Here is a 72,089-nt window from a genome sequence, read left to right as displayed (position 1 = left end):
ACATGTCCCTCTAACCTCTGGCCTGGCGACTCCGGGATGACACCCAGTTTAAATTACCAGTTCTGTGAACGGGAAGGGGCGAACGCGGGGCCTGGGTTCGGGGCGCCTCCCTGGCCCTCCTTAATGAGTGAAAAAGCGTGAACGACACGCGAACAATTTTATCAATAGGACCATGTAAAGGCCGACTGTGAGGAAAGTTATTTATTAATATAGCCAATTGTGGCTGGTTCCCAGCCCCACGAGAAGAAAGAGACTGCGCCAGAGGCATTCACACCAGCTCACTGAGTTTTATTCTGTCCTGTGGCTCAGAGTTGAAGTTCCCCAAGTGAAATAAATTGTCCACAAAGGAGGAAAGGAACACATTTTCTTTTATTTTTCCTCCCCTAAAAAGCAAGGGTGAAACCAATCTAATGTGCCCAGTGGAGCAAGATGGGCCGTGAAAGGCTGGGTGTTAAAAGTAAAAGCGGGCTGTGCAGCAAATGGGATGGAAAATTAAATGAAATTAAATAGCTTGAACGGCCGTATTGTCCCTTATTAAAAAGACACATTAATTACATGGTCTCAGTCTGATTCAAAGACAATGTTGAGACTCAATCAAAACATTCCAATCGGCTTTTTTTTTTTTTTATCGACTTAAAATGGGCGTCTGGAGGTCCGGTTAAAGCGAAATCCCTGCTGCATCGAGGTGAGGGGACAGGCGGGTTTGGAAACGTCCTGCTGCCTGCGCACCGGGCACCGCGCGGCTCCCGCCGGGTAACAGGTTGCTCGCACTGGGCCTGGGTGTCCACGGGCAGCCGCCGGCCGGAAGGGCGGGACGAGTCCCACAACTACTGTGCTTTGCGACTCGGCTGCGCCAGAACAGGGCGGCCCGAGGCCGGCTAGTCGTCGCCTCCCAGCACAGAGCTAGAACTGCAGCGGGCGCCCAGCGCGTGTGACACGACTGGGTTCCTCCTAGAAGAAGGCGCTCCCAGAGAACTCCAGGGCCGAGAAGGTGGCTCCTTCCAGAATGGGCTTCTCTGGGGCTGCTCGCCTCCACTGCTCTTAGGCCTTGGGCTTTGGTCCTCAGGAAGACTGACCTAGCTGCTGTCTGTGGTCCTCAGCCTGGAGGACTCTGGTCACCAAACGCCCCTTCCCCCCCCCAGTTGTCGCGGAGTCACGAACCTGGGGCTAAAAAGAGCGGTGCGGAGGGGGGTGGTCAGAGACTGGAGGCGAGGCCGAGGGGGAGGCAGAGGCCTGCAGATCCCGGGTTCAGTAGCCAAATTTTGGTCGGAGGTGGCCAGGGACGCACACACCCCACCCCCCGCCCAGGGTGTCCGCCGGCCGGGCCAGCGGGTCAGCGCGGACCAGCTGCGCGGCCCCCGAGGCGCGGGTGGGACATTAAGGCCGGGTTTGAATAGGGCGGCGGCAGCGGGCTCTGGGAACGCCACCAGATGACACTCTGGCGACGGGGCCATTTTCCCCTTAATTGCGTGGCCGGTGTGTGCGCTGCCGCCGGGAGGCTCCAAATTTTGCAGCCAGGACGCAGCCCGGACGCCGCTGGTGGGGTTGGTAGCGCCTGTTTTGTTGTTTTTTAAGTTCTCCATTGGAAACGCGGCTCAATAAAAGTATTCAGAATCGCTCTCAAGTTGCCTTTTAACCGGAGTTCCCCAACTTATTTCTTGGTTCTTTCGGTTGACATGGTGCAAAGAAAAGTCAGGAGAGCGTGTTGCTGAATTGCAATGTCTGGGGCAGCTCCACATTCAGCGCTGCCCTGCCCGCCGCCGCCGAATGAGCCCGCACTCAATTCGATTTTCCCTGCTGTTGGACACATTTAGGAGCGCCTCTATTTGTGAAGTTCATTTCTAGGCAAATGTATTCAAGAGCTGATGGGAATGAATAGGACCGTGTGTCAGCCGCCCCTAATTGGGATTAAAGCACTTAGGAGCATATGCAAAGAGTGACAGAAATTCTCAGGTTGCTTTGTGCTCAGACTTCCACCCGCTCCAACACTCCTCCTCCAAGGGAGATTTATAAAGATTGCAGGGAGAAACTGAGGAAAGAAAAGCGAAACGGAAAACAGCACAGCTAATGGCTCACGATGGGGCTGTGTAGTTCAGCAAGTGGTGGTGACAGCTTCTGAGAAAAGATGCCGAGGAATAATTGAACGCGGGCGGGGAAGCAGGTCTGAACTCTTTAATCAGAAAGGCGGAGAGTTAAAAGGCGAAATAAAGATGTTCTCGAGATGCCCAGACTTTTTTTTCTTCCTTTTTTTTTTCTTTTCCTTGAAAAGTGTGGCTTTCTTTTTTTCTGAACTCCCCACCCCCACCCCCAAACATACCCTCTCTTGGAGCAATAATAAGAAAAATTGGGGCCTTAAATGGGGAGGCTCACAATAGAAATAAAAAACTCTTTTTTTATATGTTAAAAAACTTCAGAATCAAATCATTGATAGTATTGCCTGAAGTGAATGTATGTGTAAAATATATTCATATACATTCAGACCATATATGTAGATTCATAGTCTGCTGATAAATCTCTACTTAGAAGAGGCTGGTGGGTTCCTGGGCTGAAGGTGATAAAGCCTTTTAAAAACCAAAAATCAACATGGACCTGAGACCAGGATGGTTGTTTAAGCAGGGAGCAGTGGCAGTCTCTTTTACCCAGAGGAATACAGAAACCAGGACAAATGAATATTGAACAAAAGAGTGGAGGGGAGAACAGATACTTCTGAAATTATCTGGACTTCCTTTTGTGTTTATTAGTTTATTTAAATCCACATGGAAATGGGTTCCCTGCAGGGTTAGGAGACTCTGGGTGATCCAGCTTGAGATCAGAGAGAGACTTTTCACTATATCCCTTTTAGTATCATTTTGGATTCAGTACATAATAATATATTTCCAAATAAAAGAAATTTTATTCTTGAGATTCAAAAAGTTTTTAAACTGTACAGGGTAAGGGGAAACAAGGGAGAAAATAAAAGGATGGTGATACAGAGATCTGAAGATGGGATAACAGCCAGTAATTTTTTTTAATTTAAATTATTTATTTATTTATTTATTTTGAGACAGAGCCTCAAGCTGTCACCCTGGGTAGAGTGCCATGGCATCACAGCTCACAGCAACCTCCAACTCCTGGGCTCAAGCGATTCTCCTGCCTCTGCCTCCCAAGTAGCCAGGACTACAGGCACCTGCCACAATGCCCAACTAATTTTTGGTTGCAGTCATCATTGTTGTTTGGCAGGCCTGAGCTGGATTTGAACCTGCAAGCTCAGGTGTATGTGGCTGGTGCCTTAGCTGCTTGAGCCACAGGCGCCAAGCCTAGCCAGTAATTTTTATAATGAGTTCCTACTCAAAGTTAGACTCCCAAACTCACGCTAGTGACACCTAATGACCACACAGAATCCAGAATCCTCCACCCCACCCCACCCCAACACTGGCTTAGTCATGGTGGGAAGCTATGTTTTTCTACTACAAAGGGGAATCTGGACAGGCAGGATGACAATGTGACAGAGGGACAAGCCCCCACAGTGGTGAGTCCTGGGTGGAAACTTATCTCTGTCAATTCCTCAACAGACCTAAAAACCACCTTTCTTCCCCAGGTTGGCCCATCTCCTGAATAAACACATAACATGACCATGTTATTCATGGTCATGTTAATTATATACATGAGCAAATGATGGTCCATTTTATAACAGTTTCCTGAAAACATGTTAGAATTTTATGCATCCTTCCTTTTACTCATAGGCCCTCAAAGAACCTCTCAAATACTACAGAATCATGACCTAAAACTTAAGTAAGTTTACATAAAATGAATTTTATGTATGTACATGTGTTTCCTTTTTAAAACAGCTTTATTGAGATATAATTCACATGACATAACAATTCACCCTTCTAAAGCATACAATTCAGGCTTGGCAGCTGGTAGCTCAGCCACTATGGTGCTGGCCACACACACTGGGGCTGGTGGGATTTGAATCCAGCCCCCGACAGCTAAACAACAACAAAAAAAATAGCCAGGCATTGTGGCAGGTGCCTGTCATCCCAGCTGCTTGGGAGTCTCAGGCAAGAGAATCACTTAAGCCCAAGAGTCTGAGGTTGCTGTGAGCTGTGCCACCACAGCACTATGCCAAATGTGACATGGTGAAACTCTGTCTCTAAATAAATAAATACTACAATGCAATTATTAAAAATAAATTCACAGGGTTGTGCAACTATCAACATAATCTAATTTTAAAACATTTTTCCTCTTCTCCCCTCAAAGAAAATCCATATTCCATACTATACTTCCCAGTTTAGCTTCAACCTCCTGAGTTCTAGGAAACCATTAATGTATTTGCAGTCTGCAAAGATTTGTTTATTCTGTGCGTTTCATATAAATGGAATTATACGATAGATGGTCTTTAGTGCCTGGATTTTTTTACTGAGCATAATGTTTTCAGGGTTCATCTGTGTTGTAGTATGTATAAGATTTCATTCCTTTTTATGGATGACTAATATGACTTTGTGGAAATACATCCCATTTTATTTATTTATCCATTCATCAATTGATAGGCCTTTGAGTTCTTTCTACTTCTTTGCTGTAAGATTAATGCTCTTTTGAACATTTGTATACATTTTTTGTGTGTATATTTTTTTCTTTCTTTTGGTGATATCCTTAGGAGTGGAATTGCTGGGCTATATTATAATTTTATGTTTAATCCTTTTATAAACTGTCAAACTGGCTCAGCATCCACCACATACACCAAGGCTGGAAGGTTTGAACCCAGCCCAGGCCAGCTAAACAACAATGACAAATGCAAAAAAAATTAATAATAATCAGGTGTTGTGGTGGGCCCTTGTAGTCCCAGGTACTTGGGAGGCTGAGGCAAGAGAATCGCTTAAGCCCAAGAGTTTGAGGTTGCTGTCAGCCATGACGCCATAGCACTCTACCAAGGGTGACATAGTAGACACTGTCTCAAAAAAAAAAAAAAAGAAAACTATCTAACTGTCTTTGAAAGCAGTTGCACCATTCTTCATTCCCATGGGCAGTATATGAGGGTTTCAGTTTCTCCACATCCTGGCCAACACTTCTTATTATCTGTCTTTTTATTTTTTATTTATTTTATTTATTCATTTTGTTGTTGCTATTGAGACAGAGTCTCACTATGTTGCCCTTGGTAGAGTGTGGTTGCATCACAACTCGCAGCATCCTCAAACTCTTGGGCTTAAGCGATTCTCTTGCCTCAGCCTCCCAAGCAGCGGGGACTACAGGTGCCTGCCAGGATGCTTGGCTATTTTTTGTTGCACTTGTCATTGTTTAGTTGGCCTGGGCCGTGTTCAAACCTGCCACCCTCAGTGTATGTGGCTGTTGCCATAACCACTGTGCTACAGGGGCCAAGCCTTTTATCTGTCTTTTTAATTACAGCCATTCTAGTAGGGATAAAGTGGTATCTCATTGTAGTTTTGATTTGCATTTCCCTAATGACGAATACTCAAGCATCCTTTCATGTGCTTCTTCACATTCCTATATTTTCTTTGGAGAAGTATCTATTCATATTTTTTGCCATTATTTTAACTGGTTTATTTGTCTTTTAATTATTGAGCACACATATGTGTACATCTTTTCATAACTTTTAAATGCCCAACATACAACAAGCAATTAGGTTAAACCATCATGACAACACTAGATGTAGACTTTATCTATCTTTCACCAATGAGAAAAGTTTGAAGAGGCTAAGAAGCTTGTTAGCGTCACAAAGTAAATAATAGAGACAAAATTCTTCCTACATCCTACTGAGTTTAAAGCCCAGGCCATTTATACTTGACCACACTGCATTCAAGAGGTTTAAGTGGCTTCACCTATCTACTCTTCTCTAAGGGGATCATTACGTTATCACTGGATGTCCTAATGGTTGAGAGCTGGGGCTCAAGAGTCAGACTGCCTAGATTAAAATCCTGCTTCTGTCACTTATTAGCAACGTGAACTTAAGCAAGGGTAACCTTTCTATTCTCCAGTTTTTCAACAGATTCATATGAGTAATCAGACCTACTTCACAAATACTAAGCATAGTACTCAGGACATAGGATACAATCATAAGTGTTATTTATTACTATTTTTCTAATGCTTACCATTTATGGAGCCCCATGACAAGTTTCTGTACTGTTGTGTATGATAGATGGAGCAGAACTTCTGACACTAGAGGTCACTTGGCCAGTCACATAAGATAAAGTCATGCCTAGCTCAGGGCAATGAACAATTGATAAGAAGAAGCCTTTCATTATAGATATATCATACCTAACAAAGAAAGACAGACTTTCAGAATTCAAATACCATTGTTTTGCAACCCTTAGTTAAATAATGGATCAAGGCAATGATCATCAATGATGGTCACAAAAAGCAAGATAACTACATAGCATGTGTCTCTGAATGGAATATGAGACACTGCCTATGAAACAGTCTTGCCAAAATAAGCAAGCAGACAGAATCAAACCTGAATCTGATTGTTCTGATAATAGGAAATAGGAAAGATAAACAAATCCATGGGATTCAGTCAGCAAAAACAAAACAAAACAAAAAAACAGACTGTGGGACCCTCTACTGGACAAATGGCCCATTTTTATTTTTAAGAATTAAGTTGCAAGAGGGAAAAGAAAAGGGTAGGGAAATCAATAGATTCAAAGAGACTTAAAGGATATGATGGTTTAAAAATATGTCCACAAATTCTTTAACAATCCTCACCTAAAAAGGTGAAACTTTGAGTGTGGGCAAGACCTTATGACTTGCTTACAACCAGGAGAATACTGCAGAAGTGACAGTGTGTGATTTTCAGGCTAGACCATTGCAGATATCTCTAGAACACTGAATAGATGCTTAATGATACCAGAAATCAATGTTATTTTAAGTAAAATAATTGTGTTGTGGTTATGTTTTATAAATCCTTATTTTTCAGACACATTCTGGAATGTTTACAGATGAAATATGATATCCGTGACTTGCTTCAAGTAATTCTTTTTTTTGTTGTTTTTTTTTGAGACAGAGTTTTACTTGGTCACCCTGGGTAGAGTGCCATGGTATATAGCTCACAGCAACCTCAAACTCTTGGGCTCAACAGATCCTCTTGCCTCAGCCTCCTGAGTACCTGGGACTACAGGTGCCCACGACAACACCCAGCTGGATTTTCTATTTTTAGTAGAGATGAGTGTCACTCTTGCTCAGGCTGTGCTCAGACTCCTGAGCTCAAATGATCCACCTACCTTTTCCTCCCAGAGTGCTAGAATTACAGGCCTGAGCCACGGTCCCAGGCCTTGCTTCAAGTAATTCTAAGACGGGAGGGCAGTGCATACAGGTATAGGTCAGGATTTTTCAAACTCGGTGCTATTTACATTTTGTGCTTGATAATTCTTTATTGTCAGAGCTGTTCTGTATGATTCTTAGTCATATCCCTGTTTCTAGCCACTAGACGCCAGTAACATCTCTCCCCCATTGTGATGCCAGATATCGCGAAATGTTCACATAGGACAGAATCACCCTCATTTGGGAACCATTGGGTATAGATGAAACAAAACTGGCCAAAAGTTGATAATTGTCAAATTAGGGTCATGAGTATATGGGGATTCATTACAATAGTCTATTTTTCTTTTTGTTTTGGGTTTTTTTTTTTTTTGAGACAGAGTCTCATTTTGTTTCCCTTGGTAGAGTGCTGTGATGTCACAGCTCACAGCAACCTCAGTCTCTTGGGCTCAAGCAACCCTCTTGCCTCAGCCTCCCAAGTATCTGGGACTACAGATGCCCACCACAATACCTGGCTTTTTTTTTAGAGACAGGGTCTCGCTTTTGCTCAGGCTGGTCTTGAACTCCTAAGCTCAGAGGATCTACATGCCCCTCCCATCTACTTTTGTATGTATTGGAACATTTTCAGAATAAAATGCTGTTAAAATAATGTTTTTTAAAAATCCAGTAGGGGAGAAGAAAGATGGAGCTGGCAGTGGTTACATGTACATTGTCAATATTCCCTTGAACCGTGAAAGAAAAGAAACAAAAAGCTGCATCAGTTCTGTGATCTTATAAAAAGCTAAGGCAGAGATGATCCAGAGAGAATGTGTTGAGTTGCAGCATCTACAATTCAAACCCCTGTCTGGAGCCTTCTCAGTTACAGTGGTACCTGACAGGTGTAAGGAACCCACAGGCAGAGTCTGATGTCTTCACAATAAAAAATGCTAAATCTTTGGCATTGAATAAAACTTTCTTTTCTTCTCAGTTGGAATAGGAACCACTAAATGTAATCTGCACTTAAGCCAATTATAAATTATCTAAATTCATCTTATTAGTGCAAGTATCTTCCTGCTAAAAGATCAGTGAAATTATTCTACAATCATCCTTGACCATTGAACCTTGAAGTTATGTTGGAAGGGAGGGAAGGAAAGAGATTTTGATATTGAGTTAGGGGATATTGTGACCCTAATATGATGTCCCAAGACTTGCCTGGATCAGTGAGGGTTCTTAGATACCATTATGGGTTGAATTGTTACCCCCCAAATTTGCATGTTAAAGTCCTCACCACCATTACCTCAGAATGCAACCTTATTTGGAAATAGGGCCTTTATAAAGGCAATCACATCAAAATGAAGTTATTAGAGTGAGCCTTAGTCCATTAAACTGTTGTCCTCTTAAAAAGAGGAAATTTGGACATAGATCTTCCTACTGAGAGAATGTCAGGTGAACGTGAAGACAGTCATCTGTAAGTCCAAGGACATAAGCCTGGGACAGATTCTTCCTTCTCATCCCTCAGAAGGAACAAACCCTGCCACAACCTTGATATTGAACTTCTGGCCTCTAGAACTGTAAGGCAAATTTCTATCATTAAAGCCACCCAGCTTGTGGTATACACTTTATGGCAGCCCCGGAAAACTAACAGAGGTGCAAACATCAAAAGCCCCTGTGAATGGCTGAAGCAGAAAAAAATATTAAGTGCTTCTAATTCTATGTAAATGCAAGAAATACTGGCTTACAGGCTATTCCCCCAGGAAAACTGCCCAAATAAAACCATATGGTGGGTCCACTGGAGTCACCACTGCCACTGATGAGGACACAGACCCTACAAACTGCACTGCCAGCTCTGAGCATGGATTGCTGTCCTGCTGGCTCAGGGAGTTTGATGCCTGTGCTGCTGCCTCACAAAGAGGGATTCCACATATGCATTTGCTTTTTCACATTACTCACTTCTAAATCGAAGTCCTGGGTGGTGGTGTGTGACTTAGAGCCCAAGCCACAGTGCAGTGTCCTGGATGCAAAAAGAAGTCTGCGAAAACGAGCTTCTGATTTAGAAATAGGGAAAGAATGGGGCCACAAGGTAGAATATTCCCAGTCTTAGTGGAAAGGTTTTTATAAGCTTGATACAATTTCACTGTGTTGCCATAGTCACCGTAGCAGGGTCTTCCACCAGTACGTTCTCTCAGCATCCATTCTCCCATCTCCTAACAGGAACCTCATTGCATTAACTTAATTCTGGTTACATGGCTGTCTTGGCAGAGCCTGTGTCCCGGCCTCCTCTTAGCTAGGTGTGGCTATGTAAGTTTTTCATCCATATGCTGCAGGAGGAAGTGGGATGTGAGGCTAAGGAGACAATTCAGCTCCCTTTTGCCTTTCCTCAACCTGAAATGCATACATAATGGCTGGGCTGCTCAAGCCATCTTGGGCCATGAAATGACTCTGTGAACAAAAGCTATATTCTGGGCAAACAGAAACACAGAAAGAAGCAAGATCACAAAGGAGTTAATGGAATGACCACACCAACCCTCGATTACCTATGTCTGAACTTCTTTTAGGTGAAAATAAACCTTGATATCTATACAACCACCATTATTTACAGTTTATAGCAATTCCTAAGTGGTACTGCTATCAAATGGAAGATGGTTTGGTTTCTTTGTGTGTTTTACCAAGAAGATGATTTTATAGATTTCTTTGTAATTTGTATGCATTTTGTTATATTTGAGAGGTTTATATAAATAAACCTTTTAATTGATATATGACTGACTTTATCTTACCAAAAATATTTGGATATTAAAAAATATTTTTAAGTTGTTATTAAAATAAGAACCATCCTCCTGCATACTCCTATTTGATTTTTTAAAAAATAAAGGGGTGGTACCTGTGGCTCAGTGGGTACGATGCTAGCCCCATATACCAAGGGTGGCGGGTTCGAACCCAATCCTGGCCAAAACTGCAACAAAAAAATAACCAGGCATTGTGGCGGGCACCTGTAGTCCCAGCTACTCAGGAGGCTGAGGCAAGAGAATCACCTAAGCCCAAGAGCTAGAGGTTGCTGTGAGCTGTGACACCACAGCACTCTACCAAGGGTGACAAAGTGAGACTCTGTCTCTAAAAAAAAGAAAAGACATCCTTTGAATCAAATACATCACTGCTATGCATTTATAAATTTATAGTCTTGGTCTATTTTGTAATAACAATACCACAGACTGGGTAATTTATAAAGAAAAGAAACTGATTTCCTACAATTCGAGAGGCTATAAAGTCTAAGAGCATGGCGTTGGCATCTGGCAAAGGTCTTCTAGCTGTGTCATCCCGTGGCAGAAGGTAGAAGGGCAAGAGAGTGCTCGTGGGGGGAGTGGGGAGAAAAGGAGGGCAGAACTGACTTTGCTGCATATAATAAGCCCACCCTCATGACAACTAACCCACTCCCATGATAACAATAACAACATTAATTTATTCACGAAACAGAGCCTTCATGACCTAATCATTTCCTATTAGGCCCTACCTCCCAAAAAGGTTGCATTGGGGTTTATGTTTCCAACACATAATTTTGGGGAACACAATCAAACCAATAGCGTGGTCTGTGGTCTAAATTCTGGACATCGTTAATTAACTCCAAGGTTTAATTATATTTTAATAGCTGTTTAATAAAAGATATTAAACTATTCATATAACATCTATCTTCTTCTGAATTAATAAACTTATTCATTCCTAATATTAAATAGCTATGTAAAGCATTTTAGGCTTCTCAGGGAAAAGTAACAAATGCAAAACTGGGTTTTGCAGGGAGGAAATGTAGGCTCCTGTCACTGAACATGAAGGAAATGCCCTTACTTCTTTCCGAGATCAAACCAAAAGCTGCAATTATGTGGCTCTTAATTTTAGCACTGGTGACACAGAGGACTTTTCCAAAATTTAACCTGCTTCATTTTGAGTCATGTGAAGAATTTAGTTGATTTGAGAGAAAGGAATAATAAAAATGAGAAGGAGAGAGAAATAGATGTTAAAGAAGCAGAAAAAGAAAAAGTATGAGATGGGAGGGAAGGAGACAACTGTTAGAGAGGCTTCTTTGTACTTCAATAACAGATAAAAATGGAATGGTTTGATGATTAGTGTGATTGAAAACAGAAGAAGAGAGCTTCTGGCCAGGACAGTACCTGGATTAAATATTCCACAAGGAGAAATATAATTCAGCAAAAGACTTTTTCTTCTGTGATGACTCGACAGACTGTCAGTGCCTATTGAGCCCCAAAGGAGGAATTTGAAAAGAGTAGCAATCAGAAGTTACTTACTCTGGCTCAGCGCCCATAGCTCAGTGGTTAGGGTGCCGGCCACATACACTGAGGCAGGTGGGTTTGAACCCGGCCCAGGCCTGCTAAACAATGTCAACTGCAACAAAAAATAGCCAGGCGTTGTGGTGGGTGCCTGTAGTCCCAGCTACTTGGAAGGCTGAGGCAGAGTTTGAGGTTTCTGTGAGCTATGACACCACAGCCCTCTACGGAGGGCAACATAGTGAGACTCTGTATCAAAAGAAAAAAAAAGTTACTCTTTCATCATTATACCAGAAAGGGAAAGACTTGTTCCCAAGTAATTAATAAAGTTGACAAGTTGAAGACAATTTTCTGGTTCTTGTTTTAATAACAATTTACCTTTTGTATTACAATCCAATGATGCTAGGCAAACTAAAACTCATGAACAGTGAGTTCCTAAATCAGGACAGGGCTTGATTGCTCCTATAGATGAAAAATATCTAGGAAGAGATATCATCTTTGTCTTTTCTCTGATTCTAACTGTTGCCTTCATGGCATACTTGCATTCATTTTTAGATTGCATATTAATTTTTAAATGTATAATAAATCATGCATAGCAAAAGTTTTATTTTGCAAACTTAACACTCTCCCTTTTATATTTCACTCAGTCACAACTTAGAGAGGTTATATAATATTCCCCAGAAGAATGGCTCTTTTGACTGATTGCAGTAGCTGAAGAGTGATTCAAACATGACAACAGCTCACACGAGATGGTTGATTAGACGATGCTGAGCAGCTTGAACTTGGTGTAGTCAAAGCACAGGTGGCTGCCCAGCAGCCACGTGGTGGGATGCACAAAGTGTGCCGACAAGTTGCGTGGACGGCAGAACTTGCTTGCAGCATGAAATAATTTAAGCCAAGAGAAGCAAGCTTCCATCTTGTGAGCAGCCCTGCTGAGAGAACTGAAGCCTCTCAAAACCACACAAGTGAGCTTGGAAGCATATCCTTTCCAATCAAGGCTTCAAATGAGACTGTGTTCCCAACAGACACCTTGGTTGCAACCTCATGAAAGACCTTGATCCAGAGGTATCCAGTAAGCCACACCCAGATTCCTGACCTACAGAAACTGAAACAAGATACATTGTTTCATACATCTGATAACAAGAAACATTATTAAGCTGCTAAGTTTTACTGCAATTTAAGCAAAAATAGATACTATAAGGCACAAAGGCCCTTAGAAATCCTTCAGGAATTCCACTTTACAAATGTAGAAACTGAGGACCAGAAGGGGAAACGTCACTTACGTAAAGTCTGGAGACACCTTTGTCATTTCATCCTCTTGTTCCCTTTCTCACGTTTACTCTTTAACTGGGCCCTTTACTTTGTAGATGGCTGGCAACCCATTTGTTATGTTTCTGTTAAAACTCCTGAAATCTCATTCATTTATTTAACAAACATTTTTTGAGTGTCCACTATGTCCCAGGCACTGTTCTAGGCTCAAGAAACATAATAGCATATAAAAACAGATAACAATCTTTTGAAAAATTGGTTCTTTTGACTTTCACATGATTTTTCCAGTGATTTTTTTCTTCTTTCTTCCATGCTTAGTCTCCTGTATTAAACTGTTACATAATCCTCACCAGTAAATCAAACTTCCTGGCATCTATGCTCTTCTACAATAATAGCCTTCCCTCAGAAGGATTCTAGCTTTTTTCATATGACTTGCTCTGGTCAATGAGACACAAACAAATGTACAGATGCACACGCTTCAGCACTTGCACACTTGGGGCAGGCCCTTCTAATATGCTATAGCTTGCCATGTGAAGAGTCCTGATCTACTCTCCTTAAAAGGTCACATGGAGAGTGAGGCCTGGGCCCCATCTGTCCAGCAAAGATTACAGCCACTTGAGTGAACCCAGGTAAGACCAGCAAAAGATCTACCTAGGCAAGACCAACCTAAACTGCAGAATCATAAGGAGATAAATTATTGTTTTATGTCGTCAAGTTTCAAGGTGGTTATTCAGCAACAGTTAATAAATGCACTTCCTATAATGAGTACAATTAGATACAACAGGGATAAATGAGGGGACTTCCTTGATTCAAATATCTGCTGCCTAGGAATGCAAGAGGGCAATCTATTTAGAGAAGCGATGGCTGACAAAGTAAGGGTTGTCACTAAGAACAAGTATAAAAGGTACTATGAAGATATTCACCCAAGAGCCATTATCCCCTCTTGTGTCTTTTTTCTTCTTTCTTTCTGAGTATTGCTAGGCTAGGCAGGACCTGAACTCTTGGGCTCAAGTGACCCGCCCACCTCAGCCTCCTGAGAGGCTGGAACTATAGGCATGTACCACCATGCTCAGCTCCTGCTTCTTGCTAACAGAATGCTGAGCCCTGATTTTGTTTATAAAGTAGTCAAGTGCTTTACAGAATACTAAGTGATAAATCTGATTAACTTAAATCAATCACGTTAGTTTCTTTCCCCTCTCTCTCTCTTTTTTTTTTTTTTGGACACAGAGTCTCACTCTGTCACCCTGGGTAGAGGGCATGGCATCACAGGTCACAACAACCTCAATCTCCTGGGCTCAAGTGATCCCCTTGCCTCAGCCTCTGAGTAGCTGGGAATACAAGAACCAGTCACAATGCCTGGCTAGTTTTTTCTATTTTTAGTAGAGACAGATCTCTTGCTCAGGCTTGTCTTGAACTCCTGAGCCCAAGCAATCCACCTGCCTTGGCCTCCCAGAGTGCTAGGATTGCAGACAGGAGCCATTTTGCACCTACTTTAGATAAATATGCAATATCTTGGGTGATAAGTGCTATGAAGAAGAGCAAAGCAAGGTAAATGATGAGAAACTATGCAAGAAGGTGTTATCTTTATATGGGATGGCTTAGAAAGGTCTCTCTGATATACGATGTTTGAGACTCATGGGAGGTGAGGGAGAAAGCCATGTAAGATGTCTATGGTGGAAGTGTGCTTAGTAGATTTAGGGTTTAGCGAGGAGGCCAGTGTGATGCGACAGAGCATGTGAAGGGACAAGTGGTAGGAGATTATATTAGAAAGAAATAATGGGACCTCCTTATGGAGGTCCTTTTGAATCCATGTTGTGTACTGTGGACTTCACTCTCATTATATGTGGAATAATTATAGGTTTTGAACAGGAATGAGACATAATTTAACTTTAGAAAGACCATACTGTACTCAATATCATTATGAAACCAATTTACAATCACTCACACTTTCATATGAAGAATAGATCACAACTACGGCCCAATTGAAGGAGGGAGAAGGGGGAGATGGGGGAGGGAGAGGTCAGATCGAGGGAGGGTGAATGGTGGGATCACACCTATGGTGCATAATGCAAGGGTACATGTCAGATCTATTAGCATAGAGTATAAATGTCTTAACACAATAATTAAGTAAACGAGATGAGGTATATATTAACCAGTGTTATGTAAGCATTCCTAATTCTATATGAAATTAGCACGTTGTACCCCATAAATGAATTAATGTATAAATAATCTATGTGTTTATGATTTAATAAAAAAAAAAGAAGGAAAGATCATACTGGCTGCAAAATTGCAGAATAAGCTAATGGGGGACAAAGGTAGAAGCGAGACTAATTCAGACATTATAATAATACCCAGGAGAGACATGATGATTGATTGGTCCAGTATAGGGGTGGTGAGGGTGAGGAGGAGAGAAAAACTTCTGGAGATGTTTCTAAGGCAGAGCCACCACAATTTCCTGGTGGATTGACTTGGGATGTGAAAGAAAGAAGACTCAAGGATGACTCCTAGGTTAGGGGCATGAGCAAATTGTTAGCTATGGCTTTGTCATTTACTAAGATCAAAATGACTGAAGGAGCTGCAAATTTGGGGAGGAAAGCAAGAGTTCATTTGAGATGAATATTAGACATTCAAGTGGAGAAGAAGTAGGAAGTCACAATAGAATAGCTTAGAATTCAGAGGCACAGTCTGACTAGAGATGTAAATTGGGTGATCTTCAGAATATGATATGTATTTAAAACCATAATAATGAATGAGATCAATACAGGATGAGCATATATGGAGATGAAAAATCCAAGCACTGACCCCGGGGCATGTCAACTTGGGGAAGTCAGAGAGGTATGGAGAAACCAGCAAGGAAGACAGAGGGGCAACCAGGTAGAAGGACAACTAAAGGACTAGTGTCCTGAAAGTCAAGGGAAGCTTCTAGAAAGAGGGAATGATGATCTCTGTCAAATGCTGCTAAAGGGCCATATAAGATGAGGATTTAAAAATTGGCCATTAGAGGTGGCACCTGTGGCTCAGTGGGTAGGGCGCTGGCCCCATATACTGAGGGTAGCGGGTTCGAACTGGCCCCGGGCAAACTTCAGCAAAAAAATAGCTGGGTGTTGTAGTGGGCGCCTGTAGTCCCACCTACTCCAGAGGTTGAGGCAAGAGAATCATCTAAGCCCAGAAGTTGGAGGTTTCCATGAGCTGGAAGGACATGACACTCTACCAAGGGCAATAAAGTGAGATTCTGTCTCTAAAAAAAAAAAAAGTTGGCCATTAGATTCAGCAACATGACAATCAGTGGTTTCATTGGCAGGAGAAGCTTCCACTGGAGTGATGGGCATGAAAATCTGATAGGAGTGAGTTCAGAAGAGAATGAGAGAAAAGGAAGTGGGGACAATGACTATAGGTTAATTTTTAAATGAGTCTTCCTATACAAGGACCCAAAGAAATAGGATAGTAACTGAAGGGATATGGGATTCAGGAGTTTTTAAAGGTCGGTAGATATTACAGCAGGCTTGTAAAATGACAACAATAACTCACCAAAGAAGATATTGACAGTACAAGAATGAGAAAGGGACAACTGCTGAGTTAATTGAAAGTGAAATCATAATGGTAAAATTCTGGAATACTGAGAGACAGGCTCAGCAATTCAATCCCTAAAACCACCTTCCTCACCTGTCATCAAATCACAAAAATTAGAAGGCCCTAACAATCATCTAGTCTAACTCTTTTCATTTTTAAGAGGAAACTGAGGCATACTTAGCCAGATGAGCTGGTTCATGCCTGTAATCCCAGCCACTATGGAGATTGAGGCCAGGAGTTCCAGGCTCCAGGACCTAAGTGACTGTGAGACCCTATCTCAAAAAAAAACAACAACAAAAAAAAACAGCACACTTGCCTAAGCCATGTAACAGGTAAGAGACATAGGCCGCCCTTTCTATCTCACCATACTTCTTTCTAGGATAGTTAAAAAGTGTCTCCTTTTCAGGGTGGGGCCTGTGCTCACTGTGTAGGGCGCCACTGAGTTTGGAACTAGGCCTCGGCCAGCTAAAACAGCAATGACAACTGCAACAACAACAACAAAGTGTCTCCTTTTCACCCTGGTCTTCTCAAACCTCCTCTTAAAAGTTAAAGGGATTGACTCTGTCCTTAATGCTCTGCAGCAGGCAGGAAAGCTGGCCTGTATGTACCATCCCCAGCATGGCCCCCAGCTCTCCTATACAAGCAGCCCTGGGGCCCCAGTCAAGGTAAATGAACCAGGATCTAAGAGAGCTTATAGCTGTATATTTCTAAAAAAAATCTGTGGGGTCTGAAACCAAAATAATATAGTCTAATTTGAATTGATAACCTCCTTTGGCCAACCATTATTTTTTTCTCCCAAGACTGGCTGAACTCACACCATTTAACACAGCCCCACCCCAAATCAGTACATCCAAGTTGCTAAGCAACTCTACTTGTACTGCTACTCACGGAGCCAAGAATCTCAGAACCCACATGATATCCACAGGCTCCAGGTCTGAACCTTCAGATACTTACCAATCCAAACAGGCTTAAGTAAAATGTAAGTTAAATGAAATAACTAGGATACTTTTGGGATTGCTCAATTACAATAAGCCCCAAAGGGCGTCTTAATCTGGTATTTACTGATGGGGTGTACATCTGAGAGATATAGGCTCTTCTGTTCCCCTCTTCATTTCTCTGGCCTAGTCAGGTTTGAGCTTTCTTGGTCTCAATACTTTGTGGTCCAACAAAAGAGAGGTACTTTCTCTGTCATTATAACAAATAAAGTATACCAAAGGAAAGAAAAAGGGGAAAAGCCCCAACAAAGTCGCTCTGAAGCTATCAAAGAGCAGACATAAATTCAGGGCAGGTTATTTCTCATAATACTCCCTAATGAAAATGACTTATGGGTAAACCCCAAATTCCCGTGTGTTTAAAGGCAAAACAATGTCAAGGCTTTACTTGAGAACAACACAAATATTTAAAGGGTTATAAAAAGCAACAGAATATTTAATAATGAGAAGACTGAAGTTACAGGCTACATTTTCTTGCATTTTACTCCATTTCAAGTAATCATAGTTATTCAGCCAAAGCTAAATCATCTAGATATCCAATGAAACAATTTTTTAAATTACTGACATTTTTTAAATACTGAATAACATTGCTCTCAAAATTCTAATTTTTATTATTTTACTAATAGGTAATAAAGATCACAACAGTGGGGAATTAACTAGACTCTACAGAACATTTATAAGGAAAATAAAGTAAATTTAGTATGTGTTGACCCCTGAAACCATTTTTACTTATTTTCATATGTCTATATATTGTAGTTTTCAAGCTTTCCTGTTATTAGAATGAAAGGCCAGGGAGACAACATATGGAAAAGAAAACTCAATCTTGGTTTGACCTCATAAATAAACTTACATCCTCTTCCAAGTTGGAAAGAACTTGTGAACTAAAAATGATTATGATTCATTCAAAGCTCTAAATCCCCGGCTCTTCATTGTTGGCATAAAGGCAATAAACAAGAAAATTAAAATTGAGAGTATACTTCTTTTTCATATTATCAAATCCATTTAAGACTAAAAATGTTTAGATCTGGCAAGTGGATTTCATTTTAAACAAGATATTTGTAGGAAAAATGGGGCTAGTCTGAAAAAGAGAAAATGAAGCTAGTCTGATCCTTTCAGCATCAAAAACTTATTTTTTTTTCTAATCACATTCTGAATTAGGGGAGTATTTTCTACTTTGCTTAGTTGACTTGTTTCATTAAAGAAGGAGACTGTGGAAGATGTAGCTTGAACATACGAATTAAAAAGAGCCAGCACTTCAACTTTATTGAAAGATCTGGTCTATCTTGGTCTGGAATATTTCTGCCCAACTTTTTTTTTTTTTTTTTTGGTAGTTTTTGGCCGGCGCTGGGTTTGAACCTGCCACCTCCAGCAGGTGCCCTACCCCTTTGAGCCACAGGTGCCACCCAACTTTTTAAGCCTTTGTCAGAACTCCACATCAAAGACTAAAGAACTGTTGGGGGTTTATTTGAATCATTCAACCACAGTTTTCTGTAACTTAAATATGAGAAGTGAGTATTTTGCTTTCTTCTTTCTCTTGGACGCTGAGGACTAAAATAGGAGAGGGGGAACTGCTAGGAGAGGATACGAAAGGGGGACCAGCTTTCAGTAAGTGTTTTAAGTAATTTTTCTAATTAACGTTTTACTTCCTGTGCTTACAATTAATTTACCTATTCGGTCTTTTAAAAACTAGTTAGAAACTTGTAACAACATTACAACCCTACTTCCTTTTCAGAAAATGAATTTGAACAATTGATTCTACATTCTTGAGACACTTAAATGTTACCCCGGACGCTGGGTTCTCGAAAAGATTTCTCTTTCTGGAGCAATGCAATTGGTCGGTTTTCACAACGTTTAAATGGGTCATCTCCGAGTTTACTTCATTCCATCAAAGTGACACTCAAGTTCAGAAAACTGCACACTATGAGGAACAAAACTGTTCCTTTGAAGAACACAGACGGAATGAAGGGTGAGGCTCCACCAGTGTCCCCATGTGGTTCTTCAAACCCCTTGTGAAAGTGTCTCGGCTGTTAGCGGAGACAGACTCTGTGGAAGCCCAGACTGAGAGAATAGTGCCTGGGCTCCGAGCTAGCAGTGCCCCAGCACCCCGCAGCCGAAGAGGGACGTCCCAGAACCTGGGCTGCACCGCGCGACGCCCGGGGAAGCCCACGAAAAGGCTCGGTGGGACAACCCAGCTCAGGTGCAGAAAAGCGCGAGGCCTGGCCCGGGTCCCTGTCTATGCTCAGCGCTCCGGGAAGAAAAGCCTTGGCCTCGTGGGGCTTGGAGCCGGTGCCTGAGTTTCTCTCCTCTCCTCTCCTCTCCTCTTGGAGCTGGACGTGCCAGCTGGTCAGGCTACTTTCCTGCGGGGACAGAAAGGAAAGACTCCTTCAACTCTCTTCAATCTTGGGACCCCAAGGAGCCCCAAACCAGCGCCAGAAGTTGTTTCTTCCCTGTGGACGTCTCCGCGGACGCCTCACGTCGCGCTTAAGCTTCACAAGGGTAGGCTTCCCTCGCCGTGGCCCTGGGACAGACGTAGCGCTCACGGAAGCTGCGTGAGGCTACGGAACCGCGCACTGACGTGCACTTGGGCGCGCGAGTTTTGCGGCGGGCTTCGGGTGCTGCCCCCAGACGGCGGGCGGAGTCAGGCGGCCGCCTGGGTGAACCCCACCTTGACCCCGGCCTGTAACTCTCCCCGCTCTCAAGCTCCGCAGCCCGCTCTGGGGGGCGCTGCTTAACTTTCAGACGGTGCCGACGGCAGTGCGCAGCGAGCGGAGCCTCAGGGTCGGGTCACAAGGCTCTCACAGCTGGAGGAAGGCGGGGACAGGGAGGAAAGCGCAAAATCCCAGCCAAGGAGCGGCTCGCCATGACTGTGCAGGCTGGCGTCTGACTAGCCAGCAAGACACCTTTTAAAATGATTCCTTAAATGCCTTTTACCTATGATACATATATAAATGATATGAAAGAGAAACAGGCGCTCGCGTTCGTAAGAGGTTGATAACGGGCCTCGTGGCCTGAGCTTGCCTGCCTTCATTAATTCTCATGCCATTCGTGCTTGCTGGGGCAGCTCTGCTGGTGCTTAACAAGCATCATTCTAGCCCCTCTCAGGCCTTTCTAATACGATCTCCCCCACGTTTTCAAGAGCACCGTAGGGTAACTGTTACATAGACAGTTTTCAAAATGACTGGAAAGCATGGTGAGCATCACAGACAAAGGCATGGTCATGCACAGGAAAGGGCTGTCTGATGTACTTGCATTGTCGATGACCGAGTCAGTCCCAGGTTTTGACGTTCTGAAGAAAATAGACTAATGTCGAAGGCTTAGGATATGTCAATCACTGCCTTGAAGAAGAACAGAAAGACTCCAGGACAATTTTTATCATGATTACTGTTTACTTCTGTTTTTAAAGGTTTGAATATATAAAATCAATGCTTCTTAGTCAAAGGAGTTACTGTAAGTTGAACTAAACCTGTAATCAAAAAAGTATTCATATCCTAAGGAAAAGTACAGAAATCGGTGACTGTGATTGTAAAAAGCAGCCATTGCTTTCCTATGTCTACAGTGGGCAATACTACATTTGATCCTTACAGGAAAGCATGTACAACAGAAAGATTGTTTTTCTTTTAAACTTTTGTAGGTGAAAATACTGAAATTGTCGGTTGAATTATCCGGTGGAGACTGACATTACACTTAAAGCACAAGTGACAGAAAGGTTCAGATGCAATATTCCTCTTGGGAGATTAATTCTTCCTCCTCTAATCCTCACCCCCTCCACCCCCGAATTTGCCACACAAACGTGGCAAGGCAGGCGGTGTTTGGGGATGCCACACAGAAGTAATAGGACTTCAAAGCTCTTTGTTAAAGTGATAAAAGGTCGTTTCTACATTCTCTGGGCGTCCGAGGAGGGCGAACCCTCCAAGGAGAGGGGACACTGCCCTATTGGCCGCTGTTGCTGCTTAGCGCTCCCCGCCCTGGCACCCCGGTCCCCAGCCCCTTGGCGGCAATCGCTCCCCGGATCCCCACCGGCTCTGCAGCTGTTTAGGGCTTAAGGTACAAGAGGAATTTAAAGCTTTCACTAGATCCCTCCCCGCTTGAGTGTAATCTCTGGGCACCGTTAGCTTGTCTAGCTGCATCTAACTACCCACAGCTGCGATTTGACGCTGCCCAGGCCGGTGGAGAGGAAAGCACTTTGCACAGGACCCTCGGGCACCTGGCGCGGACACGCAGGGGAAGAAGCTCGCTGCAGAAGGGAGCCGAGGGCTTCCTAGAGAAGCCTCTGGAATTCTTCCCGAGGGAAAGAATTTTGGTATCTTTTGGACGCTTTGCTGCATGTCTGGTCCCTAGCCTGAGACGGGGGCGGGCGCTTGCTCCTCGGAGTCCCACGGGCCTGAGCCGCAGCTGGGAGGACGCGATGGACAGGTGTGTGCGCCTGAACCCAGGGCACCGGGAGGAGGCTGGGAGCCAGAGCAGAATCCCTAGACCGCGTCCACAGGGAGAAATCTGGCGTCTGAGCATCTCCTGGGTCTTTGCCGGCGCTGCAAATCAGCTTGCACCGCAGGACCCGGAGGAGCAGAACCGGGCCAACCCAGACTTTGCAGACGCGCACGCCACCCAGCGCCAGTGTGGCTCTTGTCTCAGCCCGCACTGGGTTAGGCAGAGCGCTTAGCAGATGGGTTTTACATCCCGGGTCTCTTGTCTCCAAAGGACTTCCAATGTCGCGGTTACCTTCTTTTCTCAGCTTCTAGAGAACACACAGGATCGCAACAGTAAAATATTGGTTCTTTCACTTAGCAAGTATTGGTCAGCACTCACTCTGTGCCAGGCACTGATACACCGTGAATAACATGGACAAGGCCTTGAGCCTCCAGAAGCTTATATTTCCAGTAGGCAGAATGAATAAAAGAATAAAGTTATGAAGAGGAATTGCTGAAGAGCTGATATCTATGGCCGCTTTCCTATTGGCTACCCCAAAAAGGACGAGAGAAGGTGCAGCTGATGCCTGTAGTCATGGCTACTCTGGAAGCCGAAGCGGGAGGATAGCTTGAGCTTAGGAGTTCAAGACCAGGCTGGGACAGAGCGAGACCTTCGTCTCAAAAAAAAAAAAAAAACAAGACTATGACAGAGAGAAAGATGGTAACCGCAGTGATCAGCGATGTGTTCTACAGACAAATTAGCTACTTTCTTTTGGTATTCAGTATATTTTATCTTTGTCTAGGGAGGAATGTCTGCCTTTTAGTTGTAAGAAGACAAAGATTTAGTAAGTAATTTTAAAAAAATAAAGAAGAGGGATCCAGCCATGTCATATCCCATTTTCCCTTTTCCACAAAGAAGCATTATGAATTTAAATCACATGAATTTTTCTCTACTTGTAATTTGGATGGAGGACTGTCAGTCAAAGGGATTAGAATCATAAACTAAGTATATGCTGGCAACCTCCCCTCATTGCTTCTTGGCTCTGTATACTACAGTCATACCTTATTTTACTGCACTTCACTTTATTGTGCTACACAGATACTGCACTTTTCATAAGTTGAAAGTTTGTACCAACTCTGCACTGAGCATGTGTATCCAACAGCATGTGCTTACTTCCGGTCTTTGTGTCACATTTTGGTAATTCTCACAATATTTCAGATTTTTTCCATCATTATTATATCTGTTATGGTGATCTGTGATCAGTGATCTTTTACTGTTGTAATTGTTTTGTTTTGGGGAGCCATGACTGCACTCATGTGAGATGGCAAATTTATCTGATAAATGTTGTGTGTTCTGATTGCACTAGTAACCTCTTCTCAGGCTTCCTTCTTCCCTGAGATACATTATTGAAATTAGGCCAATTAACAACACTATAATGTCCTCTAAGTGGGCAATTGTAAGGAAAAGAAAATCACATCTCTCATTTTAAATCAAAAGCTAGAAATGATTAAGATTAGTGAGGAAGGCATGGCCAAAAGTGAGGCCTCTTATGCCACACAGTCAGCCAAGTTGTAAATGAAAAGGAAAAGTTCTTGAAAAAAATTAAAAGTGCTAATTCAGTGGACACATGAAAAGAAAGCAAAACAGCCTTATACTGAGATGGAGAAAGTTTTAGTGGTCCCAATAAAGGTCAAACTAGCCACAAGAATTATTATTATTATTATTATTATTGGCAGTTTTTGGCCAGGGCTGGATTTGAACCTGCCACCTCTGACATATGGGGCCGGTGCCCTACTCTTTGGAGCCACAGGCGCTGCCCGTAGCCACAAGAATTTTTGAAACCAAAGCCTAATTCAGAGCAAGAACCTAACTCTCTTCGGTTCTTTGAAAGCTGAGATAGGTGAAAAATCTGTAGAACTGCCTTGAAGCTAGCAGAGACTGGCTCATGAGGTTTAAGGAAAGAAGCTATCTGTAGGACATAAAAGGGCAAGGTGGAGTAGCAAGTGCCTGTAATTGGGGCACCAGAACCAGGAGTAAGAGCCAATCACTCTTTGCCCTTTATTACCAAGATTCAGAATCCCAGGGAGATCATTCTCAGAGTCTACCTCATGTGGGGAGAGTTTTGCAGAATTCTTATACCCTCCCCAACTCCCCAAAGTTACTATCTTTAGCTGTACATCATCCAGCCCACTGATCTCTAGCTGTTGGATTTGGTGTTTTCTAATCTGTTACTTTTATTTTAGCCCGGGATTGTGATGGCCTTCACAGTGTCAGAACCAGGGGAAGACTGGCTGATGTGACTGTGGGTTAACTAGTTTCATTAAGTAACTTTCACAGCTAAAGTGAGGTAAGAAGGTTGAGGCTGTTTGTCCCTATATGCTGATGGCACTTGCTGCAGCAAGTTACCCAGAACATCTAGCTAAAGTCATTGGTGAAGGTAGTTACACTAAACAACAAGGGGTTCAATGTAGATGAAACACCTTCACATGGGAAGAAAATGTCATTTAGGACTTTCATAGATGGAGAGAAGTTAATGCCTGGTTTTAAAGCTTCAAAAGACAAGCTGACTCCCTTGTTAGGAGATAATGCAGCTGGTCATTTTAGGTTAAAGGCAATGCTCATTTACTATTCAAAAATATCCTAGGGTCCTTAAGAATTATGCTAAATCTATTTTGCTTATGTGTTCTAAAAAGAGAACAATAAAGCTTGGAACAATACAACAGCATATCAATTTACCACATGATTTACTAGAAGATTTGTGTTGTTTTCATGTTTGCTAACACAACATCCATTCTGTAGCCCATAGATTAAAGAGTAATTTTGACTTTCAAGTTTTATTATTTAAGAAGTACATCCCAGATCTCAGTAGTCCCTGGAAGCAGCTGGAAGCCAGAAGAGAACCTAGTGCAGGAAAATAAAAATCCTATTCAAGTATAAAAAAAAAAAAATCACTTCTTCCAGAATTCAATAAAAATATGATTGGGTTACAGAGGAGGGGCTGAGTGTAGAGCAGGTGGGTGGAGAGACCCTCTCCTATAAAGCCCCTGGCAGGCAGGTCTAATTCCAGGTCACAGCTGTCCCTGAAAGCAGCTGGAGGCCAGGAAAGAACCTAGCGCAAGAGAGACAGTGGCCATGGCTGAGCACTTTGAAGAAGCAAGTTCATGCACTACCCACCTAACTTATCTCAAAAAACCCATGCACTTGAAGTGTGGATATCTGTGCTGCCTCCAAAGCATCAACTCACAGCAGAAGGAGCCCCACAGGAAGAGTTTGCTGTGCTCCTTCTGCTCTGCGGTCTCTCAGGAGAGTGACATCACACTCTCTTTCCAGCTGGGGAAGCTGGTGTCCAAGGTCAAGGAACTGGAGCCCCAGCTGAGAGCTGTTCTACAGATGAACCCCAGAATGAGGAAGTTCCAAGTGGATATGACCTTGGATGTGGACACAGCCAACGACAGTCTCATCATTTCTGATGACCTGAGGAAGGTTCACTGTGGGTGTTTCAACCAGAATAGGAGCTGGCGAGCCGAGAGATTCAGCACCTTGTGTGTCCCAGGGTCCCCTCGTTTCACTTCCGGCCAGTGGCTACTGGGAAGTGGACGTGGGCAGGAGCGAAAAATGGGACCTGGGCGTCTGCAAGGAATCAGTTACAAGGCAAGGACAGATCACACTGTCTACAGAATGGGGCTTCTGGACGGTGGGTGGGAGAAGATCGCTGATTTTCACCGCCTGCACTTCGCCCTTGTCTGCTCTGTTGGTGAATCCCCGGCTCTACAGGGTGGGGATTCTCCTGGATATGGACGCGGGTACCATCTCCTTCTACCACGTTGGCGAAGGGTCCCATACCTTCTCATTCACTAATATTCCTGCTGCGGAACCACTGCGGCCATTTTTTTGCTACTCCAAATGTAGCTGACGATGGTCGAAGCTACCTGGGAGTCTGTCTTCAGTGGAGCCAGGCATTGAACCAGCCCTCGTCCCAGGCAGGGCAAATGAAGCCGTGACCACAAAATGTCTGTAGAAAGTACTGATTGTCCAGAACCAGAGCTAGAAATATTTCTGTTTAGTGTAACAACATAGCAAGAGAAAGTGGTGGGTCATGTTACACTCATGAATACAATTTCACTATATAAATTAGGAAACATTTATATTTCAGATATAGAATAATATTGTCATGTTGTTTGGGGGGAGACTCTTGTTTATATTTCTGTTCTAGTAGGTATTTTGAACTTTTACACAGTTTGGAGTGTATTCATTTTTATTTTCTGTAAGATCAACTTGGTGCGTTGTGGAGCTTAAAGAATAAACAATAATTTGAATATGAAAAAAAGAAATACGTTCCATAAGATGATTTGAATTGATATGCTTTTGCTTTATGAGGTATATCAGTTAATGGCATGTTAGAGTTCTGATGGCAGTGAGAAGATAAAGAAAAAAAGAAAGAGGCTCAGGGCCTGTGGCTCAAGCGGCTAAGGCACCAGCCACATACACCAGAGCTGGCAGGTTCGAATCCAGCCCGGGCCTGCAGAAACAACAATGACAACTACAACCAAAAAATAGCCAGGCCTTGTGGCAGGTACCTGTAGTCCCAGCTACTTGGGAGGCTGAGGCAAGAGAATTGCTTAAGCCCAGGAGTTGGAGGTTGTTGTGAGCTGTGATGCCACGACACTCTACCCAGGGTGACAGCTTGAGGCTTATTATTTATAAATAATAAATAAATAAATAGAGGAAGGAAGGAAAAGAAATACGTTCTATAAGGCTATAACTGGCATAGATGGTGATTCCTCTGATGAATCCAGGCAAAGCGGAAACCTTTTCTGCAAAGGAGTCACCATTCTAGATATTATTAAGAACATTGTTAATTCATGAGAGGAGGTCAAAATATCAACATTAACAGGAATTTGGAACAAGGTGATTTCAACCCTCATAAATGACTTGGAGAGGTTCAAGACTTCAGGGCAGGGAGTAACTGCAGTAGAGGAAATAAGAACAGAACTAGTAGTGGAGCCTACTGTGACTGAATTATCAGTCTCATGACCAAACTTTAAATGAAAGAGGAGATGCTTCCTATGGATGAGCAAAGAAAGAGATTGCTTGAGATGGAGTCTACTCCTGGTGAAGATGCTATGACTTTTGTTGAAATGATAAAAAAGGATTTAGCATATTGCATAAACTTAGTTAATGAAGCAATGGAAGGGCTTGAGAGCATAGAGTCCAATTTTCAAAGAAGTTCTACTGTGGGTAAAAGGCTGCCAAACAGCATAGCATGCTACAGAGAAATATTTCATGAAAGAGAGAATCAATCGATTTGGCAGACTTCTCTGTTGTCTTATTTTAAGAAATTGCCACAGCCACCCCTACCTTTGGCAATCACTACCCTGATCAGTCAGCAGCCATCAACATCAAGACAAGACCCTCCACCAGCAAAAAAATTACAACTCACCGAAGTCTCAGATGATTGTTAGCATTTTTAGCAATCAAGCAGTTTCAAACTAAGATATGTACATTGTGTTTTAGACATAATGCTCTTGTACACAATTGAGTGTTTTTTGGTTTTTGTGACAGATTTCGCTCTGTCACCCTCGGTAGAGTGCCGTGGCGTCACTGCTCACAGCAATCTCAAACTCTTGGGCTTAAGTGATTCTCTGGCCTGAGCCTCCCAAGTAGCTGGGACTACAGGCACCCACCACAGAACCTGGCTATTTTTTGGTTATAGTTGTCATTGTTGTTTGGCAGGCCCAGGCTGGATTCAAACCTGTTAACTCCCATGTATGTGGCTGGAGCCCTAGCTGCTGAGGTCAGGCACTGTGCCTAATTTTCATAACTTCTTTCTGTGACAGTGAGGAACTTTGCTCCCATTACCTACTATCCATTTACTTACTTGTTCAAATCCAGTATACAAGGTCTGACAATTAAGTACATGAACTTGCCACCATGCACTTATGTTGGCAGCACTGTACAACCATATTGGTAAGGTTTCATAACCTTGGCATATCACAGTTGTGTTTGTGCTGGCATGTGGTATCTTGCTGAGGAGTGTTTGTTTGTTGTTGTTGTGTGTTTTTGTGTGCTGTCAGGAGAACTGGAGCTTGAATTAGAGCAACAAACAAACGTTCATAAATTTCTTGTTAAACTTAGCAAGAGTGGAAGTGACATCAGGGACATGTTAGTCCAAGTATGGGGATAATGCCATGAAGAAGACAGCAGTGTACAAGTGGATCAAACATTTTTCTTAAGGGAGAGGAAGCATCACTGATGAATAGAGGTCAAGGCAGCCAGTAATGAGCAGAACTGATTATAACATGGCAAAAATTCATAAAATTGTCCATCAAAATTGTTGGCTGTGAGAAGCATAACAGACCAAGTGAATATCAATAGAAAAACAGAAAAATCTTAATTGAAAATCTTGGCCAACAACTCATGGCTCTTGCACTAGCTCAGAAGGCACTGTCTGTGAGGGAATTTTTAGCCAGAAAACAAATAATTGTATCGGAACACCCTCCCTACTCACCTGATCTGACCTCCAATGACTTTTTTTTTCACTGAAGATAAAGGAAATATTGAAAGGAAGACATTTTGGTGACATTCAGGACATTAAGGTTAATATGAGGTCAGCTTTGTTAACAAGTCCAGAAAAAAAGCTCCGAAAATTGCTTTGAAGGGTGGACTAGGTGCTGGCATCAGTGCAGAGCTTCCCTAGAGGAGTACTTGGGAATACTTTGGGAAACCAAGCTGAAATATTCACCAATGAGGTATATGTAAGCACCTTTTCTAGGATGAGTTTGCAAACTTAATTGTCAGACCTTGTCCATGTTTATTCAGGTTTAGAATTGTTAATCCACACAAATTACAGTGTTTATATACAATTCTTTTTGTCTTTAGCTTTATAGTTTCCAGTGAAACACATTTTATAATCAAAATGTTTATACAGAAAAGGAGCCCACAAAAAAATTTTCCAACCCTCCACACCCAAGCAGCAACCCTATTCTCTCTATCCCACTAATTTCAATACCATTTTAATGTCTTGTTGCACATTCTTCCACATATTTATCCTTGTTTATATATAAATAAGCACTCAGGCATATGAGTGTTTGTATATGTATTTGTTCTACAGAAGACATTTGGTCTGTGGGTAGAGTCTATGAAGTAGAATATTTTAGAAGCATCCCAAGTAATTCTAAAACACAGTCAAGATTAAAAACCACTGACCATTTTAGGCCAATTGCGGTTATTCTCACTAGGGATGTCTGTAGGTGGGTGGGGCCAGCTAATTGTGTGTGTGTGTGTGTGTGTGTGTGTGTGTGAACTCTACCTATATAAACAGAAGAGATAAAGAGAAAATGAGGTACAGTGAAGCTGAAAGTTCATGATTCAGAGAAAAGCTGAAGAACATACAACCTAAAGTTACAATGAGCAAAGACTATGAAATATACAGAAAATAGAGTGGGGAGGTAGGAAGAAGAAAACTGAAGAAACAGAGAAGTATGTCTCAAATCTGGACAGTTTTCTTTTCTTTTTTTTTTTTTTTTGAAACAGAGTCTCACTTTGTCACCCTTGGTAAAGTGCTGTGGAATCACAGCTCACAGCAACCTCAAACTTGTGTGCTGAAGTGATCCTCTCGCCTCAGCCTCCCAAGTAGCTGGTGCTACAGGTGCCCACCACAATGCCTGCCTGTTTTTAGAGATGGGTTCTAACTGTTGCTCAGGCTGAGCTTGAACAATCCACCCACCTTGGCCTCCCAGAGTGCTAGAATTACAGGTGTGAGCCACCCACACCCAGCTTGGACAGTTTTCTATTTACTACTGTAGTGCTAATCCATGTTTATTTTTATAGTGAACTATAAATTTATGAAAGTAACTTTTCAACCAAAAAAAGCCTAATTACAATATAGAGATTTGAAATAAGAATGAAGGAAAAGAATGAAAGAAATTGGCTAATGTTCCAGGGGGAAAGAGTGTCAGACAAGGAGTCAGGAGAGTACACAATTCATGGCCAAGCAGTGAGATCATTCTGAGCTTCAGTTTTAAAAGTGTATCAAAGTCAATCATTTTGGAAGATCACTGAGACAAGTGGGTTTCTCCAGGGTCTGGGGATCTGGCTTTAATTTTTACAGACTCAGAAATAGGAGCTTCTAGATTACCAAATCTAATCTACATCATAGGTATAAGCAAACCACATCAATCAAGGCCACACCTGAATTTAAAATAAAGAGATTATCCTACATTATCCAGGTCCACCCAAAGGTAGTAATCATAAAGGTACTTTACATATGAAAGAGGGAGGAAGAAGAGTCAGCATTAGAATGTTGCAATATGAGGAAGACTTATCCAGCCATTGCTAGCTTTAAAGATCGAAGGAGGCCATGAGCCAAGAAATGTGGAAAACTCTAGAATCTGGAAAGGACAAACAGATTGTCTGGGCTGGGGACTGGCCAGGTGTCTGCCGGCTTAACTAGGTTATGGACGTTGACTCTAAGGAACAATTTCTCTTAGGTGCCTGAGAGCTATCTACTTTAGCTGACGGGAAAGAGAGAGATGAAAGCAATCTTAGAATAGATAGATCTTAATCTTTAGTAGAGCTTGGTAATCTTCAGCAGCAAGAAGCCATGCTGGTGTTCTGCAGGCAGAGGAGACAGAGTCAGAGTAAGCGGGGTCCGTGATAGAATGCGCATGCTCCCCACTGCCTTCTCCTCCAGCCTAATATAAGGCTGATTTCATGCCGCTCACTCAACACCACAGGTGTAGAGACTGCCAATTCACCACTGCTCTCATCTCACGAGTTCTTATGCTTGTTAAGAGAGCTAAATCCCTCTCCATGCCCTTTCCACCAATGTGTTCCATTATTGAGCTATACAGGTATTTCTTATAACTCTCACTCCTCCTAGCCATAGGCTATATGGGCTGCTACAACAGATGCTCCTCTAGAGCCTCTGGAAAGTCTGCCACCCCTCCTGACACCCAGATTTTATTACATTGAGACCCATTTAGGACATTTAGGACTTCTGACATCCAGAATTATAAGATAATAAATTTGTGTTGTTTTAATCCACTAAATTTGTGGTAATTTATAGCAACAATGGGAAACATATGACCTGCTAAAATTTAATCTTTCTCACTTTCACTTATAGATTTCATAAATTTCCCTTCCTTAAAGACCATCTTTTAAAAGCAAACTAAAATAATAACTTGGTATAAACTTTTAGTTACTATCATAGTCCAGATGAGCTTCCCTGGCTGATCACCTTGATTAGTATTCACCAATTATTTAGACACTTCTTGTTCTGGGAAATCTTGTAAATGGGCCATTTCATGGTCACAGGAATCTTTAGACAATAGGAATACACAGTTGTTATTAATACGTTATTGATTCTCTCAAAAGCTGTTCCAGACTAAAAGGTGAATTCTGGAATACCTCAAGCTGTCTGGGGTCTCTAAACCTAGGATTATATGGGACCGAACAAATGTCTAATGGCGTGAGTAAGCTGGCACATTGTAAATCACTATATCTGATTATTATTCTCTGCAGAGGGACTGCATTGCAGTGGCAAGAGTTTGTATTAAAAGGTGGAGTTTATATTTCTTTGTTTTGTGTTATAACTTTTTTCCTTATCTCTGAAAATAGAGTTCTTTATATTCCATATCATACAGTCCAAATTTGTTTTAAAGAATAAAAGCTAACTGTTATAAGCCATCAAGAGGGCTCACACCTGTAAACCTAACACTGTGGGATAGGATCCAGAGTGAACCTAACTCTCTGGGAGGATCAGTTGAGGTCAGGAGGAATTGAAAACCAGCCTGAGCAATAGCAAGACCCTGTCTCTACTAAAAATAGAAAAAAATTAGCCTGGCATTGTGTCACACACCTGTAGTTTCAGCTACTTAGGAGGCTTAAGTAGGAGGATCCTTTAAGCTTAAGGAGCTAAAATGAGGCTATTGCATTCCAGCCTGGATGACAGAGTGAAACCCTCCCTCAATTAAAAAAAAAAAAGTTATTAAGATCTTACCATATACTAGACAGTACTCTAATTTCATTTATGGTTCATTTAAACCTCACCACAACCAAATGACTTAGGTACTGTGACTACCCCTTTCTTACAGATGAAGAAACTGAAGTTCAGAGTAGCTAAGTAGTTTGACCAAGATTAGACACCTATCCTCAAAGAACTAACAGTTGATCTACCTTTTGATCCTATAATCCCATTACTAGATATCTACCTCAAAGAAAAAAAGACATTTTGTCATAAGGACATTTGCACTCGAATGTTTATAGCAGCACAATTCAGTCACAAAGATATGGAAACAACCCAAGTGCCCTTCAACACATGAACAGATTAATACATTTTTAATATATGTACACCATGGAATACTATTCAGCCATAAAAAGATGGAGATTTTGTATCTTTTGTAACAACCTGGACAGACTTGGAGAACATTCTCCTGAGCAAAATATTACAAGGATGGAAAATCGGCATCACATGGAATGTAGTGAATGTAGTAGATGAAACTACTAGATTAACAGTCACATGCTCATATGAGAGGAAAACTCAATTAAACTCAAGTAGGAGGTGGGGGGAAGGAGTTGGGTATGTTCCCACCCAGTGGGTACATTGCACGGGTATACCGGTATATGGCACACTTCTTGGATGAAGGACACAACTACAACTTGGATTTTATTTATTTATTTATTCATTTTGAAGACAGAGTTTCACTTTGTCACCCTTGGTAGAGTGCTGTGGCATTGTAGCTCACAGTAACCTCCAACTTTTGGACTCAAGTGATGCTCTTGCCTCAGACTCCCAAGTTGCTGGGACTATAGCCGCCCATCACAATGCCCAGTTGTTTTTAGAGTCAGGGTCTCACTCTAGCTCAGGATAGTCTCAAACTCCTGAGCTCAAGCAATCCACCTGCCTCGGCCTCCCAGAGTGCTAGGATTATAGGCGTGAGCCACTATGCCCAGCCTTATTACAATTTGGATTTTAAACTTACAAAAGCAAAATATATAACCTAATTGTATATACTCTCATATTACTCTGAAATTTAAAAAATAAATTAGCAGCTAGTAAGTTAGTCCAGCTTAAGAGACTGAGGTTTGTGCGTGTGTGTTTGTTTTTGTTTTTTGAGACCAAGTCTTGCTCTGTCTCCAGGGCTAGAGTGCAGTGGCATCATCATAGCTCTCTGCAACCTCAAACTCCTGGGCTCCATCAATCCTCCTGCCTCAGACTCTCAAGTAACTGGGACTGTAAGTATGCATCACCATGCCAGGCTATTTCTTGTAGATATAAGGGTTTTGATCTTGCTCAGGCTGTCTGGAACGCCTGGCCTCAAGGAGGAACTCCCATGTTGGACCACCAAAGTGCTAGGATTACAGAAATGAGCCACTGTGCTGGGCCTCAGTTCTTTTTTTTTTTTAAGAGACAGAGTTTCACTTTATCGCCCCCAGTAGAGTGCTGTGACATCACAGATCACAGCAACCTCCAACTCCTGAGCTTAGGCGATTCTCTTGCCTCAGCCTCCCAAGTAGCTGGGACCATAGGTGCCTGCCACAACGCGCAGCTATTTTTTGTTGCAATTTGGCTGGGGCCGGCTTTGAACCCACCACCCTCGGTATGTGGGGCTGGTGCCCTAACCACTGAGCCATAGGCACCACCCCCTGGGCCTGAGTTCTTAACTAATATACTTTAAGCTATGGTTTGAATGTGTTGGAAACTTGATTCCCCAATGCTACAGCACTGGGAGGTAGGCCCTAATGAGAGATGATTGGACTATGAGGACTGTGCCATCATGAATGGATTAATGCTGTTATCTGGGGAATAGCTTTCTCACAAAAGGATGAGGCCGGCCCCCTCTTGCTCTCTTTGCCCTTCTGATATGGAATGATGTAGAAAGAGGACCCTTGCCAGATGCCAACCCCTAACCTCGGACCCACCCTCCAGAATCAGAACCAATAAATTTCTGTTCTTTCTGTGAAAGTTGTTAGAATCAAATAGAGTCACTTATGTTAAAATACAAAAAGCTAATAAATTGTGCAAAAAGAAAAAAGGTCACAAAGGGAGGGTCCTCACACATAAATGCCTAATTAAAAAAAAATCTATCAGCAAAAAAGACTACAAAAAATATTACATTGCACAAAGGCCATCTCAACCTTTCATTTACAAAAATACTTCTGCAAGGATATCTGCCCAGCAACTGCCTCCAGTCTCAGACTGGTGTCACCCCCGTTATTTATCCTTTTACTCAAGGATGATGATCTCAAAACAATTATGTAATCCTCATTTTTCCTTTAAAATCTGTGTCTTCCATTACCTTCCATAGTTTACTATGGTATGTGTATTCCTGTTCCCATTGCAATATTCCTGAAAAAATATCATTTTCTTTTTGAGAGCCTCTCTCTATCTAGGGTGACAATTATAATTTGCTCTGTCTGTGGCATTCTCTTATAGAAGCTCAAAACTGAGACAAAAAAGGGACACACAGAGAGAAACAAAACTAAAACACTTTCCCACAATTTAGAGGATTATTCATTTGCAACAAATACAGACATTCACGAACTGACATAAAGGGAGCCACAGGGGATGACTAGATACAGAAGGGGATGTTTTTCACAATAAGGACTATTAGTACCAAAGCCAAATAACTAAAAGAACGATTTAATTAGAAATGAGAGGATGGGGGCGGCGCCTGTGGCTCAGTCGGTAAGGCACTGGCCCCATATACCGAGGGTGGCGGGTTCAAACCCGGCCCCAGCTGAATTGCAACCAAAAAAAATAGCCGGGCGTTGTGGCGGGTGCCTGTAGTCCCAGCTACTCAGGAGACTGAGGCAAGAGAATCACTTAAGCCCAGGAGTTGGAGGTTGCTGTGAGCTGTGTGATGCCACGGCACTTCTACCCAGGGCCATAAAGTGAGACTCTGTCTCTACAAAAAAAAAAAAAAAAAAAGAAATGAGAGGATGAGACTGGGTGCAGTGGCGCACCCCTGTAATACTAGCATTCTGCGAGGCCGAGGTGGGTGGATTGCCTGAGCTTGGGAGTTTGAGACCAGCCTGAGTAAGAGCAAGATCCCATCTCTAAAAAATATCTGGGTGCTGTGTCAGGTGCCTTTAGTCCCAGCTGCCAGGGAGGCTGAGGCAAGAGAATTGCTTTGAGCCCTAGAGTTTGAGGTTGCTGTGAGAGCTATGATACCATAGCACTCTATTGAGGGCAACAAAATGAGACTCTATCTCAAAAATAAAAAATGAGAGGATGGCCTCTAATAATTGTGTTTGAGAGAAGAAATTTTTGCTACATCTGCAATAATGTGTTTCTAGTAGTTTAGTCATGATAGTTTTATTGAAGCTGTCTAGTTGGGTGAAAAACTTACTGCGCCGTGAATCAGAACTGGATTCTAGCTGCTCTTGCCACCAAAGAGCTAAGTGAACTTGATGAAGCCACTAAATGTCTAGGCCCTGGTTTCCAGGAAATTGTATTGCTGCTGGAGAAAGCATTGTAATTAGAAAAAGGATAAATGCTTTCTTGAACGAATTAATATTAGCATCAAGAATTTATTGAACACATTCCTATTTGAAAAGCATAAGGTAAAGTGAAAATTGAAGAAGATAATATTGACTTCTTTTATTAGTTTTAAATTATGTATGTATTGAGAACTGAAAAACAATACTCCTAAAATTATACAGAAAAGCTCACAAAATCATCAGTAATAAGAAGCAAACCTACATGGCTCATCGTCTTTTTGTATCTAGGTAAGCTGAGATATCTAGAAATTTAACAGCTTTTATAAATTGCTCTATTCCTCTAGAGAGATCCTTAATTGAGGTTAGCTTTTGGTTCAAGTCAATTTAATTCAGGCAACATTATAGAATACCCTCAGAGTTTATTTCTCCTGAACCAAGGAAACCTAAGCTTCATGCTCCTGATTTGCACGGCCACTGTGAGTATGGGAACTGATGAGCGTTTGGTGTTCTGGGTGGGAAACAGAAACCAGGTCCCAAACAAATTCTGTGTAGCATTACTGGTAAATTCCCTAAAAGAGTTCACAGAAGGAAGGGACCTGGATTTTCATAGCTCTAATAATTTGCTGTGGTTCTTTTTTGCATCCTAAATACAGTACATTACATCAAAGCAAATACCCCAATTATATGAGCTACATTCAAATACAAGAATTTGCTACATCTACTATGTGTTATGCCCTGAATTAATGGCAATACAAAAGATCTCACTGTTTTGTGAGCAGAAGAGTATAGAATTAGGTATAAAACAGAATTGAGTGCTAGTGCAGTGATAGGAAAAAAGTATAATAGGAGCACATACAATAATACAGTAATACTAATTTATTGCAGTACCCTTGTCTTCTGGATGATGCCCAGCTGACAAAAACAAAACAAAACAAAAACCCTGGGAGAGTTGGAGATCTGGAATCTCTGATAAGTAGCCCATGGCCTGGAGTTTCTTAAGCTTGTGCCTTTCAAACACTTTTGACTGTTCATAGATAGTGTATCAGACAGTAGCATTCATCACATATGCTATTATACATGCTCCTCTACATTTCTCAGTCTCTCTGAAAGTTAAATTAGAGGCATGTGTCAATTCCGGTGAATGGCCCTTGAGAAGAGGTGGTTGTGTTGTTTCGATTTCAAGGTTCTAACGTTGTGTAAGAGCTACTGTGGGTCCTCCCTGCTCTCTCTAGAAAGATTTTAAATCAAGAAACAAAGAACATCAAGATGGAATAATTGAAAGATAGAAGCATACTAACTAGGTCTTTGAAGATCTGGAGGACAACCAGCAAAGAGTACAAGTGGACTTCATAGAACTTTATTGGAGATGTTTCACATATAAAATACTTTTTTGTTAAGCCACAGAGATTGAGAGTGGAAGGTGGAAAGCTGTTACTACAATTTCACCTAGTCTAGCTCTTCCAGACTAATTCACAGGGAAATAAATGCATTTCACATCTTGATCTAGTATATATATATATATAGTATACATATATCTATAGATAGATAGATATATCTAGTATATATCTATCTATATATATCTGAATCAAATTTAAAAATAGTACTCTTGCTATTTCTGACATTTTAAAATTCTGTTTCATTTAGGAAAATGGTTTTATCATGCTTAATTTCACTACACCCTAATTGGTCTCCACCCCTAATGTGAAAAAAATACTGTCTTAAACTGCTTCAGAACATGGATCTTCTATGATAACTTTCAGGAATGTCCAGTTATTTAGAAAAATATTTAAAAGTTTTACAATAAATGCATTGTTACAATGATAATGAGATGGAAAATACAGACATCTCATCTTGTAAAATGAAACTATTGTATTTTTGCAGTATGCTTGTTACATAAATGTGCAAACGTGCACGTATGTAAACACATGCGTACGCCTGAGTGCAAAAATGTTTTTCGATATTCAGCAAAACTACTGGTTCTGTGGCATTAAACCCAAAGATTGTTGCTTTAAAAGTTTGCGCTTTAACACTCAAAAAGAACTCCTTTAAAAATGATTTGGTACCAGTAGGAATTCCATTTACAACGCTTGATCCATAAAGCCAAAGTCATCTGCTTTTAAGTCTCTTTCCAATAGCAGGGGGGAAAAGTGAGGTCATAAAACCTTATGCTTTGCTACAATGCCATCGTGCTGTTTTTGGAAGCCTGGAAAATGGAATGACAGAATTTCCAGCCGGACCACGTCCTCCAGGTTATGCCCATTCAGCGACTGCAGGGCTTGAGAACAGAAGATTGAATTGTGCGGGTTCTAGGACAGAACTGGCACAATGTTCTCGCGAGAGCCGTCCGCCCGCCGCGAGCATCGGTGAGCACAAGTTCCTGTTCCCTAACTCGGCGCGCCTACTGGCTGTCGCTTCCCCGCCAGCTTCCTCCGCTACCGCGGGGGGGGCCGGAACTTTTGTCCTTAGGAACGGGTTTACGCAGTTGAGTGTTGCCGGCCGGCGTCAAGGAGAATAGGGTGCCATCCTCTTCCTCTCGCCGTCGCCGCCGCGGAGTGGAGCCGAGCTGATTTGATCCGGGAGCGCGGTTACCGGACGGGCTGTGTCTATGGTCGCTCCGCGGGCCGCTCCGCCGGCTGGTGCTTTTTTATCAGGGCAAGCTGTGTTCCATGGCGGGGAACTTTTGGCAGAGCTCCCACTAGTAAGTGATCTTCCGTCTTACCCGGGGCCGGTTCTTGGGGGACGGTGAGAAATGGGCCTGCGACTCCCTGGGCCTGGATCCCAGCCTCGGTGTCGAGCACCGGAGGTACTCCCGGGAGGTGGCGGCTACTGGAAAGGAGACGAGCTTTTCTAAAGCGACTCTCTTCCACGCCCCCAGGTTTGGTTTGGGGGAAGGAAGGATCTGTGAGCTGGAAGGGTGAGGAAAGGGGCTTTAGTCTCCCGAGAAAGAAGGTTTGGGAGGTATTTCATTTCGGATGCTTGGATTAGCTAGGCCGCGGGCAGTGGGATGGAGTGGGCACAGGTATGGCAAATAGGAGTCAGTTTACGACAGTGAGGCTCCCTGTTCAGGACAGTTGCGGCTTGCTTTTGCCTAGGATTTCTTCAGAGAATGGGCATCCTGGTCTTTTGTCATTCACCTTTTATCTTGAGTGGCTATATTATTACGAGGAGAGGAGGGAGTCAAGCTCGTTTCTGCCTACTAACTGCTTCCTTCCACTACCTTATGCCTAGGTGGAGTTTTATTTTGATAAGGTGTAGAGCAGGTGCTCTCAAAATGTATGCATCTTATTAGCTTGTGCCTTATATTTTGTTTTAAAGGTGTATTTTCCAGTGATTTGTTGGCCTATTTAACCTTTTTCTTGAATAAGTTTATATTTCTATCAGTGACCATGGAAGACCTAGAGTAACATTTAAAACACCCTTAAATACATTTGTTTAAGCAGGTGGAAGGTATGCTATGGGGCTAATTGAAAATTGACTGAATTTTCCACTGTGTAGTTGAAGGATGACTGGAACTTGATAAAGAGTTTAATAATTTTTAATGCTAATAAAGCATTAATAACTAATTTAAACTTTAATTTTATACATTGAATCGATTCCTATCGTTCATTCATTTTTTTTAGCTCTTCGCACGAGGGAAAAAAGAAACATGGGCTCAGAAACCTATTTAAGAAAAAGTAGTTTTTCTTCCTTGTTATAAAGTGTTTTGGTGGAGTTGAACTGTTGCAGAAGCTTTACTTGAGGATAATATTTTTATTTTGCATTGTTTCTCACACTGAAATACTTGCTTGACCAAAGTTAAAATATAGAAGGTTTAGGTGGTGAAGAGATATTCTGATAAGCTTGAAAGAAGCTGAGAGAATTGATAGGTAGCTAGCTGTTGGTTTTTTTCAACTTCGAATTTAAAAAAAAAAATTCCTTCTTCCCATTTTGTAAATGTTCTCATTATATTTTCATTTACTCCTGGCCTTATAAAAACAATTTTTTCATTATTCAAATGTAGAAGTATTATGAAATTGAATGTGCTTCTTTGATGTTGTCCTTGCTTCCGAATTCAAATTGTCCTGTAGGAAGAGACCACTTTGCCTTACTTAAATCTTTTGTGACTTATGAGGGAGTCCCTGATCTGACAAGACAGTTCTGAGGAGCAAAAAAAATTATGAAAGGCCATTGTCTTAGGTGAATTTGGTGAAAGAGAAAAATTGACATGAAATATGCTGTATTTCATGCCTCTTAAGATTCACATTTTCACACTTTAATATTTCTGAAATAAATATGGCAATTTATTTTATAGTAACACATGAAATAGTGGTGAATCTTATAATTTGATGAAATGCAGTGTTTTTAAGTCTTCTTAGTTTATCCTCCATATAAAGTGCTATAAGAAAAATTTTTTAAGTATTTGTTTGTGAAATTTATCTTTTTAAAAATACAAAGTGACTCCCCTCTCAAAAAAATACAAAGTGACTCTTCAGCGATGAAACTGAGTAGCAAGGCACAGTATATGTATTTTAGAAAGGTAAAGTAGAACAAAACACATTTCTCTGACCATAAGGAACTAGAAGGGCACTAAATAATTTGCTGGTTGATTGAATACATTACTGAACGGGTAACAAACATAAAAACTACAAAACCACTGTGGATATTGTGTCAAAAAAGAAACTGAAACCACAGTTACTTAATATCTAGAAAATAACATGAGATCACTGTACATGGGATGCAGCAAAAGCCAAATTTGTTAGAAAATCCACATCCTGAATAACAGAATAAAAATAAATATTCTACTTAAGAATATTTAAAAGGAAAGTGAAATAAACCTAAGGAGACAGAAAGATTTATTAAAAGTAACACTGAAACTAATGTATTAAAAGAAAAAAATTATAAGAGTTGGTTCTTAGGGAGAGAAAACCAAAATAGTAGATAAAACAACTGTTAGTTAAATCAAAAAAAGCATGATAGGAAAATACAAAATTAGAAGTGAGAAAAATAAGTAAATCAGAGGTACCTTTGGGTTGTCTTCATGGTAATGAACTTGAAAGCCAAAACAGGTTAAGAATATTACCAGAGAACAACTTCATGAAAAACACACCAGGCCCACATTATTTCGTGGGTAAATTCATTCCAGTTTTTAAAAGGATCTCCTTTTGAAATTGTTCTAGTTCACATAGAAAGAAAGCTCTCTAGTTCTCTTTATGAAGTCACAATAATGTTTATAGGAAAATCTAGCAAAGGTGGCACTAAAAGCAGTCTCACTTATATTGATGAAAACATTATAAAGTCTTAATAAATGGAGTCTGATATTACATTAAAAGTATAAAACATGACACAGTTTATAGCAAAGTTCTTTACTATAAAATAGTCAGTATTAGGAAATATACTAATAGTGAAGGCGTTAAAAAAACTAAAACTTCAACATCTATTCTTGACCAAAATTCTCATTAAAACAGAAATAGTAGGCTGGGTGCAGTGGCTCATGCCTGTAATCCTAGCACTCCGGGAGGCCGAGGTGGATTGCTTGAGCTCAGGAGTTCAAGACCAGCCTGAGCAAGAGTGAGACCCCGTCTCTTAAAAATAGCCGAGTGTTGTAGCAGATACCTGTAGTCCCAAATACTTGGGAGGCCTAGGCAAAGAGGATCACTTAAGCCCAAGAGTTTGAGTTTGCTGTGAGCTGTGATCCCATGACACTCTACCAAGGGCAAAAAGTGAGACTTTGTCTCAAAAAATAAATTAATTAAATAAATAGAAATAGAAAAATTAGCTGGGTGTTGTGGTGGGTACCTGTAGGCCCAGCGACTCAGGAGGTTGAGGCAGGAGGATTGCTTGACCCCAGGAGTTGGAGGTTGCTGTGAGCTAGGCTGAGGCCATGGCGTCAACCCCAGGGTGACAGTGAGACCATGCCCCCCCACACCAAAAAAAAAAAACCAACCAGAAATAGGATGCTTCTTTAACATGAAAAACATACCAAAGTATCAGCAAGAGATATTTAACGGTGAAACATTAGTAAAATTAGGGTACTTGTTTAATACTTTCAGAATATGCTAGTCAATGGTATATAAAAATATTAATGCAATTAATTAGAAAATTCAGTTAATTAAAATACTATTAGAAATAATAAAGGTTTAATAAGATGATGAGTTACAGAATACAAAGAGAAAACCATTTTTTAAAATGAATGCTAGATGCTTGGTACCTATAGCTCAGTGGTTAGGGTGCTGGCCACATATATACCAGGGCTGGTGTGTTTGAACCTGGCCAGGCCTGCTGAACAACAGTGACAACTATATCAAAAAAATAGCCAGGCACTGTGGCGGGTGCCTGTAATTCCAGCTACTTAGGAAGCTGAGGCAAGAGAATTGCTTAAGCCCAAAAGTTTGAGGTTGCTGTGAGCTGTGACAGCATGACACTCTACTGAGGACAACATAGTAAGACTGTCTCAAAAAAAACCCTAAATAAATAAAACAAAATAAAATGAATGCTAGAAAATTATACTTTGAATAACAAAAAATATAAAATATTGAAGAAATAAGAAGTATACAGAAGGAAAACTATTGGAAGAAAACTTTAAAACAGTGGAACAGAGATTCCACTATAGTGGAACAGAGATTTTAATAAATGGGGTTGGAATTCTAGCACTGGAAGATGTCATTTTTCTCTGTACTTACCTTTAAATTAAATGTAATTCCAAACAAAAATTTTAATGGATATTCTTTTTCGGGACTTGACATAATGATTCTGAAGTTCAGGTCTTAGAATAATAATGGTGATAGAGTAGTCAGAAATATTCAGAAGAATAGTTGTAATGGGATATTTTCTATACCAGATGTTAATTATTTAATTTTCTCTGTTTAAAAATAGCATACTGTAGGGCGGCGCCTGTGGCTCAGTCGGTAGGGCGCCGGCCCCATATACTGAGGGTGGTGGGTTCAGACCCAGCCCCGGCCAAACTGCAACCAAAAAATAGCCGGGCGTTGTGGCGGGCGCCTGTAGTCCCAGCTACTCAGGAGGCTGAGGCAAGAGAATCGCTTAAGCCCAAGAGTTGGAGGTTGCTGTGAGCTGTGTGAGGCCACGGCACTCTACCGAGGGCCATAGAGTGAAACTCTGTCTCTACAAAAAAAAAAAAAATAGCATACTGTATTAATAAAACAAAAATAAAAAATTATAAAGAAGATCCAAATACAATGATAGAATTGTAAATAAGGAACAGCATTTGGAAAACCATTTGACAAAACATTTAGCTGGATAACTACTTTACTCTTTATATCAAAATAAATTTCAGATGAATCATGAATTAAAAGAGAAAAAGCCTTGCAGGTTGTTAAAATATATGGTTGAATTATTTTTTATCATTTTGAATCATTTTCATGACAAAGATAAAAGATGGGTGGATTTAAATAAATGATTCAAATTCAACTGTCTATATTACAGATAATTAAATACTGAGACATTTAAACTTCAGAGAAATTTTTGCTGCTTATTTGACAGACAAATGATTTATTATTCATAATATACAAATTTTAGATCAAAAGAATTTTTAAAAATTGACCATCCCATTAGAAAAATAGTGATATTAGAATTAACATTGTACAAAAGAAAAATTATATAGGTTGCCACCTGCAGCACTCTCTGCCCCAATTCCCAACTCTCAGCCCAGACTTAAACAGACCTAAACAAAATGCCATTTCAAATGGAACATGCCATGGAAACCATGATGTTTATGTTTCACCAACTTGCTGCCAATAAAGGCTGCTTAACAAAGGAAGACCTGAGAGTATTCATGGAAAAGGAGCTCCCTGGATTTTTGGAAAATCGAAAAGACTCGCTGGCCATGGACAAAATAATGAAGGACCTGGATCAGTGCTAAGGTGGCAAAGAGCTTCCAGAACTTCTTTTCCCTAATTGTAGATAATGATTATTTCGTAGTACACATGAAGCAGAAGGGAAAGAAGTAGACAGAACCAAGCATTTACTCTACACTGGTAAGAGTTCTCTGAAAGGATTGCTTAAGAAATCTGTCCCACAATTTGTATATATTCTAAGGGTCCTGATCTGCTCATGAAATCCTTACATCAAATCCAACTCCCATTTGACAAGCAGAGAAAGAAAAGTTAATTAAATGCCAGATAAGCTTTCGATTTTACATTGTTTGCATCCTTTTGCCCTTAGTAAATGTCATCCTTTTTAGTTCCAAATTTAAAACAAACAAAAACTATATTTGGCCATTAAAGGTTTGGAAAGATGTTTAACCTCAGAAGTTAAAAATACTAAACTAACATTTACTTTGTCTTTAAGTTATAAAGTATTTAAAAGATTGGCAGTAATCCATAAGATTAAGTATTTTTAAATGGACTCATAAGTAGGAGTGGAAATTTGGTGTTAACTTTTTTGGAGAGCAAACTGTGTGTGTCAAAGTTCTGTAAAACTGACCCAGTTCTTAGTTCTACTTCTAGGAAATTAATTCAGATATATATTATTAATTAAATATGCAAGGATGCATTACAAAGGTATTCACTGATGCATTATTTGTAATGGTGAAAAAATGATAACCTATATGTCTGTCAATAGGGGATGACTAATTATCAATCCATAATGCTGTGCAACAATTTAAAAGGATGCTAAATATGATAACAAGTTCATTGACATGAAGACACAAAACACACTGAATGACAAAAACAGCTTTTAGAACAGTGTTTTGAGTAATATCAATTTCATATCTCTTGTTAAAAATAGTACACTTGATTAAGCCAGAGGCGGAGGCTGTCAGTGTGATAAATTTTGAAGCAGATTTTAGTATGATTGGATTAGTGGAGTAGGGGAATGAAATACCATAGTTACGAAGAGCTGAGAAACAATCTATTTTACCAAGTCTAAGGTGCCGTTAATTGATGCCAAATAATTCCACCATTATTTTATATGTCACTAAGAAAGAGTAAACATACTGCAAATTAAAATGTTAAGGCATCGCTGGTTATAAGACGTGTCTTGATATAAGAGTCTTAGAATCACTGAAATACAGGGTAAGAGTATCTAAATGATCCAAGAGATGCCAGATAATTCCACCATTATTTTATATGTCACTATGAAAGAGTAAACATACTGCAAATTGAAATGTCAAGGCATCACTGGTTGTAAGACATGTCTTGATATCAGTCTTAGAATCACTGAAATACAGTAACAAACTGAGGAGGAAGAGAGAAAAGATAAGAATTTTTTTTTCAGGACATGTTTGTGTATACATTCACATTACAAGAAATGCGAGATAGTTCACTTGTGTCCAGCAAAAGAAAAAAAAAAAAAGAAATGTTACCAATATTGTCTTTAATGGTACTTGCACTTTGTACTTCTCAGAATATGAACAACTCATTTAGTCTGAGAGTGTTGTCTGTAACTTTTTGCTTGATTATCTATAGCGTGTCTTAACATCTTCTTCTAGTTTGCAATGGATTTTGGATAAACAGGATCTGTTGAAGGAGCGCCAAAAGGACTTAAAGTTTCTCTCAGAAGAAGAATATTGGAAATTACAAATATTTTTTACAAATGGTAAATGTTTTTATTTTTAATTGGCTGTAATTGTATAGTTGGTTATCTCTGAATTAAAATGTTTTTAAATGGTAATTTGTGAACTGTTTTAATTCATTTAACATTTTTATATTTACATGTATTCTTTTCACAACTTATATCCATGTATCTTTCTTTTTAGTGATTTAAATATTTTGTTTGTTTTGGTGAATCTTAAGAGTCTCAAGCAATCAGGACAGTTTGAAAGTGTTGACTAATCTCTCTAAGCCTTTATAAGGCATTGTTAAACCTGGTTTAATGTTAAAGCACTTAGAACAGCGGTTCTCAACCTGTGGGTCATGACCCCTTTTTAACTTTGAAAATACATTGCGGCATTAGGAAGGTTGAGAACCACTGACTTAGAGGATAAATGAATTCTTTGATTGACATGCTATAGTGGTCATTTGTATTTTAGAACTTGGCTTTGGAGGGAGGAAGATTTAGAGTCAGAAGCTTTGTGGTAGCTTTGCTACTCGATCTTTCTAACCTTTAGTTCACTCTTTTGCAAGCTTACCTCTCTTGTTTTGAGGATTCATCATATGTAGAATTTATTTTTTTGTAAATTGTAGAGGATGTTTTAATGAATTTGGTAGGCAACCAATATTTTCTTTTTATATTTATTATAAAGATAATATGAAAAGCATTGAAAATATTTAGAAGATGGGGGAAATACTTATTATTCAACCTCTTGAATGCAAGAATAATTTTTGTGGCCAGGGATGGTGGTTCCTTAATCCTAGCACATTGAGAAGTTGGGGTGGGAGGATCTCTGGAATACAAGAGTTGGAGACCAGCCTGAGGAAGAGTGAGAGACCCCATCTCTATTAATAATAGAAAAATTAGCCTGGTATTATGGCTGGGGCCTGTAGTCCCAGGTACTTAGAGGCTCTCAGGAAGATCTCTTGAACCTAGGACTTTGAGGTTGCTTTGAGCTAGGCTGATACCATGGCACTCTAGCCTGGGACAAGAGTGAGACTCTTAAAAAAATAATAGTAATAGGGCAGTGCCTGTGGCTCAGTGAGTAGGGCCCCGGCCCCATATACTGAGAGTGGCAGGTTTGAACCCAGCCCTAGACAAACTGCAACAACAACAACAAAAATAATAATAATTTTTGTTATGGGGCAGTTGGAGGGGCTTATGCATGAATAACCTTTGTAACAAAGTTGCAGATCCTGGTACTAGATCACTGTTATCCATAATACAGAGCTCAGTAGCACACGTATGTTTTTCCTGTGTTAAAAATGAATACAGTCATGATTTAACTACATAGAAGTTATTGTTCATTGTTAATATTATAATGGTACCAAAATATACATTTAAACTTTATCATTTTTCTTTTAGTTATCCAAGCATTAGGTGAACATCTTAAATTAAGACAACAGGTTATCGCCACTGCTACAGTCTATTTCAAGAGATTCTATGCCAGGTAGGGCTGTTTTATTTGGGAATATGTTATGTCTATTTGAAACTCTTATTTAATGTTGATGAACTTCAGTACAGTATAAATAAATCATGCGTTTGCCATACATAGAGTTACCTTAATTTTTTCCAGTGTGCCCTCAGTATGAATGATATCTGATTTTGTTTTATCATATTTTAGGTATTCTCTGAAAAGTATAGATCCTGTATTAATGGCTCCTACATGTGTGTTTTTGGCATCCAAAGTAGAGGTATAAAATAATTTTCTGTTTTTCATCAAAGCATAGTCAATGTATGTTGGTTCATCTGCCCCAGTTTTCATATAACCTATGTAAAGGTAATAATAGACAGTAATTTATGCAAGATACTGAAATTGTACAAAATCAAAGAAATATATACCTATCTTTATTTTATATATTAATTTAACAATGCTTATGTAGCACTATATACAAACTCTTATCCTTTTATAAATGAGGATACTGAAGCACAGAGAGATTAAGAATTTGCCTGAGATCATACAACTAGAAAATGGCAGAGCAAGTATTTGAATCAAGAGTGTTTAGTTCCTAATCCTGTGTTCTTAACTGCTTTGCTTTACTACCTTTAAGATAATTTATTTTTTAATACCAAGTAATATTCAGTAAATGCCATAGTTTGTTTACTATAACCTGAAAGTGGTGTCTTTAGAATAGTAATTGTATTCTTGAATATTGAATATGACGTCAACCTAAGTAGGTTTACATTCATTCTTTTTGATACCCACTATGATTAAGTTTTGTTTTAGCCATTATTTGGAATTATGACATCTTTCCCAGCTATTAGCTAAATAATGAGAGCTGACTCTATTAGAAATAATGTTAAGACAGGCTCAGTGCCCGTTAGCACAGTGGTTACAGCGCTGGCCACATACACTGAGGGTCACAGGTTCGAACCTGGCCCAGTCAGCTAAACAACATGACAACTGCAACAAAAAATAGCCGGTGTTGTGGCAGGCACCTGTGGTCCCAACTACTTGGGAGGCTGAGGCAAGAGAATCGCTTAAGCCCACAAGTTTGAGGTTGCTGTGAGCTGTGACACTATAGCACTCTACCAAGAGCAACATAATGAGACTCTGTCTCAAAAAAAGAAAAAAATAATAATGTTAAGACAAGCTTTCTAGAGATTTAAAGTTTTCTAATTGTGAATAGTAGTTTAAGGAGGTAGAACCAGCTTTGTAGTTAAGTTCTTTAATGGAAAAAAAATGTTTATGAAAGGCCTTTATTATGGGTGATTTTTCCAAATATCACCTTGTAATACTTGACTTTATTTAAATAAAATAATATTTTAGGTAATAATTTAATTTTATGTATCTTAAGTACATAAGCACTAGGGTACCAAGGCAAAATCTTTATAAATATCTACTCTTATAGATTCATTTGGGGATTTTATTTTGTTTGTTAAATATTTTTTGTTATTTGTTTTATTGAGTAGAAGTCGTATGATTTACTGGTGGAAGTTTTTGCTTTAAGATAAACACAAAGAATTATTTGGGGGCTGGGTAGAGTGGCACATACCTATCTTTAGTCCCAGCTACTTGGATGGCCGAGGTGGGTTACTTGAGCTGAGTTCATGATCTGCTCTAGTGAGATCCCATCTCTAAAGAAAGATGGTGGGGGATAGAAGTGGGGAGGGAAGGAAGGAAGGAAGTAAAAAAAAGAAGGAAAAGAGAGGGGGTGAAAGCAAGGAGAAGAAAAGAAAGGAGGGAGGAAAAGGGAAGGAAGGAAATAAGGAAAGGAGGGAGGAAATTACTATTTGAATCTCTCTGACCAAATCTTTCTAATACTTGTATAGAAACTGTAGAAATGGTGTTTAATAATGTCTGAGGCTTTTGCTTTTTATTTTCAGTTATTATGGTTGGATATTTAAATGTAAATATAAATTTTTTTTGTAAATATAAATTTAAAAATATATATATACCCACATATACATCCTCCCCACACAGAATGAGGATGTAGATTGAAGTATTTGAACAGATAGATTCTTTTAATTTAAAAAATTTTTTATTTTTGAGACAGAGTTTCACTTTGTTGCCCTCAGTAGAGTGCTGTAGCATCATAACTCACAGTGACCTCATACTCTTGGACTGAAGTGATTCTCCTGCCTCTGTCTCCCAAGTAGCTGGGACTACAGGCACCTGCCACAACGCCTGGCTATTTTTAGAAATGGGGTCTTGTCTTGCTCAGGCTGGTCCAAAACTCCTGAGCTCAAGTGATCCACCCACATTGGAGAACAGATTTTTTTAGTTTAGTATCTTTTGTTGGATAAGGAACAATTCTTGATTTTTGTTTTAAAATGAAATAAAGGCTTTAGGAATCTTATGAGGTTAATTTTAGGAGAAAATTAAATGAGACAATATGTGTAAGGTGGATTACCTGATAAATTTTAGTTATTTTTTACAATGGTGGTATTTTAGGTTGAAAGAGGAAGTAAGTGATCTTGGAAGTTTTATATCATCCTTGTTTCTCTGTTCTCAAAGGATAATTACTGTTTATGTGGTTTGGGGGAGTTTTTTTTTGTTTTTTTTTGGTAATATTAAAGTTTATTTTATTCAGAAATTCAACTGTTTTGTTATTAGATGGCATGAAGTATGTTAATCCAGGGTCAGTTGAAGAGGAAGCATACGCAGTATTTATTCTTGCAAATAGTCTTCTTTAAAACTAAGTTAAGGGCAGAAAACTGGCACTGGCATTTTAGGGCTTGGTTTCTAATTTGATACCTTTTATTATTATTAGAAGTATTTATTTTAAATTGTAGCAAAAGTATTTGTTTTAAATTGTAGCAATTTTAAGGAAAAGTAATACTGGTTGAGTATCCCTAAGCTGAAAATACAAAATGCTCCAAAACCTGAAACTTTTTCAGTGCTGATATGGCACTCAAAGGAAATGCTTATTAGAACATTTTGGATTTCAGATTTTGAGGTTAGAGATGCTAAACTGGTATACAAATATTCCAAAATATAAAAAAAAAAAAGATTCATGCCTGTAATCCTAGCACTCTGGGGCGCTAAGGTTGGGTAGATTGCCCGAGCTCACATATTGGAGACCAGCCTGAGCCAGAGCGAGACCCCATCTCTAAAAAATAGTGGGACATTGTGGCAGGCGCCTATAGTCCCAGCTACTTGGGAGGCTGAGGCGAGAGAATTGCTTGAGTCCCCAAATTTGAGATTGCTGTGAGCTATGACTCCACGCACTCTATTGAGGGTGACAAAGTGAGACTGTCTCAAATATATATGTGTGTGTGTGTGTGTGTGTGTGTATATATAAAATATTCAAAATCCAAAACACAGTCCTAAGCATTTCTGATCAGTAATACTCAACTTGTACATTTTAGAGATTTGAATCCTTTATCCCTCGGGTGAGTGGAAGAGGAACAGACTATAAATATGAGGGGGGGAGCTAGAAAATCATGTTTTGAATAGACCTTTGGTTCATTGGGTTATATGTATCTGTTCTCACCTGCTTTTTTTTTCTCTAGGAATTTGGAGTAGTCTCAAATACAAGATTGATTTCTGCTGCTACTTCTGTATGTAAGTGCAAAAAGTATATCTGCTTTAAGGATGTATCTGAAGAAAATTTCATAGTACATAGAAACTTTTAGTTTATGAGACATGTTTGAGATTAGTTAGGTTTATTAAATCTCCTAAGGATACCTTTATGACTGATGTATTTGGTAAAATAAAAAAGTTAAAAAAGAAGTGTTTTTAAAACCATTTATAGGGCGGTAGGGCGCCGGTCCCCTATGCTGGAGGTGGTGGGTTCAAACCTAGCCCTGGCCAAAAAAAAAAAACATTTATAGTGTTATCTCTAAAATAATTAATTTTAATGTTAAAAATGGATAGTAATTATCAATCTAGAATTTCATAATAAGGGTAAAGAAAATTTTATTTTCTAATTTTATTATATTTTATTGTTTACTGGTGACTGTTATGTCATTCTTCTAGGTGGAATACACTATTTCTTGAGCAATCATAATGTCTGTCTTTGATGGGAATTAGGGTTTTTTTTTGTTTTTTTTTTGTGTGTGTGTGTGTGTAGTGATAGAGTCTTTACTTTCTTGCCCTCAAAAGAGTGCCATGGTGTCACACAGCTCACAGCAACCTCCAACTCTTGGGCTTAGGCAATTCTCTTGCCTCAGCCTCCAGAGTAGCTGGGACTACAGGGGCCCACCACAACACCTGGCTCATTTTTTGTTGCACTTTGGCTGGGACCGGATTTGAACCCACCATCCTTGGTATATTGGGCTGGCGCCGAACCCACTGAACCACAGGCGCCACCTGGGAATTAGGTATTTTACGGTATACATATGTGGTGCAGAAAAAGGTTGACTTCTAGTCCTCAGAGCTGCTATTAATGCCAGTTATGTCACTGAGTAGCTATGTTTCTAAGAATCTGTATAACCTTGAGCAAGCTGCTTTACCTTTTGGCTTTAGTTCTTTATCTAAAAAAATGAGGCTTAGTCATACCTCTTCAGGAGTGATGAAAAATAATAATTTTAAAAATGTAAAAAGAGGGATTTAGCTCTTTGTGAGTCATAACATTAAAAGAAATAGCACTGTAAAGTAACTGTTGTTAAAGTACTATACAGTGGGTATAACATGCTATGTTCTATCTTTATAGGTTAAGCAAAAAGGCATCACCTAGCAAAAGATAATTCAGATTTTTTAATTATTATAATTTCTGTGATCTATGCAGGAGAGGCACAAAATAGCTTTTTATGTTTCAAGTTTATGAGTCAGACCGACTTTTATATTTTTGAGTCAGTCCCCTTTCTGAGAATATAATAATCTAATTCAATCTTTTCTACATCACATCTTAATTCTTACAAGGGTAGAAGATTAGTAATCATTTTTGCCAAAAAGTTTAATATCCCAGTGTATCACATAGATAAAGTAATGAATTATCCTTGGGAAAATCGAAGTATTGAAAAATTATAAAATAACTAAAAGGAATTCTTATTAGCAGTGTTTATCTCTGCATAGTGGACTATAGGTACCTTATGTTCTTCTTATGTTAGTCTCTGCTTTTTAAATTTTTTAAAAAGTTCATGTTTTTTTTAATATAAGATATGTATTACCAAGGTTTCTTTATATACATTTTTTAATTTTTGATTTTTAATTGCTACATGTACATAATCATTGTGTATATTTATATTTTTCATGCAAAGGCTTAAAAGTATATTCATAAGAGGTTTATTTACCATTGAATAGGAAAATCTTATAATAGGCTATTCACGTCATTAATTTTACAGTGTATTATAGTCCCAGACAGCTTGGGTTTATTGTGATAAACTGGAAATACTTAACTTTGCTTTTTTCTTTTTTCCTTTTGTTTTTTGAGACAGAATCTCACTGTGTTGCCCACGGTAGAGTGCTGTGGCATCACAGTTCACAGCAACCTCCAAGTCTTGGGCATAAGCAATTCTCTTGCCTCAGCCTCCCAAGTAGCTGGGACTACAAGTGTTTGCTGCAACGCCCGGCTGTTTTTTGTTGCAGTTGCAGCTGCTGTTTTAGCTGGTCGAGGCCAGGTTTGAACCTACCGGCCTTGGTATATGGGGCCAGTGCCCTACCCACTGAGTCACAGGTGCCGCCCGGAAATACTTAACTTTTCTAAACCTCGGTTTCCTTGACTGTCATTGAGTTGTATCAAATGAATGAACAGTATGAAGGTTATATAGTAGTGCTTTGATTAGTATGTTACTTTGCTGGGGCTGCCTTACATGCCACAGGCTGGTTGGCTTAAACAACAGAAATATATTCTTTCACAGTTCTAGAGTCTAAAAGCCCAATGTCAGAGTGTCAACAGGTTTGTCTGGATAGGGCAGCTCACGCCTATAATCTCATTACTCTGGGAGGCTAAGGCAGGAGGATCACTTGAGTTCAGGAGTTTGAGCCAAAAGTGGTATGAGAGTGTTACAGAGAATATTATGAATGTTTTGAGTGGGAAACAGTTGGTTGTTAGATGAAAGAAAGGCTTAAATAGAATTTGTTGAAGAAAGAGTTTGAACCTGGGGAAATACAGAGAGACGATCTAGAAACATTGAATCGTTTGGTCAAAAATAAGGAAACCTTCTAAAAGTTTCTGGAAGAGAAAAAAAATAGGAAAACCTAAAGAGTTATATTCAGTAAATGGTGAATAAGGAAATAGAAGGAAAAAATATTAATTTGCAAAGGTCAGTTAATAGAGGGCCTTCAATGCTAGATGGAGGAATGTACCTTTGAAAGCTTTATTTTTAAACATGAAGGTATGCAGTAGGAAAGCGAATCTGGCAGAATTATGTAAGATGAATTGGAAGCAAGAGTGAGGAGAAAAAAATTTGAAGTTGTTCACATGATACAACATGGATGAACCTTGAGGACATTATGGTTAGTGAAATAAAACAGTCATTAAAATATAAGTATTCCACTTATGAGGTATTTGGAGTAGTCACATTAATAGAGATACAAAGTATAATGGTAGTTTCCAGCAGCCAGAGGGAGGGGGGATATGGGGAGTTTTTATTTAACAGGTGTGAGTTTCAGTTTTGCAAAATGGAAAGAATTCTGCATATGGATTGGGGGTAGGCTATACAAAAGAATGAATGTATTTAATATAATTGAATTGTGCACTTAAACATAGTTAAAGATGTTAAATTTTATGTATATCTTACTACAATTTAAAAAAATCTTATGAAATATAATAAAGCTGCAAACTGTAGTAAGTGCTGTCACTACAGGCTGCTGTGAGGAAAAAAGCTAATAAGTTTTAAATTGTTGAAGTAATCCAAGTGACCATTAATAAAGGTGAAGTTAAACTAATGTATTGGCAGCCAGCAAGGAGAACAAAACAGCCAGACTTGAGCAATAGAGTTAATAGAACTTATGAAAAGAAAGGATTTAAGAAGAGTGCAAAAACTGATAGTTGAGGTTCCGTGTCTGGGCAAAGAGGAGCTGAAGGTGGTACCAGAAAAAGAGGATAAGTATTCTGAAAAGAATTAAATTTAATCTTAGACATTTTAAATGTAAATATATCGGCAGAACATCATCTTAAGAATGTGAGGCCAGAAATAAACAAAATAACCAAAAAACAAGATGTGAGGCCAGCAGTAAAAGTTTGGAACTTGATAACACTTAAGAGTCACACAATGTCTTGTGCTTCATACAAAAAGAGGTGAACCAAGAGGGGAAAAACAGATCTTTGAGAGAGAATATAGTGTTATTAGGCACTACGGGGGTGGAGGTAGAAGCCACATTGCAAGGAATTAAGTGAATGGGTACTGAGAAAAGGAGAATCTAACTATATTACACATATGAAACAACCCTGGTAAAGAGAATGGGGAGAAAAGGTGTTGACCTAAGGAACTTTGGAAATAATAGTCTGTAAGACTCTAGGGAAGAGGAATTGCAAGAAAGCACTGCGCTACTCTAGTGATAAAGTTATTGCCCTTGGATATATGAGTTAACAGTTCTGATGATGCTATGATTGTATACTGGAACTGAACAGTTACATGACTAGATGGCAAATGTTGAGAGACATGTTTCTCATTGTTGGAGGGGGAATTTATAGATAAATGTGCGGGGACCAGAGTGGTCCATGTAGTGATGGAATAAAGTTGGAGATACGAGTATAAACTCAGTTTACCTTAATATAAATACAAATGTTACATCAGTGTATACATCTGCATACATTGATTGATGTGTATATTTCTTGACTCTGTCAGTTGAGAGGGTTTACAAGCAATGACTTCCCAGTAACAACAAGCTCACCTAGTACCCAGATCTTGGTTTCTAACACCATTCTCCAATACAAGGAACCAGGGCTTCTTAGAAATGGCTCATTTCAGGCCTGGGGCAGGAAATATACAAAATGGACCTGGAGCCAGAGGAGTCAACTATAAGAGCCCTCAATTGCCAAAGTTAGAAGAACCTGAACGAAATAAAAAAGAAAGTAGTATTGCATCATAACTGTAGTATAAAGTAAACATTCATGAGTCCATACTGGTGCAAATAAGTGAGAGAGAAGCAACTAATGTCCTACGCAGAATATTTTCAAATAATTTAGGTAGCTACTCTACCCTCAAGTAGGGGAGCATAAATCCTCCCTTCTAAGGTATGAGCTGTCGGTAGTAACTTCTTTCTAATGTGTACATTCTGGAAAGGGGGGCCTATAGTGGAGAAACCCAACAAACCCTACCTTAGCCAGGTGATCGAGGTCAGTAGCAACAGTGATAAATCACATTAATGGTGTGTGCCCTTGATTAGAGATGATGGTCTTTTGTCTCTGTGTCTTCCTTTAAAAAACTCATAGCTCTAGTCTAATCATGAAAAAAAGCCATCAAATTCCAATGGAGAGGCATTCTACAAAACATTTGACTAGGATCCCTGAAAACTGTCAATCTCAAAAACAAAGAAAATCTAGAAGGCTGTCACATCCAGAGTCTAAGGATACACAAGTACATATAAGGTATCCTGAGTGAGATCCTCAAATAGAAAAAGGACATAAGATAAAAACTAAGATCTGAATAAACTGGAGGATAGTTAATAGTAACAGATGTGCTGTACTGATACAAATTGTTAACATTAGGGGAAACTGGGCAAGGACATGTCTTAGTGTGTGAAGGTTGCTATGTGTATAATAAGAAAATACCATAGACTGGGTGGCTTTAACAACAGACATCTCATAGTTGTAGGTTAGGAAGTCTAAGATCAATATGGTCAATTCTTTGAGTCAGAGAAAGCTCTAATCTCTCTCTTCTTATAAGTAGACTAATCCCATCACAGTGGCTAACCCTCTTGATTTTATCTAAATCTAATGACTTGATTTTATCTAAATCTAATGACCGCCCACAGGCCCTTCTCCCAGATAAAAACACATTGGTGGTAGGACTTCAACACATGAATTTGGGGGGAATACAAGCATCAGTCCATAGTGGCTATGAGGGAATTCTGTGTACCCACCTGTCTTCTCAGTTTTTCTGTAAACTTAAAACTGTTCTAAAAAATATTGAGTCTACTTTAAAAAAAAAAAAAAGTCAGAGGAATATAATTAGGCAAAGTTTTTATTTTTTAAGGGAAATTTGAGGATATGGGACAGACTTAAAGGAAGAAAGGTTAAAGATGAAATAAAAATAGTAGGAACTAGTAATTGAATAATAGATAAAAGCAAGTACATAAGTGAGTGGGGGTGACAATAGAGAGGAGGGATGCATTATCCTCTAAGTTAGAAGAAAGGGATTAGAAGATAGAAAATCAAAATGCACAGCGGTTTTAGCAGGGAGTGAGAGACAAGTTAACAGAGTCAGGTAAATCTCATTTCAGTAGAGTTTGTTGGGTATCAAGGTCCAGGGGTTAGGGATATAGATTTGTTTTACGTATAGAGATGATTTTACCTATTTATAGTCCACCATTATATTAAGACCTTGTTTGTGCTTTTATACTTTGCATCTTATTTACATCAAAAGGATTTGTAAAACTCAGAAGCCTTAATAGATACACATTTTCAAAATCAGCTGAAGAAGAGGGGAAAGAAAAGATTAAGTATAAATTTTCTGATGTCAAGTTTAAATGGTTCTAGATTCCAGATTCTGCCAGATGTTACCCATCTAAGTTAGCTATAAGATACTCAATTATAAAACAAAAAATATTTTTCAAAATATATTATTAGAATAAATGGAATTCTTTTTCATCTCTGAGGTTATTTGGGGTTTTGTATAAATGGAAAGGATCACGAAACATCTTTGAGGACCTGTCTTAGTTACTTGATTGAGTTAATGTATCATAATGATGGGAAAACAGTTTTCTCAGGTAGTACTTAAATCTATACACATACCATTTTAAAGAGATGGGGATTGATGGTTAACATCATTTTTTCATTTTTTCATTTGTACTTTATATAGACTAATAATGTAGTAGATAATAGAGGGGTAATAACTGTGTATATGTGATATGAAAAAAGTTCTAGACCCTTGTATAAATGCTTTATTAAAGAGACGTATAAATGCTTTATCAAAATATATTTTGGATAAATAAGCAGTCATGAAAAGTTTAGAAAGTACAGGTTAGTAGAAAAATTCTTAAATCTCAAATAACCACTATTAACATATTTTTGGTGTGTTATCCTTTCAATATTATATATATATGTGTGTATGTATATATATATATATGGGGTTTTTTGTTTTGTTTTGTTTTATAAATATATTGTATTGTAAATACATATACAACCCCTGTGTTCCTTCTAAGCTAAATCACTGGAGAATAGAAAAAAAACATTCTAGACCTGGAAAGATTTTAAAGATAATAAAGGCCAATGATTTTGTTCCATTTTTTAAATTTATTTTTTATGGGGCTGGGCATGGTAGCTCATGCCTGTAATCCCACCACTCTGGGAGACTAAGGTGGGCAGATCACCTGAGCTAACAGGTTCCAGACCAGCCTGAGCTAGAGCAAGCCCCCATCTCTAAAAATAGCCGGGCATTATCGTGGTCGACTATAGACTCAGCTACTTGGGAGGCTGAGGCAAAGAGAATTGCTTGAGCCCAAGAGTCTGAAGTTGCTATGAGCTATGACGTCACGGCACTCTACTAGGGGGCGACAAAGTGAGACCGTGTCTCAAAAAAAACCCAAAAATTTATTTTTTAGGCAACAGAACCCTTTTTTAATATGTCAAATACAAAATTGAAGGGTAGCGTCTGTGGCTCAGTGGGTAGGGCGCTGGCCTCATATACCAAAGGGGGCAGGTTAGAACCCAGACCTGGCCAAACTGCAACAACAAAATAGCCAGGCGTCCTGGCAAGCGCCTATAGTCCCAGCTACTCGGGAGGCTGAGGCAAGACAATCACCTAAGCCCAAGAGTTCAAGGTTGCTATGAGCTGTGACACCATGGCACTCTATCGAGGGCGATAAAGTAAGACTCTGTCTCTAAAAAAATAAATAAATAAAAAATTGAAGCTGTCTAGTTGTACATTTGGTGATCTAGAGCTTCCTGCTACTCATTTTTTCCCTTCCCCTGAAAAATAAAAATCTGGATCCCTAAACATTGCCAAAAGCTTCTACTGTAAATGTTTAGCCCTACCTGCTAATATTCTATACTCTCTTAAAGGAATGTTGAGTGAATTGATTTTCCCGTTTTCTCAGTTTAAATTGTTTTTTGTTTTCTGCAGTAAAAACTAGATTTTCATATGCCTTTCCAAAGGAATTTCCTTATAGGATGAACCATGTAAGTATATTGTAAAAAATAAAACACTTGTCAAAGCTATGTATTAGAATAAACATAATAGTCTTCTAGATATGGGAAGTTTCAAGTATTACAAGAATATAGACTTTTTTTTTTTAATTACAGCGAAGTAGCTTTTACTACTTTTAAAAATACTTCATAGTAGTGATTATCAATCCTGGCTGCCCCAAAAATCACCTTGAGAACTTTTTAATATTACTAATGTTGCATCCCTTCCAGACCAACTAAATTAGAACTTAAGGTCCCTCAGCATTGGCGCTTTTTAAAAGCTCCCGTGTGATACTAATGTGCAGCTGAGACCGAGAACCACTTCAGTGGAATAGTTTTGTAAGATGAATTTCTGTTGACATTTTAATTGATATGTCTTTTTCTACCATGCAAGGGATTTGCTCATTCTACTAAAATTGTATTTGTTTAAATTAAGTACAAATAATTTGTATTTTTGTATTTGTTGAGTGGAAAGTAGGGGAAGTTTTTACAGGATTTTTTTTTTTTTTTTTTAGCTGTTCACCCTGGGTAGAGTGCCGCCGCATCATAGGTCACAGCAACCTCCAACTCCTGGGGTTAAGCGATTCTCTTGCCTCAGCCTCCCAAGTAGCTGGGACTACAGGCGCCAGCCACAATGCCCAGCTATTTTTTGGTTGTAGTTGTCATTGTTGTTTGGCAGGCCTGGGCTGGATTCGAACCCGCCAGCTCTGGTGTATGTGGCTGGCGCCCATAATACAGTGGTTATGGCACTAGTCACATACACTAAAGGTGGCGGGTTCGAGCCCAGCCTGGGCCAGCTAAACAACTGCAACAAAAAAATAGCCAGGCATGGCAGGCGCCTGTAGTCCCAGCTACTTGGGAGGCTGAGGCAAGAGAATCGCTTAAGCCCAAGAGTTTGAGGTTGCCGTGAGCTGTGAGCTGTGACACTATGGCACTCTACCGAGGGCAACATAATGAGACTGTCTCCAAAAAAAAAAAAAAGGTGAAAAGAATGCTTATAAGAGGCTGGCTTTTCCTTATAAGGATTGAAATACTCTATAATCATAATTGCATGCAATAGTAAAAAGTAATTTTTATTGCATTTGTTCATTTTAATATAAGCTACTTTCTTAATTAAAAAATTTTAGTGGGTGGCACCTGTGGCTCAGTGAGTAGGGCGCTGGCCCCATATACCCAGGGTGGTGGGTTCAAACCCGGCCCCGGCCAAACTGCAACAAAAAATAGCCGGGCCTTGTGGCGGGCACCTGTAGTCTCAGCTACTTGGAAGGCTGAGGCAAGAAAATCACCTAAGCCCAAGAGCTGGAGGTTGCTGTGAGCTGTGATGCAATGGCACTCTACACAGGGCAACAGCTTAAAAAAAAAAAAATCCTGTAAGCACTCTACCAAGGGTGACAAAGTGAGACTCTGTCTCTAAAAAAAAAAGTAATTTTTTTAGTAAAAATTTTTGACAAATTATTATAATGTCTATAAGTTAGATTAAGTGGACTCATCTAATTTGGTTTCATGTTGACATTTGATAATCTTTTTCTTAAAACAGATATTAGAATGTGAATTCTATCTTTTAGAACTAATGGTAAGTATATTTCCTGTGATTAATAGAACGAAACATTTTCATATTTAATGGTTAGAAATTATTTAAAGAAATGATTTGTAGGGAGGTACATTTTAAAACCATCCACATGCACTTGGTGGTGAAATCATAGTTAACTTCTCTGTAGCTCATAAAATAATTTGTATATCCTACGTAGGATGGGAAAATTTTTCTGTTCTATAGTAAGTAACTACAATAAAAGGATTACAAGCAAACAGGTCAGGTCATTAAACCACTGTAAATTATGTGCACAGTATTCGTGTATGTGTGCAGTGTTATTTAAAGTTAGATTATGTCTTTGGCAGAATTCTGCTCCTCCAGTTGGGAATTACGGATTTATAGGCTAATAAGAGGTTTCAGTGTGTTGCAGATGTGACACTTTGAGTCTCTAAGGGAATGAATGGATGCTGACTGACTGCCAACCGATTTACCAAGGTATATTCCAGAGAGAGCACTGCCTTCACTATTACAGTAGAGCTTAGGGCTGTCATACTGCTTGCTCAAGAGAATAAAAGGGAAGCAAGCATGAGTTAGAGAACTTCACTTTGAAAGACACAATTACAGATCAGTTGGGTGATGATATCGTTTTTGTGTTGTAATAAATCTGTTTTTATACATACACATTTTTTAAACTGTTTCTAGGATTGTTGCTTGATAGTGTATCATCCTTATAGACCTTTGCTCCAGTATGTGCAGGACATGGGCCAAGAAGACATGTTGCTTCCCCTTGCATGGTAATTAGAACAGAAGTTATTAATAGTGTAACATGTTATTAGATAGGAAGGTTGACAAGTAAATATGAAGTTCAGTATTTTTAAAGTCATTAAACTAGTGCCCCAAGATATTTTATGTTGAGCAAAAATATCCATTTGTTGAATTCTAGTAACAATAGTGGTATAAATTCTAAAGTGAGAAGCACCTTAAATTATCTTATAAATATATTTGTTAAAATTTGATTTTATAGGAAAGACAATATAAAAATGGATACTGTTATTTTTACAATAATCAGAATACTTTTTGGTGGTATTCAACATATATACATTTTTTGTATAAATTCTGGTTTTTTATCTGATATTTGAAAAATAAGGCAAATGTGTTTTATATTATAGTTATGAGATTTTGACACTTAAAATGTATTTAGCTGTAGTTTTATTCATTGATATGTGGTTATTTGTTGTCATATTCTGTGGCTATCCCTTTGCCTTGATGCTTTCACCTTTTTAGCTGTGCTTCAGTAATAGAAAAGGGAAATGAGTATATACAAAGATGGGAAATCTGGCCCTCCCTGGGAGGAAATGTACACGTGAGGTTGTTCTGCTTTCAGTAATAATATGATTTACATTTCTGTAGGAGGATAGTGAATGATACCTACAGAACGGATCTTTGCCTACTGTATCCTCCTTTCATGATAGCTTTAGGTATGTAAGCGTGGTATTACCTCTGTTAATTAAATTGTTATAAATATATTTAGATCATTATAAAATAAATTTCAACCTATTGTACTTTATGTTTTTATGTTCCATGAAGTAATAGACTAATACTTGCATGTGAACTTTCAATATTATGAACTGCAACTGTCACAAATCAGGATTAGTGTCCCCCAACCCCCTTTTATGGTAAGTTTTTTTTAATCATTTAAAAGCATTTTAATCAGTGTCTGAATAGAACATTTTTGTTTGTTTAGGGGGAAAGTTCAGAATTAAGCTTGCCAATATTAGTTGGAATTTACGTAAAATAATTGGATCCATCTTTCATATCTTTTTTTTTTATTTGAGAAACAATCTCACTTTGTCACCCTTGATAGAGTGCCATGAGTGCCTCCTAGCTCACAGCAACCTCAAACTCTTGGGCTCAAGTGATCCTCTTGCCTTAGCCTCCCCAGTAATTAGGACCACAGGCATCCACCACAATGCCTGGCCCGTCTCAAATTCCTAAGTGCAATTAAGTTCTTAGGTTGAGTAAAGGAACCTGTATGGTCCGTAAGGCTTTGCTGGAGGGAGAAGTTAGGCACCATTCTACTGTCTGTTGAAGGCACTCCTGTAATGAGTTAGAACACATTATAGTCTTTGAAATCTGATAGTCCTAGATTTAAACTTTACTTTCTTTACAGTTGTGGGAAAATTGTCCAACCTTTCTGGGTTTGTTTCCCTAATCATGAAATGGGAAGATGTTAATAATTCCATACTGAGTCAGAATTAAATGAGGGGACCAGGCATGACTCTGGGAAGCTGAGGTGGGAGGTCGCTTGAGCCTAGGAGTTCAAGACCAGCCTGAGCAAGAGTGAGATCCTGTCTTTACTAAAAATAGAAAAACTTAGCCAGGTATGGTGGCACTCACCTGTAATCTCAGCTACTTGGAAGGCTGAGGCAGCAGGATCACTGGAGCCTAGGAGTTTGAAGTTGCAGTGAACTAGACTGACACCACTGCCTTCCACCCTGAGGCAATAGAGTAAGACTCTGGTGAAAGAAGAAAAAAAAATGAATTAAATGAGATAGTGTGTAGAGCAGGCGTCCTCAAACGTTTTCAACAGGGGGCCAATTCACTGTTCTTCAGACCGTTGGAGGGCCGGACTAGGCCTGGCCAAACTGCAACAAAAAAATAGCCGGGCGCTGTGGCGGGCGCCTGTAGTCCCAGCTGCTCAGGAGGCTGAGACAAGAGAATCGCGTAAGCCCAAGAGTTAGAGGTTGCTGTGAGCCGTGTGACGCCACGGCACTCTACCCGAGGGCGGTACAGTGAGACTCTGTCTCTACAAAAAAAAAAAACTATGAACAAATTCCTATGCACACTGCACATATCTTATTTTGAAGTAAAAAACAAAATGGGAACAAATACAATTCACACCGCTTCATGTGGCCCACAGGCTGCAGTTTGAGGACGCCTGGTGTAGAGCAATAAATAATGCCTGCTATTAACTAGGTACTTGTTAGTTTCTGTTCCTTTTCCTTCTGTTGATTTCCGTTAACTCCATCCTTTTGGTTTTGGCTCATGCTTTCCCCAGTTCAGACTTATTTCCTTGGTTTCTCTTTGTGCAGTTATTCCTTAAATGTTGGTGTTTCTTGGCCTTCTCACATCAGAGGTGACAAATAGGTTATTTTATATTTATACTTCTGTAGTGCCAGTGGCTCTCTGAAAGCAATGAATTTGGAAGAATTTTGAAGTGGCATCTGGCGTCAGTGGGTGAGAATGCATAGGTATCTGCATAGGCAGAAAGGAGGGGCTGACAGGACAGGTACCCCGTTTTCGCCATCCCTGCTGCCTTTCTTCTTGGATGTTTTCACTGAGGCCAGTGGCTTCTACTATCTGTTACATGTCAACATTTAATTTCTTTCTCTACCCAAGATCTTGCTCCTCAGCAGATCTTTATATCCTTTTCCCTTTTGCACAGCCCCTCAGACTCATCACTGACCGCATCACTTTCCCTCAAACTATGTCCATCATTTTAATGTCTTTTTTAGCTTGATGACTAGCGCTAGTTAATTATCTTAGTTGTGAACTCGGCAGTTAGACTTTCCATCTCCCTCAGACCCACCTCTGGTCAGTCACCAGTACGTATTTTGCCTTTCTCTTGATAGTCTGTCCCTTTAGTAATCTCATAGCCGTCTTCTCACCTCTGTCCCGGGTTACCACAGCAGTCTTCTAACTGACCAGTTCACCTTCTACATTCTGTGTTCAGACAGCCTGCCTCCCCCACACTCCTGAGCAAGGCTAGTGGTTCTCACCTGGGGATAGTTTTGCCCCCCGGGGGACATTTGGCAGTGTCAGGTTTGGTTGTCATAACTAGAGGGAAATGCTACTGGCATCTAGTAGGTAGAAGCCAGGGAACCTGCTAAGCAGCCCATGCTGCACAAAATAGTCTCAGAATTGTCCAGTACAAAATGTCGATAGTGTCAAGGTTGAAAAATCCTGATTTAAAACAAGCTTTTTAAAATGTAGAATTTGTCTCCAAATTAAACCTTTCAGTGATCTTCCTAATTGCTGGATAAAATCTATGGCCTCTTTTTACCAGTTTATATACGTGCCATTCGGTCCTCCCATTCTCTCCTTCTTTAAAGATGTGGCTCTGGCTTGGCGCCTGTGGCTCAAGTGGCTAAGGCGCCAGCCACATACACCTGAGCTGGTGGGTTCAAATCCAGCCCAGGCCCGCCAAACAACGACAACTGTAACCAAAAAAATAGCCAGGCGTTGTGGCAGGCGCCTGTAATCCCAACTACTTGGGAGGCGGAGGCAGGAGAATAGCTTGAGCCCAGGAGTTGAAGGTTGCTGTGAGCTGTGATGCCACAGCATTCTACCCAGGGGGACAGCTTGAGGCTCTGTCTCAAAAAAAAAAAAAAAAAGACATGGCTCAGATACCCCCTTTTCAGTGATCCTTCTCAGCACTCTCCCAGCAGTACCTCAGCCTGGGTTGCCTCCTCCACTCTAATCTATATATATCCCTGTCATGGCATTTTCCACTGTATTTAAATCATCTGTTCTTATTTCAGTCCTTGTAGCCTCTTACTTCCTTCTAGACCTAAGCCCTCCGCTGTAGTTTTGTTTGACTTGGGGCATTCAGTATGTCAATTCACAATTGAGTTGCTGTTTTCCTAGAATGTCTTCCTTAGCAAAGTTGTATAGGTAATCAAACCAAGAAATTTAACTATTAATAAGCTGAGGTGGGATCAGGGTAGCCAGGCTGCTCAGTTGAAATTGTTATAGGCAAAATTGCAATGTGGATTCTTGTCTTTGAGCACTTTTACTATCTTTGTTACTTTATTTTGATTACAATGTATATATTAATAATTGTATTATATATATAATATATATTACTTTCTTTTTTAATCTCTTTTATTACAACACTAAATTCGTATAGATGTGCCCAGTCTTCACATAACTTGATCATATGCAAATAACTTTAAAAAGAAAGGAGAGGCAGCGCTCTTTTAATTGAAATATCTGAACATAGTCAACGTTGTTAAAACGTGACGTATTGACTGACTTTCTTGTTTGTTTTGTCACATTGACTTCTGGGTACAATTTGTTAACTTTGTACCCGTGTTCAGGGATGACATCCCCTCATTAGACTTTTTCCCCTGTGACATACCTTGACTTTCAAGACAACTGCCCTATGACTAGCACATGGTGAGAAGCAGTCAAGACCAATTAATGTCGTCTAATAATTTTCCCTAATCTATATCAGATTAAGTTGATGAGATGGTGAATGATAGCTATTCAGTGTATCTGTATAATTTTTTATTTTCTTTTTTTGATTCTTGGTTTTGCAAGCTTTATAATTTTTTAAAGGAATGTTGGAAAATGCACATGAAATTTGTAAGTGGACATTTTATCTTTAGTTCATGTATTCTGTGTTTACAGGTTAAACATGGGCCATTGTCTCTTGTTTTCTTTCCAGCTTGTCTACATGTAGCCTGTGTTGTACAGCAGAAAGATGCCAGACAGTGGTTTGCTGAGCTTTCTGTGGATATGGAAAAGGTATTCTTTAACACTTAAGAATTAGTTTCTTGGCTCGGCGCCCGTAGCTCAGCAGTTAGGGCACTAGCCATATACACCAAGGCTGGCAGGTTCGTACCCGGCCTGGGCCTGCCAAATAGTAACAACTACAACAAAAAAATAGCTGGCTCAGTGGCCATAGCTCGGTGGTTAGGGCACTGGCTACCTGCACCAGGGCTGGTGGGTTCGAACCCGGACCTGGCCTGCTAAACAACAGGGACAATTGCAACAAAAAAATAGCCAGGCGTTGTGGTGAGTGCCTGTAGTCTTAACTACTTGGGAGGTTGAGGTAAGAGAGTCGCTTGAGCCCAAGAGTTTGAGGTTGCTGTGAACCGTGATGCCACAGCACCCTAGCAAGGGTGACATAACAAGATTCTGTCTCAAAAAAAAAGAAGAATTAGTGTCTTGGTGGGGCGAGGTAGCTCACATGTGTAATCCTAGTGCTGAGGCTGAGGTGGGTGGATTATTTGAGCTCAGGAGTTTGAGACCAGCCTGAACAAGAATGAGACCTGGTCTCTACTAAAAATTGAAAAATTAGCTGGGCGTTGTGGCAGGTGCCTGTAGTCCCAGCTACTCTGGAGGCTGAGGCAAGAGGATCACTTGTACCCAAGAGTTTGAGGTTGCTGTGAGCTATGGTACCATGGCACTCTACCCAGGGCAGCAGAGTGAGACTCACTCTCTCAAAAAAAAAAAAAAAAAAAAAAAATTATTGGGTTGGGCACTGTGGCTTACACCTGTAATCCCAGTACTTGGGAGGCCGAAGCAGGTGGATTGCCTGAGCCAGAATGAGACATCATCTCTAAAACTAGCTGGGCGTTGTGGTAGGCACCTGTCGTCCCAGCTACGTGGGAGGCTAGGCAAGATTGCTTAAGCCCAAGAGTTGGAGGTTGCTGTGAGCTGTGATGCCCCTGAACTCTACTGAGGGTAATAAAGTCTCAAAAAAAAAAAAAAGAGAGAGATTTAGCATGGTATTTACTTATGGGTCTAAAATGTGATATTCATCAGACTAAGAAAACTATTGGGTTGTGGAGAAAAGGGAACACACTTCTACACTGCTGCTGTGAATGCAAACTAATACATTCATTTTAGAAAGATGTTTGGAGAATACTTAGGGATCTAAAAATAGACCTGCCATTCGTTCCTACAATTCCTCTACGAGGTATATATCCAGAAGACCAAAAATCACTTTATAACAAAGATATTTGCACCAGAATGTTTATTGCAGCTAAGTCATGGAAGAAGCCCAAGTGCTCATCAGCCCATGAATGGATCAATAAATTGTATATGTACACCATGGAATATTAATGCAGCCTTAAAAAAAGATGGAGACTTTACCTCTTTCATGTTTACATGGATGGAGCTGGAACATATTCTTCTTAGCAAAGTATCTCAAGAATGGAAGAAAAAGTATCCAATGTACTCAGCCCTACTATGAAACCAATTTATAGCTTTCATATGAAAGCTATAACCCAATTATAGCCCAAGAATATGGGGGGGAGGGGATAGATGGAGGGAGGGTAAAAGGTGGGACCACACCTTTGGTGAGTCTTACAAGGGTACATGTTAAATTTACTAAGTATAGAATATAAATATCTTAATAACTAAGAAAATGCTGTGAAGGCTGTTAACCAGTTTGACGAAAGTATTTCAAATTGTATATAAAACTAGCACATTGTACCCCATGATTGCATTAATGTATATAGCTATGATTTAATTAAAAAAAAAAAAAGAAAGTAAACTGTTGGTTAAAAAAATATTAAACACATGTTCAGTGGGAAGAGTTGATGTTGATTATTTAAGTTATATCTCTCTTTTCTATGTAGGGTTAAACAGAAAGGTAAAATTTTATTTTGACTGTTACAAAGTAGCCTGTAATTGCCAGGATTGTTTTTGCCATGTTTTCTACCTTTTCTCCTCAAACGTTGAATGCATTAAAATTAATCTAAGATCAGGTCTACTCAGGTAGGGAAGAAAGGGCTAATTGGGAAACTGGTTATGATAAATTTGTAGCTGCCAGTTTTTGAGCACCTTAACATACATGTAATTAGTGGAGAATGAAAACATCCTGTGTGTGCAGCCTCCCACAAAAGTATTTGAAACAGTTGTGACTGAGGAGTGTGCTCTGTAGCAGCTCATTCCTCCATGAAATAAAACTTTTATTCTTAGTATCTCACCTTTTCATTTTGGTTTAAGATTGATAGAAGGAAACCTGAACTCAGAGATGGATAAGAATGTACAGGACGTACCTGTTAAAAGATGAGTCTAGGAGGAAAAGCCTGCCTAAATAGGAGTGTGGTGAAGAATAACTGCCTTCATAATTTATCAGAATTGTCTAACCTGACACACACAAAAAATTGTCTAACCTAACCTGTATATTTAAGGACAGAGACTTATCTTTTTTCTTTTTTACTGTTTTCTGAGGGATGTCTAGCAAGTGATGTATTTATTTACATATATATATATAATATTGGTTGCTTGTTTTTGCCACTGAGAACTTTTCAAATATTTTCTTCTAGATTTTGGAAATAATCAGGGTTATTTTAAAACTATATGAGCAGTGGAAGAATTTTGATGAGAGAAAAGAGATGGCAACTATTCTTAGTAAGATGCCGAAACCAAAACCACCTCCAAACAGGTACTTGTAGACTTTAATTACTGATTTCATTTAATTATATACCATATTTATTTATCATATTTTTCTTAGATTATGTTTTGTATGTTTTTCCTAAAATTTCTTCTAAAACTTTATAATCCATGTTAATTTTATGTTTTAATTTGTGCCTTAATAGTTTGAGACTATCTCATTAAAAAAAATACATTAGGGGAGCCTATAGTCCCAGCTACTTGGGAGGCTGAGGCAAAAGAACCGCTTAAGCCCAAGAGTTTGAGGTTACTGTGAGCTGTGACCCCACAGCACTCTACCAAGGGTGACATAGTGAGACTCTGTCTCAAAATAAAAAATACATGAGGCTGGGTGTGGTGGCTCAGGTCTGTAAATCTAGCACTCTGGGAGGCTGAAGCAGGAGGATTGACTGAGCTTAGAAGTTCTAGAGCAGCCTGAGCAAGAGCCAGACTCTACTAAAACCAGAAAAAATTATCCGGACTTTGTGGTGGGCTCCTGTAGTCCCAGCTACTTGGGAGGCTGAGGCAAGAGGATTGCCTGAACCCAGGAGTTGCTGTGAGCTAGGCTGATGCCACAGCACCCTAGCCTTGGCAACAGAGTGAGACTCTGTTTAAAAAAAAAAAAAAAAAAACAACTACATTAATCTGATCTTCTATTTAGTAACTCTTCCTAATGTAATACAGATCTATTACAGGTATCCCTCAACATATGACCACATATGGACATAAATTTAAACAGAGCAGAATTAGGCACTTTATCTGAAATTCAGGGATAAGGAATTCTGTAGTAGTTTAATGTCAGTTTAACTCTGCCATCTTTTTCTTTTTTCCCCCTCTACTGGTTATTTTCCTGTTTTATAAATTTCAGTAGCAGTTTTTAAAATATAGACGAATGATCTGATATTATAAAGAATTACGGCACACAGTAACATTTTGCTAAATGAGTCACCTGTGCTAAGAGGTTTCTTTTGTTGTTGATTTTTTTTTAATTGGATGTGTTCAATTATTTAATAGTGCATATTCTAAGCCCTAACTGTATATCAGATCATTCAGGATAAGGAAAAAAGGTCAGAAGGAAAATAAAGAAATGTTATACCTCTTCATCACCATTCTAGAACTATAATTAAGCTATATAACAAGATAAATTTGTAGGTTGCTACTGATAATGTTACAATTTGGACGAAGTTAACTTGACTTATACAAGGAGCTGTTTCAGACAGTCATTCAAACAGCTGCCTTTGGATGCATTTTTTGCAGAAATTCCCTGAGTGATTCTCCACCAGTTGCAGGGCCTGAAGCTACAAGATGATGGTGGACAAGATAAGGCAATAATCCCATTGCCACAGTCACTGGTATTTTCAGTTTTAGTTTTTTTTTTAATTTTAAGTATTCAGCATTTTATAGGAATTTACCATATTTCTTTCTGACATAAAAGTATTTGCTACATTTACATATGACTTTATTATACTTTTGGACCGTAGGTTTTTGGGGGGAAGAACACTTCTTGCTTTTCTTAAGTAGTAGGAATAGTATTTTAATATGTAACATTTTATGGAAATTTGTTTAGAAGAAGCTGTAATCTCTATGTTGAGTGATACCTGTAATAACAATGAAATCCCATACCCTAATTTAAATTTTTAGAGTGTGTTTGGACACTGACTTTCAGAATGCTTGTTACACGTGTGAGGGTACAAAGTTACATAAGAATAAAAACATAAAACCAAATGTTACTTTTCTGAATTTTAATTTCTCCACATTTGTGTCTTTTAATTAGGAATGTCATTGTAGAGTTGTGCTACAGAGTAATGAAATTTAAGTAATTTCATTTAAGTAATGAAATTTAAAATAATAGGCTTATGAGGGTGTTAAAAATGAATTTTGTAATTGGTAAAAAATCTCTTTCTTCCCCATTTGAACAGTGAAGGAGAGCAGGGTCCAAATGGAAGTCAGAACTCTAGCTACAGCCAATCTTAAAACATTCCGAAGAATTCCGTAGTGGACTACTTGGAAATAAACCATTGGACAGATTTCAGTAATGTCTTCAATGGAACACAAATGAAAATGAATAGCTTGTTTCTGTCAAGCATATTGGGAAGTGATTTTATTTTTGCAAAATAAGTTTGATTTGATTCTAATACATAACTGATTAAAAATCTCTTGACTATAGAAGTTTGGAAAGGTTCTAAGGGGACCTACAGATAGACATTCATAGACATTTCAAAATTAATAGCTTTTGATTAGCATAATAGTACTTAGTTTGGATAATAGAAATTGTAGCTTTTTATTAAGCCAGGAAACATGGAACATAATTTGTTTAAAATGTTCTTTGGTCATGGAAGGACCAAAAAAGGACATAAAAAGTCAGTATATGAGGGTTTTCTCCCCCTCAATAGGTTTAACTTTAAAATATTTAAGGAATCAAGTCTTACAAAATCCTGAAAGATTTTGGTAATGATGTTGATAATTTCAGGGAAATTAATCAAGTACCTATTGATTTTAAAGTATATATTATTCAGTAGTTTTGGTATCTTGCCATGGAAGATACTGGCCCCAGCCTAGCAGAAAAGTGCAATATGTATAGCATACTTTTACATTTTAAAAGTAATACTCCATAACCATTTTGACATGCTGGGCAAACTTAAAAAGGAAAAAACTACATGAAGTTATCTGTAATTATTTCACAGTTAATCAGGCATTTTGAAAGATTAATTAACACTAAAGTTGAAATTTGGTAAAATTTTAATGTTAATTTTTACTGTGAAAAATTTTTAACAAGATATACACACCCTATTTTAATTTTATGTTTTAGTGTGGATTTAAAAATTTACTATAGGTATCCTGAGCCAGGAACTCAATCAGGTTTCAGGCCAGTTTGATACTGGCTGTTCTCAATTCTCATGTGAGCGTAGGACTTCATACTAATTGTTACTTCAGTGGGACTGTGCTGTCTGTGGAACTTAATAAATTAATCATTTTCTTCAGACTTGAAGGAGAGTGATAAAAAAAATTGGAGTCATAGGATATTTATGTACAATTTCAGGATTAAAATTTTTTTAATAAATCAGTTGTGGACAATGGGTTATTAAATGTTGACTTCCTAGTATAAAACTGCAAAAATAAAAGTAAGTTCTCCAGCTAATTGACTAGTGTCTTGAATTTATCTTTTTGGATTTGCCTTATTTTGTTTTCTGAGAATCCCTCTTCAGTTAAATGTTAAATTAAAGCGTTCTTTAGTTTGCCATGGGGGTAATTTCAAATGGTTTCCAAGCAGACTGAGTCCTGCTTCCTTATGGAGAGTATCAGATGAGCTAGAAAGGAAGACTGTATAAAGTCAGACTAATGACAAATCCATGCCTAGGCTTATGGCTGGATAAGAAATAAGAGAAAAGGCTCTCCTCAGGTCTGAAGGAATTAATGTTTGGCTTGACTTGGATGGGCAGAGTGATTGTATATCACAGTAATTAACTTAACCTATAATTTTATCTTTAAGCTGACCTATATTCCTTTTTAAGTAAAATTGATTTTATTTTTAAAACCAATACGTGTGCCTTAATCTCTTATTGTAGGAAATTTAAAACACATACAAGAATAGATAAAGTAATGAGCCTACATGTACCTATCCTGTAGCTTCACCAATTACCAATTCTTTTTTTTTTTTTTGAGACAAAGTCTCACTTGGTCTTCCTTGGTAGAGTGCCGTGGCATCACAGCTTATAGCAAACCTCAAACTCTTGGGTTTGAGCAATTCTCTTGCCTCAGCCTCCCAAGTAGCTGGGACTACAGGCACCCACCCACCACAATGCCCGACTATTTTTTTGTTGTAGTTGTCGTTGATTAGCAGGCCTGGGCCAGGTTCAAACCCGCTAGCGCCGGTGTATGTGGCCAGCACCCTAACCACTGAGCCCAATTATCAGTTCTTTGTGGCCAATTTCATTTCCTACCTACATCCCCCAACTTACATGTTACTTTGAAGCAAGTTGTAAATAGAGTATCATTTCATCCATAAATATTTCAGTATGTATACCTAAGAGATAATGATTCTTTAAAACAAAAACTTGTATCAAAGCATTATTGGGCTTGGCACCTGTGGCTCAAGTGGCTAAGGTGCCAGCCACATACACCCGAGCTGGCGGGTTCGAATCCAGCTGGGCCCACCAAACAACAATGAAGGCTGCAATCAAAATATAGCCGGGTGTTGTGGCGGGTGCCTGTAGTCCCAGCTACTTGGGAGGTAAGAGGCAGGAGAATCATTTGAGCCCAGGAGTTGGAGGATGCTATGAGCTGTGATGCCATGGCACCCTACCCAGGGCGACAGCTTGAGGCTCTGTCTCAAAAAAAAAAAAAAAAAGAAAAGCATTATTTTACCAAAAAAAGAATTAACTAAAGACAATTTCTTACTGACGGCACCTGTTGCTCTGTGGGTAGGATGCCGGCCCCATAGGGTGGTGGGTTTGAACCTGGCCCCAGCTAGCTAAAACAGCAATGACAACTGCAACAACAACAAAACAAAAGCCGGGTGTTGTGACGGGTTCCTATAGTCCCAGCTACTTGGGAGGCTGAGGCAAAAGAATTGCTTAAGCCTAAGAGTTGGAGGTTGCTGTGAGCTGTGACACTATGGCCCTCTACCAAGGGCAACAAAGTGAGACTCTGTCTCAAAAAAATTAAATTAAAAAAAATAATTTCTTACTACCAAATTTTCAGTGATCTCACAAATATAAAAAAAATCGTTAAATAATTCTAGCCAGTATCTAAATAGGGACCACACATTGCAATTCATTGATAAATCCTTTAGGTCTTTTAAAACAATGAATTTCATCTTCATCACATTTTTAAAATTTCCCCTTTTGGTTTACTTGTTTTACTAAGAGTTTCCCACCATTTGGATTTTGCTGGTTGTATCCTTGACATACCATTTAACATATTTTTTTTTTTTTTTTTTTTTGGAGAGACAGAGTCTCACTTTATGGCCCTCAGTAGAGTGCCATGGCATCACACCACTCACAGC

The 72,089-nt window shown here is 39.5% G+C and overlaps 1 protein-coding gene and 1 non-coding gene across 3 annotated transcripts; both read left to right on the top strand.

The window, feature by feature from the left end:
- Positions 1–26,075: 26,075 nt before the first annotated feature.
- LOC128587004 (small nucleolar RNA SNORD28) lies at positions 26,076–26,150 on the top strand. Its single transcript, XR_008380441.1, has one exon. It is a non-coding gene; the product is annotated as a small nucleolar RNA SNORD28 (small nucleolar RNA).
- A 10,659-nt stretch (positions 26,151–36,809) lies between these two features.
- Positions 36,810–70,221, top strand: CCNC (cyclin C). 2 transcript variants are annotated; one of them, XM_053591095.1, is made up of 12 exons: positions 36,810–37,877; positions 44,607–44,713; positions 46,073–46,157; positions 46,332–46,401; positions 49,664–49,715; positions 57,323–57,378; positions 58,922–58,957; positions 59,618–59,709; positions 60,326–60,393; positions 64,365–64,444; positions 66,979–67,097; positions 68,342–68,809. In XM_053591095.1, exons 1-12 carry the CDS (start codon positions 37,846–37,848, stop codon positions 68,391–68,393), a joined length of 849 nt encoding a protein of 282 aa, XP_053447070.1. In that variant the 5' UTR covers positions 36,810–37,845; the 3' UTR covers positions 68,394–68,809. The 2 variants fall into 2 exon arrangements, with proteins under 2 accessions (XP_053447070.1, XP_053447069.1); XM_053591094.1 differs by lacking the exon at positions 68,342–68,809 and adding an exon at positions 69,004–70,221 and having other exon boundaries at positions 36,817–37,877.
- The last annotated feature ends 1,868 nt before the right edge of the window (positions 70,222–72,089 follow it).

The sequence above is a fragment of the Nycticebus coucang genome, chromosome 5 (assembly GCF_027406575.1).
Source record: "Nycticebus coucang isolate mNycCou1 chromosome 5, mNycCou1.pri, whole genome shotgun sequence".
Taxonomy (NCBI): domain Eukaryota; kingdom Metazoa; phylum Chordata; class Mammalia; order Primates; family Lorisidae; genus Nycticebus; species Nycticebus coucang.
Note: the sequence above shows the minus strand (reverse complement) of the source record. Positions and strands in the feature narration are given on the sequence as shown.

Bases quoted from the DNA above. Each gene is read 5' to 3' on its own strand.
- CCNC (XM_053591094.1), top strand. From the start codon at position 37,846: ATGGCGGGGAACTTTTGGCAGAGCTCCCACTA. The intron at 58,958-59,617 runs GTAAGTATATTT...AACTGTTTCTAG, and splicing joins TCTATCTTTTAGAACTAATG to GATTGTTGCTTGATAGTGTA. The intron at 59,710-60,325 runs GTAATTAGAACA...ACATTTCTGTAG, and splicing joins ATGTTGCTTCCCCTTGCATG to GAGGATAGTGAATGATACCT.